General features: G+C 35.5%; 4 protein-coding genes across 5 annotated transcripts; 2 read left to right on the plus strand and 2 right to left on the minus strand.

Moving 5' to 3' along the window:
* Window positions 1-7,012: 7,012 nt before the first annotated feature.
* On the plus strand, window positions 7,013-14,699 carry LOC123536199 (uncharacterized). Of its 2 annotated transcripts, XR_008368817.1 has the most exons (5): window positions 7,013-7,215; window positions 7,925-8,015; window positions 8,519-8,636; window positions 10,086-13,128; window positions 13,168-14,699. XR_008368817.1 is itself a non-coding variant. In XM_053532407.1 (4 exons), the coding sequence occupies exons 1-4, from the start codon at window positions 7,015-7,017 to the stop codon at window positions 10,282-10,284; spliced, it is 609 nt and encodes a 202-aa protein (XP_053388382.1). In that variant the 5' UTR covers window positions 7,013-7,014; the 3' UTR covers window positions 10,285-14,699. The 2 variants fall into 2 exon arrangements, 1 of the variants encoding a protein (XP_053388382.1); XM_053532407.1 differs by having other exon boundaries at window positions 10,086-14,699.
* Window positions 14,700-24,151: 9,452 nt separating this feature from the next.
* Window positions 24,152-28,197, minus strand: LOC128551520 (macrophage-expressed gene 1 protein-like). Its single transcript, XM_053532411.1, has 4 exons — window positions 27,603-28,197; window positions 26,705-26,902; window positions 26,326-26,525; window positions 24,152-25,722 (listed from the first exon to the last, which is right to left on the minus strand). The coding sequence occupies exons 1-4, from the start codon at window positions 28,194-28,196 to the stop codon at window positions 24,372-24,374; spliced, it is 2,343 nt and encodes a 780-aa protein (XP_053388386.1). The 5' UTR covers window position 28,197; the 3' UTR covers window positions 24,152-24,371.
* A 4,080-nt stretch (window positions 28,198-32,277) lies between these two features.
* Window positions 32,278-37,626, plus strand: LOC128551519 (macrophage-expressed gene 1 protein-like). The gene is made up of 4 exons (XM_053532410.1): window positions 32,278-32,829; window positions 35,073-35,270; window positions 35,500-35,699; window positions 35,943-37,626. Exons 1-4 carry the CDS (start codon window positions 32,362-32,364, stop codon window positions 37,294-37,296), a joined length of 2,220 nt encoding a protein of 739 aa, XP_053388385.1. The 5' UTR covers window positions 32,278-32,361; the 3' UTR covers window positions 37,297-37,626.
* Window positions 37,627-39,690: 2,064 nt separating this feature from the next.
* On the minus strand, window positions 39,691-44,477 carry LOC128551518 (macrophage-expressed gene 1 protein-like). The gene is made up of 4 exons (XM_053532409.1): window positions 43,905-44,477; window positions 42,312-42,509; window positions 41,841-42,040; window positions 39,691-41,685 (listed from the first exon to the last, which is right to left on the minus strand). Exons 1-4 carry the CDS (start codon window positions 44,394-44,396, stop codon window positions 40,401-40,403), a joined length of 2,175 nt encoding a protein of 724 aa, XP_053388384.1. The 5' UTR covers window positions 44,397-44,477; the 3' UTR covers window positions 39,691-40,400.
* Between the last annotated feature and the right edge of the window lie 21,781 nt (window positions 44,478-66,258).

Genomic DNA, 66,258 nt, shown 5'->3' on the forward strand with positions numbered 1-66,258 from the left:
CTTTGGCGCTCCCCTTTCAAAATTATTCAAAGAATTCAATTCCATGCAGAACTCTTGTTGCCATGGCAACCGAAAGGAAAAGCTTTAAAATCTTCTTGTTCAAAACTGCAAGGCGTAGAACCTTGATATTTAGCATGTGACCATCATCTTATGGTCCTCTATCAAGATTGTTCAAATTGTGCCCCTGGGGTGAAAAGAGGCCCCGCCCCAGGGGTCACAAGTTTTACATAGACTTATATAGTAAAAAACTTAAAAGATCTTCTTATCAAAAACCACATGACCTAGGCCTTTGATATTTTGTATGTAGCATTGCCTTGTGGTCATCTAACAAAATTGTTCAAATTATGCCCCTGGGATGAAAAGAGGCCCTGCCCCGGGGGTCTCGTGTTTTACATAGACTTATATAGGAACATTTTTTTTAAAAATCTTCTTTTCTGAAACTGCAAGGCCTAGGCTTTTGAAATTAAGTATGTTGCCTTTCCTAGTGTTTCTCTTCCAAAATTGTTCAAATTATGTCCCTAGGGTAAAAGGAGCCCTGCCGTGGGGGTACCAAGTTTAACATAGACTTATATAGGAAAATAATTAAAGATCTTCTTGTCTGAAAGTTCAAGGCCTAGGCATTTGATATTTGTTGTGTTACATTGCCTAGTGGATCTCTAACAATTTTTTTTCAAATTATGCCCCTGGGGTGAAAAGAGGCGCTGCCCTGGGGGTCATTTGTTATAATTATGAGTTATATAAAAAAAATACTTCAAATATTATCAGGTCATATTTCGTAGACTGTTTAATTATAATTACCTGATGACCCAAGCAATTAGGGATCACTTGACTGTGACCTTGACCTACTGACCTATTTTCTTGTTTTTAGCTCACCTGTCACAAAGTGACAAGGTGAGCTTTTGTGATCGCGCGGTGTCCGTCGTCCGTCCGTGCGTGCGTGCGTCCGTAAACTTTTGCTTGTGACCACTCTAGAGGTCACATTTTTTATGGGATCTTTATGAAAGTTGGTCAGAATGTTCATCTTGATGATATCTAGGTCAAGTTCGAAACTGGGTCACGTGCCTTCAAAAACTAGGTCAGTAGGTCTAAAAATAGAAAAACCTTGTGACCTCTCTAGAGGCCATATATTTCACAAGATCTTCATGAAAATTGGTCAGAATGTTCTCCTCAATGATATCTAGGTCAAGTTCGAAACTGGGTCACGTGCCATCAAAAACTAGGTCAGTAGGTCTAAAAATAGAAAAACCTTGTGGCCTCTCTAGAGGCCATATATTACACAAGATCTTCATGAAAATTGGTCAGAACGTTCATCTTGATGATGTCTAGGTCAAGTTCGAAACTGGGTCACGTGCCATCAAAAACTAGGTCAGTAGATCAAATAATAGAAAAACCTTGTGACCTCTCTAAAGGCCGTATTTTTCATGGGATCTGTATGAAAGTTGGTCTGAATGTTCATCTTGATGATATCTAGGTCAAGTTCGAAAGTGGGTCACGTGCGGTCAAAAACTAGGTCATTAGGTCTAAAAATAGAAAAACCTTGTGACCTCTCTAGAGGCCATTATATTTCATGAGATCTTCATGAAAATTGGTCAGAATGTTCACCTTGATGATATCTAGGTCAAGTTTGAAAGTGGGTCACGTGCCATCAAAAACTAGGTCAGTAGGTCAAATAATAGAAAACCTTGTGACCTCTCTAGAGGCCATATTTTTCAATGGATCTTCATGAAAATTGATCTGATTGTTCACCTTGATGATATCTAGGTCAGTTTCGAAACTGGGTCATGTGTTGTCAAAAACAAGGCCAGTAGGTATAAAAATAGAAAAACCTTGTGACCTCTCTAGAGGCCATATTTTTCATGAGATCTTCATGAAAATTAGTGAGAATGTTCACCTTGATGATATCTAGGTAAAATTCAAAACAGGGTCACATACCTTTGGAAACTAGGTCAATAGGTCAAATAATAGAAAAACCTTGTGACCTCTCTAGAGACCATATTTTTCAGTGGATCTTCATGAAAATTGGTCAGAGTTTTTATCTTGATAATATCTAGGTCAAGTTCAAAACTGGGTCACATGAGCTCAAAAACTAGGTCACTATGTCAAATAATAGAAAAAACGACGTCATACTCAAAACTGGGTCATGTGGGAAGAGGTGAGCGATTCAGGACCATCATGGTCCTCTTGTTTAAGATACTGCTTTTGAAATTTGGATGACATGTACTGTTTTGCACACCAGTCTTAAAACTGTCTTTCCGTAAGAGGCGACTAATAGGGTCATAACACTTGGTTTTGCTGTAACTCTGTGATTCCAGCAGGTATGCAGATTTTGATTCCATACCTCATGTTTTTATCTCGATGTAAATGAGATGTGGAATCAAAATTTGTAGTTCTGTTTGGCGCCATATAACCTATACTGTGTTGGTGCGCCGTAAAACCCAAATAAATAAATAAGTAAATAAAACTGTCTTTCATTGACCATGAATGTGACCTACTGACCTACTTTATAATATTTTAGCATCAATTTGTCATTTGAAACATGTGGCTCATATTACTCAGGTGAGCGATTCAGGGTCATCATGACCCTCTTGTTAGCTCACCTGAGCCAAAGGCTCGGGGTGAGCTATTGTGATTGCTCACCGTCCAGCGTACGGCCATCCGTCCGTCCGTCCACTCCTTTAGATAACATCCCCTCCTAAACCATCAGGCCAATTTTGATGAAACTTCACAGGGATGTCCCTTGTTGGTCTTCTTTAAAAATTTTCAAAGAATTGAATTCCATACAGAACTCTGGTTGCCATGGCAACTGAAAGGAAAAACTTAAAAAATCTTCTTGTCCAAAACCACAGGTCATAGGGCTTTTATATTTGATAGTAACATCATCTGGTGGTCCTCTACCAGGATTGTTCAAATTATTCCCCTAGGGTCAAATATGGCCCCGCCCTGGGGGTCACATGGTTTACATATACTTAAATAAGGAAAACTTTGAAAATCTTCTTGTCTGAAACCACAAGGCATAGAGCCTCAATATATGGCATGTTACATCATCTAATGGTCAAATTATGCCCCTGGGGGTGAAAAGAGGCCCCATGCTGGGGGTCCCAAGTTTTACATAGACTTATATAGGAAAAAACTTAAAAAATCTTCTTGTCTGAAACCACAAGACCTAGGCCTTTGATATTTGATATGTAGCATTGCCTTGTGGTCAAGTACCAAAATTGTTCAAATTATGCCCCTGGGGTGAAAAGGGGCCTCACCCAGTGGGTCTCGAGTTTAACATAGACTTACATGTAAATAGGAATTTTTTTTAAAAATCTTCTTGTCTGAAACCGCAGGACCTAGGCCTTTGATGTTTGGTATGTAGCATTGCCTTGTGGTTCTCTACCAAGATTGTTCAAATTATGCTCCTGGGGTGAAAAGAGGCCCCGCCCCGGGGGTTCCAAGTTTTACATAGTAAGACATATAGGAAAATAAATTTAAAACATCTTCTTGTCTGAAACTGCAAGGCTTAGACTTTTGATATTTGGTATGTTGCATTGCCTAGTGGTCCTTTATCAAGATTGTTCAAATTATGCCTCTGGGATAAAAAGAGGCCCTGCCCTGGGGGTCCCAAGTTTTACATAGACTTACATAGGAAAAAGCTTTTAAAAATTTTCTTTACTGAAAGTTCAAGGCCTAGGCATTTGATGTTCAGTATGTAGCATTGCCTAGTGGCTCTCTATCAAGATTTTTCAAATTATGCCCCTGGGGTGAAAAGGGGCCCCGCCCCGAGGGTCACATAGTTTTTATATGAGTTATATAGGAAAAAATAATTAAAAAATCATCTGATCATATTTCCTAGACTGTTTTATTATATTTACCTTATGACCTCAAGTAATTAGGGGTCACTTGACTGTAACCTTTATCTACTTTCTTGTTTTTTAAGATACAGCCATGAAATTTGGATGACAGGTACAGTTTTGCACACCGATCTTTAAACTGACTTTCAGTGACCATGAATATGACCTACTGACCTACTTTCTTGTTTTTTAAGATACAGCCTTGAAATTTTTATGACATGTACAGTTTTGCACATCGATCTTAAAACTGATTTTCAGTAGCCTTGAATTTGACCTACTGACCTACTTTCTTGTTTTTTAAGATACAGCTTTGATATTTGGATGACATGTATATTTTTGCATGCCGATTTTTAAACAGACTTTCAGTGATCATCAATGTGACCTACTGACCTTCTTTCTTGTTTTCTAAGCTACAGCAAAAGGATTTGATCCACCTGTAATATTTATTTTACAGATTTCAAAAGTAATCTTGCATAATCTTTACCTTGACCCACTCTCCTAATTTTCTTGTTTTTAAAGCTTTAGCTAAGAAAATTGTTCTAGCAAACAACTCTACTCAGGTGAGCAATATAGGGCCATCATGGCCCTCTTGTTATGATATTAGTAGTTATTTTTGGATATCACTAGGTGTGATTTAAAGATATCACAAAATGACTTATAGATATCTATAATTTATTCATTTGATATTATACTATCAGTTTTAATTTAGCTCACCTGAGCATAAAGTGCGCTAGGTAAGCTATTGTGATAACTGAATATTGTCCGTTGTTTGTCCTTCCACACTTTTTATTCAGACAATAACTCATTGATGTAACTTTGCTTCAATATTCCTTGGATGGTCCGCTATCAAAATTATTCAAAGAATTTTATGGTGCCGTGGTAGCTGAAAACATTTTCTACTCAGAATCCACTACCTAGAAAAATTGATAGAAATATTCCTTGGTTACACTCTGCCAAGATTATTCAAATAATTCAGATTTGTAGAAAAACATTGCTGCTAGAGGGCATGGTCATTTTTCCCTATATGTATATAGTGGGAACTTTGAACCTGCCTGATTCATAATAATTTCACAGAAATGTTCTATAATCCGCTTCCAAGAAACATGGCAGAGGTCACTTCTCCCTATATGTTATAACATGAATCTTATCAGAACTGTTGGGTCAGTTTTCAACTATTTCATGCAAATGTTCTTTGATTGATGAACTATCAGAATAATTTAAGTTATTCTGATTCATCAAAAACCATGGCATCAAAACACGGCCACCGTAACTTACAAAAAAAATCTTCAAACATCATCTCTCCTGCCCCTCACTGCAAACTGCTTGCAAGATTTTGAAACAATTTCACCCAAACGTTTTAACCATCTATCAAGATTTTCAAATTACGATTTGTTAAAAACATGGCAGGTCACTTTTCCCAATATGAATATTGCCAGGAGTTTAAAAGCTTTTTGTCAGAAACTGTTGACATGATTTCACTCTACCTAGATGGTTCAGATTATACTGATTTGTCATAAAACTTGGCTGCCAGAGGGCATTGTCACTTTTCCCTATATGTATATAATGGTAACTTAGAACTTCTTCTTGCCACAAATGGCTTACTTGATGTTGAAATGATTACACTCAAATGCTGCTTGAGCCTAAAACAGAAAAATCTTTGAACGCCATCACCTGAACCAGAAATGTTTTTCAGTGACCTCTGCTAAAATTGTTAAAGTTATCTATATTTGTATTAAAATTTGGCTGTTGCAAGCATTGCCAGTGTTTCTTACAGGAGTAAAATCTGAAGGTCATTGTTTTAGCTGTCCTAAGCACAAAATGGTGAGGGCAAGCTGCTGTAATCGCTCAACATCTGCAGTACATCATCTGTCTGTCTGTCTGTCCATCTTCTTTCTATCCACACTTTTAATTATAGTATACAGTCCTGTTGTCATTAATAATTTACTGTGTCATATATATATTCAGGGTCATATACAATGTAGTTAAGCTCAGGTGAGTGACTTACAGTCATTATGGCCCTCTAGTTTGATATCCTAAATTGAGTTGAATAATATGTTTAATTCTGTTTTGTGATGTCCACAAATAAATATTGTATATCACAAAACAAATTTAAGATATTATTAAACAAATGAATAAAAATCTTAAAATCTATTTTAAACTTAGACATAGCAAGTGTTTTCTTAAAGACCCACCACGACCTAATAACCTACTTTTTTCACCCACAAAAATTTCATGAAATTCATTCGTATAATACAGGTAATATACAGGTATATACAAGTTTTCAGGTGGAAAATTTAGGGCCTTCCTGAATAAATGTATTTTCACAACTTTATCTGCAAACTTATTCAGTCAATCTCTTTTTAGCAAAGTTTTAAGACTATATATGAAGAACTGTCTTACACTGTAGAAACAAAATGTGATTGAAATTTAACTAAATATACTGATTCATGTTCATATTACTACATTAATTCAATAAAATGTTAAGACAGTAAACACATTGTCTTGGCCTATTATAAGTCAATGTAAATTTGAAACTAAATTCTTGTATATCTCATATTTTTCATGCAAATCATGTATAATTACCATCATGGAAATACAAAAGAATACAGTTATTTTGTGGTGCCTCTTTAAGGAAACTTACTAAATAAGCTTCAAGCTTTGAACAGTAGATCAGGTAAAATTCGTGAAAATTCCTGTTTTGCTTATATTTACAGAATTATCAGAACAACAACAAACTTAAAACTCTTGTAAATACTCACATAGTATGAATAACTTTAAAGTACAAATTCTTAATAATTGAAACATTTATGTTGTCTATCAAATCCTGAAATTAAAGTAAAGCAAAATTACTATAGGGTTTACAGTATTTAATCAGGCAGAAATAAATGACACATTTTAACCCTTGCAATGCTGGACACGATTTGTTCTGCCTTTGTGACCAGTGTAGATCATGATCAGCCTGCACATCCATGCAGTCTGATCATGATCTGCACTGTTCGCTATTCAGTCAGTATCATTTTGGTAAGCACCCCTTTTAACAGTTAATGGTACTGTCCAAATTGGAAGATGGATAAGTTCATTATAGAAATTTAGCACGGTTAGGATTAATCAAACTTGCTTTTGTTATGACTTGGAGATTTAGCAGAAAGTTTTCTGTTTCAAAGTTCCGATGGAGAGGATGGTTATCAACAAGGAGAGATCGGCGCACTGGTACAGACTGTCAGCATACTATCTCGCCAAGATGACTAGTGAACTTGTCCTTGTCCTTATACAGCCTACTGTGTTCGTTATCATTGCATACTGGGTCATAGGTCTGAGTGGAATAGAAGCATTCTTCAGTACACTTGGCACAGTTTTCATTGACTCTGTAGCTGGGCAGGTAAATATTCAGCTTATGTAAATAATAAACTGTTTTGTTGCTGTAAATGTTGAAATTTTTATTTAAAATTGTGGCTGTTTTACTTGATATAATCTTTGCAAAGACTAACAGATGGCTGTTAGACAGCGCATAGTTTTGCAAATATTTGTGATTTTAGGAAATGGTAAAATACCAATATATGAATTTTAAATGTATTTCAAATCTGACACTACTTCAAGGGCTTCTTGGACTTGAAAAGAAATTTATGCATACCCGGAATGCAACAATCTGGTGGTATACTATGTAACACTTTAAATTCATGCAAATATAATTTCCTTAATTTGCGCTGATTTATCGTAATTTATCTGTTTGAGAAACATTTGAAAAATGAAAGTCAAAATGCATTGGGGGAAAAACCATTTATACAGACACAGACACAGTCCTGTCAATTATGATTTCATGAGGGATGGAACTCACACATATTTAGTGAAAAATTAATATGACTGTTAGCTCTAAGGGTTGTTTTTGACAGGAAAACCAACTACTCATGATTAGTAAATGATACCATTATAGTTGAACTTGTCTTAGTGGCTAGTCAGCTAACTTCTCAAAATGGATTGTTTTTTTTCTAAATTCAATTTTTCTTAAACAGCCACCTGCCTGAAGCTGTCAGATAAGGCTGCTCTCTTGACTGGCTGCTTAATGCAAGTTTGACTGTATATACTTGCAGAGCTTTGGGCTGTTTATTGGGATAGCATGTATGCAGATAAACCAGGCAATGACAGTGTCTATCACCTTCCAGATGGCAATCATGTTATTAGGTTTGTATGAAAATTTATTTAAAAAAAAGTATTGCAGACAATACAAAATTGCTCTCGTCATGAGAGTTGAAAACTGCCAGAACTCACAAAATATTAGCTACATCTATAGACACTCGGCCTAGACGTTGCCAGCTTTCAGGTGGTCGTCTAATGTTTGTACAAATGGAGTTAATACCAGCGATACATTGGTTGCTATGGGAACAACAAAAAAACTGATACTTGATTTTAAGAACATAGCCTCATTTTAAGCAGCAAAAAGCTTTAAAGTTTGAGCCATTTAAATTAAATTGTAGCAAATGACTCAACTGATAAATGGCATAATTAGCCCTTGATTGGTACTGTTATTGATTATGGTTGAAAGTAAATGATTTTTTCATTATTGATTCTGATTTATAGGAAACAATCCTTATGGAGCTTTTAGAAATATATGAATGCATAATATGAATGCAGGAGATTTTTTTTTGTCTTTGTTTAAAAATGGCATGTCTTTCTTTTTTGCCTAGGTGGACTGTTTACAAGAAATATTCCAGTGTGGCTGGACTGGATGAAGTATTTGTCATTTCTGCATTATTCCTTTCATTCCTTGATGGTACTCGAGTTTACAGATGGCAAGCCTGTAGAGTAAGTGTATACCTTTTGTTGTAATAAGTAGGAAATCACTTTTGCAATATGGTAAAATAGTTAAGCCGTGCCATGGGAAAACCAACATAGTGGGTATGCGACCAGCATGGATCCAGACCAGCCTGCGCATCCGCGCAGTCTGGTCAGGCTCCATGCTGTTTGCTTTTAAAGCCTATTGGAATTGGAGAAACTATTAGCGAACAGCATGGATCCTGACCAAACTGCGCGGATGCGCAGGCTGGTCTGGATCCATGCTGGTCGCATACCCACTATGTTGGTTTTCTCATGGCACGGCTCAGTTAAGATTTGAAATCTTGACATACTTGAGGGACCAATTTCTGTCTATTTAATGGGGTGAATCTATGGAATATAATCTTAAGTGAAAATTAAAATTCCTAATGTATTTTAATACCACAAGTTGTATCCATTTGGGTCAATAGTTCAAGCTTTATGCTAAGGGAATAAAAGGATTTCACAAAACTTGTTACCTGTCCTAATAGAAAGTAATAAACATTTGTGGTTGTTGAAGGGTTATAGAACTAAAGCAAAGGCTTATTTAGGAGATAAAATTGTTATGAGAAGATATCCAGGTGACTGTGTTTGACTAGAAAATTCCAAAAAAACTCCGCAGACTGGTTGTTCATAATTGTTGAGGCATTCACTGGAAGGGAAATGTGTGTGTACTTAAGTTATAGGCAAGTTGTCACTGCATATTGAGTTGTAACTGCACTTTAAAATCTGGAATATTCCTAGATAGGGGGATATTCTGCTATGTTAGTAAACAACAAACATTTATAATAAAATATAATCCTTAACATTGTGTAATCTAATCGAAGCATTTGATAGATCAGAGTGGTGTATTCAAGCACACACATGATATTATGAAATACTCTGCTGATTTAATATGAAATTTTCTATAAGGTTGTCCAAGTATGACCAAGTCATTCAGAATATCTGACTTCTCGTTTTAAATCAACTTGTGTAAAGGTCAGGTTCAATGGTCAGTGACAAATTTCAGTAATGGTTATAACCTGTTTCAAATAACATCAGTATTTGGACATGTTTGAATTTAATGGACCACAGCATGTTATACTGATACTGTTATAATGAACAGAATGTTTCAGTAGCAGTGGTCTGCAAGGTTATAAAACTTAGTTCGGAGATCGGTTTCAGAATCCACTTCTGCTATTTGAGAAACAGCAAATCAGATGCTCGAGTTTTGATACTGTGCTCCAAACTCAGTTTTATCACCCTGGACACAAGATGTGCAGTCTCAACCAATTATTTTTCGATAGTATTGTGCTTTCAATTTATGTAACATCTTTAGAAAATGAAATACAAGACTTACAGCACACTAAACATCTGGCTTTGGTGTTTTTGTTTAATTTTTGTTACGCAAACTATTCACTTATACAGAATTGGATTTTAAAAGAAATTTCTGTTTTTCAGATGTCTTCTTCCAGCAGAAAATTCAGCATTCACTATATGTCAGTCAGCTAATGTGACAGAGATTCCGTCCAATCAGATTCTACAGTATTATGATGTGACTTGGTCCTACTGGCAATATATACTCCCATTATTGTTGTTTACAATTATATTTAGGGCACTTGGTTACTTTACATTAAGATATTTTCGCAAACCATTTTGATGAGGTATGGTTTTTAGCTTTCATTTATATTGAGAGATTTTGTTGTCACCCTTTGATTGACTACACAAAAGTTTTGCATATAAGCAGGTTTTTTCTAAAACTTTAGGGCCAAATGCTTTCAAGATTTACACATGTCTTTGGCATCATGAGCTGACCTCTTTTGACAAGTAACATACCTATAGCTTTTATTTTGTTTAAATTATGCTCCTTTTTAACTTTTTTTTTAAAGTTCTGCATGTAAGCAGGTTTCTCAAAAACTACAAAGGTTGATGCAAAAGTGATGTTACTGCATCCGTTGTGTTGTATTGTCATGAAAATTATATCAAAATGTACACTTATTCCATCCAGATTACACCAGTAAATATTTTTATCTAGGGTTGTTTCGTTTGAAATACACAAAAATTCAAAGTTTACCCCAACACATAAATACAAAGAAACTACGACAGTCATCAGTTTACCCCAAAGTAATGCCCAAAATCATATACTATTGTAATGATTTTGTGAGGTATCTTTTTTCTGCCATATACAGATAAAACTGTAATGGTGTCATCTCATGTTTAAGTTTTCAAAGTAGTGCTAACACTGTGATTTCTGGGGTCAGTATGGGACCTCCGTGGTCAGGTGGTTAAGGTTGCTGACTTCAAATCACTTGCCCCTCACTGATGTAGGTTGGAGCCTCACTCAGGGTGTTGAATTCTTCATGCTGGATTACGGAAGGTCAGTGGTTCTACCCAGGTGCCTGCCCATGATGAAATGATGCACAGAGGGACACATGGGGTTTTCCTCCATCATCGAAGCTTGCATGTTGCCATATGAACCATAATTGTGTTGGTGCAGCGTTAAACCTGACAAAACAAACAAACTGATGTCATTAACATCAGTAATGTTTGGCGTTTGCCGTTACTATGCTTTCATTAAAAGTTTATATCTCTGTTAGTATGCAAAATACTTTTAGGTTAGATTAAGTTACTTGCATATGAATTTTTGCTGCTTTCTTTTTATTATACATGTTTATATGGCCTTTGTGACATTGCTTTTGGATCAACTGTCACATTTGGCTTAATCCTTTGAAATCATGATATGCCATTAACAGGACAAGTTACATAACTAGTTTTTATTTTGTTTAAATAATGGCTTTTTTTCAACTTAAGATATTTTTGTTAAAGTTCTGCATGTTAGCAGGTTTCTTTGAAATTATTGAACCAAATGCTTTCAGACTCCACATAAATGAGTTGAATTCACAGGGCAAATTATACAACTCTTAAAAATAGGCCTCTTTTAACATTTTTTGGAAGTTTTGCATATCATGTTCTTCAATATTCTGCACATCTTTAGCATATGAAAATGACCTCATATGGGTAGTTTAATAACTGTGTGTTACATTTTGGCAAAACTATGCCCTTTTTTCAAGTACAAGTTTTCGTAAATTTTTTTATATGTAAGCAGATTTCTCAGGACCTGTTTACTTTCAAACTCTTCATAAGTCTTCAGCATTTGGTATTCTGAATAAGAGTTCATTTATCTCTGATGTATTGTTATTAAAATTGTGCCCCTTTTTTCAGTGTAGGAAATTTTGCTAAAACTTTCGTATGTAAGCATTGGTTTTAGGTTGAAGGGCTTCAAATAGTAGAGTTTACTGTCATTTGATAGTATTTTTACCGCATATGTTCACTTATTTTGAGATTCAAGTTGCTCAGACTTCCAAGTAAATACATTCTTTTCCTTTATTTTTCTTTTAGTTGATTATATTTAAGACATTTTAGCTTTATGCTTTTTGATTGTATCAGTCTGTTAAATGAACAAAACTGTGATGAAAACATTCCTTTTGACAAACTGCTGATGTAATGACATTTGAGACATGCCATGAGAAAACCAACATAGTGCATTTGCGACCAGCATAGATCCAGACCAGCCTGCTCATCTGCCAGTCTGGTCAGGATCCATGCTGTTTGCGTCAAAGCCTATTGCAATTAGAGAAACTGTTAGCGAACATCATGGATCCTGACCAGACTGCACGGATGTGCAGGCTGGTCTGCATCCATGCTGGTCGCAAACGCACTATGTTGGTTTTCTCATGGTGTGGCTCATTTGCTGTTTGAGATACTATATGGAGCTGATGCTTACAAATTGCCAGGAATCTTGTTATCTGAAAAGCAGTGCACTCCAGAAGTCACAACACTCACTTGGCACATGTCACAATATATGAATTTTCTTCATAGCCAGATTTACACCACATTATACAGAGTTTATTCTAAGCCAGATTTACAGATCACATTATATGGAGTTTGTTCTTTGCCAGATTTACATTTCGCATTATACGGGTATTATTCTTAGCCAGATTTACATTTCGCATTATACGGGTATTATTCTTAGCCAGATTTACATTTCGCATTATACGGGTATTATTCTTAGCCAGATTTACATTTCGCATTATATGGGTATTATTCTTAGCTAGGTTTACATATCACATTATACAGTTTTTTTTCTTAGCCAGATTTACATTTTGCATTATACAGGTTTTGTTCTAGCCTGATTTACATATTACATTAGACAGGTTTTACTCATGGCCTGCCTGATTTACATACTGTAAAATCATTTAATTTCGTGGAAATGAAATTTCGTGGTTTTGGTCAGAATGGCAATTTCGTGGGGATATGAATTTGTGGATTTCAACTTTTGAACATAAAATGAGTGGGAATTTCACTTGTTCGATGGGATTAAATTTCGTGGATTGACTCAACCACGAAATCCACGAAAGTTAATCCCCCACGAATATTAATGATTTCACAGTATTACATTATACAGGTTTTACTCATGGTCTGATTTACATATTACATTATACAGGTTTTACTCATGGCCTGATTTACAATTTACATTATACAGATTATACTCATGGCCTATTTTACATATTACATTATACAGGTTTTACTCGTGGTCTGATTTACATATTACATTATACAGGTTTTACTCATGGCCTGATTTACATATTATATATTATACAGGTTTTACTCATGGCCTGATTTACATATTACATTATACAGGTTTTTCTCATGGCCTGATTTAAATATTATATATTATACAGGTTTTACTCATGGCCTGATTTACATATCGCATTATACAGGTTTTATTCATGGCCTGAATTACATTACAGAGGTTTTGTTCGCCGCCTGATTTACATATCTCATTGTACAGGCTGTGTTCATAGCTTAATTCACAAATCACACTATACAGGCTATATTCAGGAGCAGAACTACAAAATGGGTAAAAGGTTTATTTTACATGCAGGACCAACTACCTTTCCTTCGTGAGCACTAGATATTGCATTTTGAATCCTGATGATAATGAGATTGTTATACATAATAGCTTTATATGAATTTTGTTTGTATAACAACATAATCATGTGATAGCGAAGGCCGTCCATCTGTTTACAGTTTTGTTTCTGCTCAGTCACTTAAGAAGGTTTTGACCTATGATCCTCAAACTTGAGATGCATATTGCTCAGTGCTCACGGGCAGTGCATGACTGCTTTCGATTTTGAGGTCAAAAAGTCTAGGTCACAGGGACTGTAAGTACACAACTGTTTCCTTGACCTACTGTCCTCAAACGTACAGGCACATTCCCGTGGGCAGTGCATGTTCCAAAAGTGGGTGAAAGATCACAGTAACTGCTAATACAAAGACCATTTCTGCTCTTCATCTTTAAAATGCACATGGGTAATGGTTGACCCTTATTGATTTTTATGTCAATGGGTCAAAGCACAAGGACTGTTGGTACAAAAAACAAACTATGACAATTTAGTTTCACCCAATAATTGACTTATGATTCGTAATTTTGATATGCATATTACTTGATATGTTTGTTAGTTTTTATATTTGTTCATTTTAATGACTACCTCAGTTTTGTTGTTTTTTAGTATTGTTGAAATATATAAAATATTTTAAATAGATAATTTAATTGGATTATTTAAAGCATAATAAGTAATATCTGAAACATTTTCATTTCTATTTGTTACATCATACAGATCACCGTTTCCCCAGTATTTTTTTAATGCCTTTCTTCGAAAAATTGGAAGTATCTAAATTTTGTTCATGTCGGTAAATAACGGTACAGTCTGTGGTTGACAGATGATTCTATAGTTTTAACGGTCATTAGGTTAAAAGTCAAGATGACAGTGACCTTGGAACTTTGTTTCAGAGTTCTATTGGACCTGCAGCAGTCACACAACAGTCCAACTACATAAGGCGTACCGTTTATCCTGTGGCCTGTAGATGACAGCTATTGCATTTTGCCAAAGGTCAGCTACGTCCGACAGGCTATCATTGGGGCATATGGGCTTTACTAATAGCTCTTGTTATATATTGCATTTATATAGATATTCTGAACCATATTATTTGTTACATTAAACAGAAGATATATATCTTGTTGTTTTATACTGAACCTTTTGTTTTCTGTCAGCCTGTCGTGTTGTCTATATCGCTTCACCAAGGAACACAATGTACACATGTCGGTCAAAAATCGCGATGCATTTTAGGCCAGTGTCGCACATTTTGACTTCTACTGACATTGTCACATTAATTTCTTTCAAGTTTGCAGCACAGTCATGATTTATGACGGCTAAATATCTAACCTACTTTTAAAGACCCATCACGACCTAGTGACCTACCTTTTTCTCCCACAAGAACTTCATGAAAATCATTCTAATAATACAGCTATATTACATGATGACAAGCGGATAATTTAGGCCCTCCCTGAATTAATATGTTTTCACAACTTCATCTACAAGCTTATTCAGTCAATCTCTTTTCGGTATAGGTTTAAAAACATTGATAAATAATTATCTTGCCATGTAGAAACAAAGATTGATCTAAACTTAGTTTAAAATATCAAATACTGTTCTTAATGCTACATTCATCCAAAACAATGTTTAGACATTAACACATTGTCTTGGCCTTAAATATCTCACAGCAAATTTGTTAGTAGATACTTGTATCTCTAACTTTTTCATGCAAATCATGTATAATTACCATCATGGAAACACAAAAGAATACTGTTATTTCGTGGTGCCTCTTTAAAAGTAGATAGTGCCATACCGGAAACTTGGATTCGCACCTTCCAACAGGCGGCTATAGACAATTTTGAACCCCATGATTAGTCATTAGTAAACTTTATTATAGGGAAAAATCCTGTTACCCAGGTCAAATAACCAGAAACGGGCATTATAATTGATTAACTGATTCATGCAATCGAGTAATCGTTATTGTGTTCAGGTATATAATAAACAACTCGTGAAACGGCAATGACGTTCCTTACGCGGTTAGTAGCACCCCTAAACCTATATTGGCATTCTGGCTACGTCTGCTTGCAATATAGGGTTAGTCGTGCTACTAACTAACCTTTCAACCTTGCCATTGTCGTTTAATAAGTGTTCATTATTATTCTGGATCATTTATTAAGTATTATTTTGACCTTTTATACACTGGCAACGCTTATGTACTCCTGTTTTTGGAGACAATCGACTCGTTAAAAGACAATATAATAGTAGGCTAAGAAGTTCCTGATTTCATCTCAACAGTACTAGTCAGCCGTGATAGCAAAACAAACCCTAACAAGAAATATCTTTAAAAATGATGGTCGGCGAATTGTAATAAGGAAAGAAGTTTATGAATTTTTCATCTAACATTCATCTTTCATCTAACATTTTTCAAATTGCAAAACTAAACACCGCACTTTAACAATTTAAATGGTTCTCTTTTAATTTTTCGCAAAGGCTTCGTAGGTTGCAATTTTGTTTCGTTTATCCTTAGACGAATAATTACAGCAGTAGTTTGATGAAGATTCATGAAGCGGTTCATGGAGCAGAGGTCATTAAACGTGTTTATATTTTTAGCTAAATTGGTCCCTATCCCCATTTGTAACAAAATAGCAGGAGACCTTACGATATTGTTACACATCGAGTTTGATAAAAATCCATAACATTTTAGTGGTTAATGCGAAGAAAGTCATATCTACTTTTAGCTATAGTGGTCCGTAATAGGGCCCAAGTTCCTATATAAATAAATTTGGAAGAGGACCTTATAATGATGCTCCAGACCAAGTATGACAAAGATCCACCAAGCTGTTCATGAGACGCTGTATAAAGGCATTTTTAGTTTTAGCTCTAGCAGCCCCTAAAAGGGGTCAAATGTCCCAGCTGTACAAAGTTGGCTGCAGGCCTAATAAAGATGCTACAAATCAAGTTTGATTAGAATACATGAGAAAAAATCAGTTAAAGGATTTTTTTATTTATTATTTTTATTTATTTCTAAAATAGGCCAACTGATCCCGCTTTAACAAATGCATATTCGCTATTCATGAATTTATGGACAATGACGTCACACCTATAAAAAAGTGAAGGTCAAGCAAAACATACAGTTGTAATTATTTCAATATTTCTGTTTCATAAGCAAAGTTTGACCGTAGTCATATCACATAGATAAACTGTATGCAGCGTACTAATGAGATTCAGTCATTATATGGCATATATATAAAATAATAAAACAGATTTCAATGAGTTCAATATTTGCGTACCATACTAAAGAAAAATATTCATATATAATAAATCAGTTAAATAATTTATAACAAATATATCAAAGCAAACAAGTACTCATTTTAATATGCAATCTGAATAAGTCACAAAAGCAAGAAACCTTTTCATATACAGACGACAATTGTAACAATGAAAATCTTTTAAAAAGCACTTCTCTACATAAAAGACTCTTATCACACCCTTATTCATGTGATACGCAGACCGTATTCAGCTCTTTCTTTAATTTGATATATGTTGGTATTTGAACAGGTTTTTATCATATTTATTAAACTTACTTATCATTTTGAGATATATCAATATTCTTGCTAAATATTCTGAGCCAAAGTTAGCTTTAAAACTGTGAACAGCGTCGTTTAGGATAAACGCTTTGTCTACATTTCACTCAGCGTAGCACAATCAACAGAGTGAAAGAAATTGACACTCTCGTCCAATCAGGCAGAGTGTTGCATAAATCTTCCATTTTGATAAATTATCTATAATGCGTTATCAAGTAGTTTGATTTGCCAACTAAAGTCACGTGGCATAGGTAACGAAAACGAATTTAGACGGCGTTCGCCGAAAAACTATTTTAGCTCATGTAGAGATCCTGGTTAGTTTTAAAGAACGTTTTAGGTGCGTCGTCCGTTTGTCCCTAGTTTTTAATAAACCAATAAGCTAAATTCAAAATAATTCAAGTTAAACATTTTTATCTTTGAATACCGAATAAAATGAACGTGCGCTGTTATTCATTTCTGTTCCAAACACTATCTTTGCATATCCAGTCACTATTCCATTTGGAGACACATGTGCTTTTACCTAAAAAAAACTGTACTTAACGCTTCCACCAAATTGTGGATTTCCCAGAAAAGTTGTTCAGAAGTATTACTATTTTTATATTTTGCTAGTTTTTTGTTGTTAAACTGTGGTAAAAATGTGATTAAATATTCAGGTTTCCACTATAAGGAAGTCAACCTCTTTTGAAAAAAAAAAAAACAAAAAAAAAAAAAACCCATCAGTTATTAGTCACAAATCTAATTGCAATTATGTAAAAGAAGTAGATCTTAACTTAAATCCAACGTACTATGAACAAAAGGGATGATTTACTTTCAACTTCTGATGAAATATTTCAAAGGTCATGTTTGAATTTTCAAAACTGATTAAACAGCCCTTGTCGAGCACTAGTATAAAAAAAGTCTGATATTCAAGGTAGCAGGCTGTCTGACCTTAAATATTTTAAGTAGCCATCAACAGATAGGTAAAGTCATTTTGACTATAATTGTTTGTCATCTACAGACCAGGCGAAGGTTCTTACTTTAACTAACGTATTTTTCTGTGTTTTGTTACTTTGTATTTCTTTGGAAGTTGGTGTTCTCTAAAGGTGACTAGTATGCGGACAGGCAAGTTTGAGACTATGTATGTACTTTCCCCATAGTAAAGTTTGCAACATTTTTGAACTAATTAAACTAAATCTCTACTACTAGTTTAGGGTTATGTTGTATTATGAAAGGGATAAATATCTATTTATACATTAATACAGTCAACACTTAAATGATTTTTATCATAATATTACTTTAAAGGAAAACATTCCTTTAGTTCACTAAAAGCTAACCTTATTAAAGTAACGCTCTGCAGGTATATAGTTCACCTCTAGACAAGGATTAAGCATCTAGTGTACATGTAGTCCAACTGACATTTGCGAATTAAGTCTACGTGGACTGTGGACACCTAAAACCATAGGTTTTTCAATGGGACCGTCTCAACATAATTTGATTATATTATCCCCGGTAGGAAAAAGAGTTTATAACGGCAATAGGGTTTGGGTCATTACTTCATCACTATGTGGTAGGTGATATAAATTCGGATGTGCCTGTTTTTTGCTATTGAAGTCTACACCAGGAAAAACAGCCTTCATTACTCTGATTTGAATTTTAACATAATTATGCCCCCTTTTTACTTAAATGTTTTTGTTAAATATTTTGATAATTTAAAAGTTAAATATCTCTGTTACTATTAAAGTTTTTTACTTGAAACTTAAATACTTTTTACTATCAAAGTCTACACGTGGAGAAACAATCCCCATTACCCTGGTTTGAATTTTGAGTTATGTCCCGCCGTATTAACTTGGATTTTTATTTTACTGGCAAAGCTCTAATTCAGAGTCAAGCACTGAGAAAAAGTCGAGCGCGCTGTCTTACGGAAAGCTCTTGTTCCGCGTTTCTGTCCATCAGAGAGATAAAGTTATGCTACACATCGCCAAAAATATTGAAGCGAGCCATGAGCTCTGCATGTCGTCATAATGTGGTGAACATTTGGGCAAAGTTTCTTTAAAATCCTTCAAGGAGTTCAAGAGTTACACATCGCACTCGAAACAAAGTTATATGACTTTCGACCCCTAAGTGTGATATTGACCTTGTAGCTAGCCATTCAAAACATGCGCTCTGCACGTCGTCTCGATGTGGTGGACATTTGTGCTACGTTTCTTTAAAATCCCTCAAATACATCAAGAGTTACAGAGCGGACACGAAACAAAGTCATATGACCTTGATACCTAAGAGTGACCTTGACCTTAAAGCGAGCCACCTGATACAGGCGCTCTGCACGTCGTCTTGATGTGGACAACATTTGTCAAGTTTGTTTAAAATCCTTTAAGGGGTTCACGAGTTACAGAGCGGAGTCGATACGATATTGCTAAAGGACAGACGGACACACAGACAGACGGCCAGATGAACACCTGCTGTATCCCAAAAGCCGTCCCCCGGGCGTATAATAACAACAAAAGAATGGAGACGCAAGCTATAACGTTTTCTACAGTTTTCACAATGCTTCACCTACTGACCTATATTTTGATCCCAGCTCAACCAGTTTAGAATTTTTCATGTCGGACGACGACGACGATGGAATACGGATACATTGTGATCAGACTAGCTCATCTTTTCAACTTTGACGCAGATGCGCAACTTCTAATATTAAAGAACATTTCAGGAAAGTGTTATGACGCTAGATCAAATATTTTTTTGCGATATGTATAACAAAACATTTCTCTGGTGAACAGACGGACGAAAAGACAAATCCAAATCTTATCCTGTTCGGTGACATAATACTCCAGACCTTACCATCATTATAGGAATCTTTTGCAACCAAACATAAATTAAAACAAGAGCCATGTCAGACATGGCTAATCCCCCCACCGGGCATATCATAATTGAAGGATGTGGTCCGCATCAGGGGTTTTAAGATGTGGAAGAAAGAATAAGTCAGTAGTGAGGTGGTTTACTGCTCAATTTTATTAATTTTCATGAAGAGTATAACTATGATGTTTTTCTATATGGCTACTGTAAAAAGAAGGAATGGAAAGCTAACAGGGAACAAGAGTGCCAGAATGTCACAATATATGCCCGTCAAAGCAAATTTCTTTACTCTAGCAGCTGTATTTGCAAATGGAATGTTAATTTTGTGGTTGTTTAGTAATCATTGTAAGTCTTTTGTTTTTTAAAGTCCACAAAAAAACTCCTTACTAGGTAGAGATACCTTATATATAATAAAATTAATAAAATACACCTAAAACTGGAGAGTAACATCTATGCTGTACCACAGAAAAGTGGTCTTGTTTTGTCCCTAGGGTCAATTATAAAAATGTTACAATATAAGTTATTTATAGTAACAACTAAGGGAAGTTAATCTTTAAAAAAAAAAAAAAAAAAAAAAAAAAAAAAAAAAAAAAAAAAAAAATTGCAAGTCCACACAAAAATCTTTATCAGGAAGAGACTGGTCAAAATACACCTCAAAATTGGATTTAGCATGTTTGTTGTACTACAGAAAAGTGGTCTCGATTTTTCCCTACGACTAGTAATGAAAAAGTTACAATAAAAGCTATCTAAAGTAACAACAAAGGGAAGTAATTCTAAAGAAGGGAACTGCGCATGACACTTCGTCTCATGATGGTGTATAATTGTGCCAAGTTACATCAAAATCCCTCCATGCATGAAGAAGAAATGCTTCGGACAAAGTCATTCTTGTATCTGACCTTTGGCCTCTAAGTGTGACCTTGACCTTAGGCCTAGTGACCTGGATCTTGCGCATGACACTCCGTCTCGTGGTGGTAAACATTTGTGCCAAGTTATATCAAAATCCCTCAATGCATGAAGAAGAAATGCTCCGGACAAGGTTTTTATTCTTGTATCCTTTGACCTCTAAGTGTGACCTTGACCTTAGACCTAGGGACCTAGTTCTTGCGTATGACACTCCGCATCGTGGTGGTAAACATTTGTGCCAAGATATATCAAAATCCCTCCATGCATGAAGAAGATATGCTCCGGACAAATTTCTTTAAGAAAATATGATAAAGGGGAATAACTCAAAAAATAGGCAAGGTAGAGTTATTGTTCTTGCACACTGCACTTCCTCCCAATGTGTTCTATCAGTGTATGAAGTTTGAAGAAAATCCCTCCAGTACTTTTGGAGTTATGCTCCGGACAAATTTTTTTAAGAAAATAAGATAAAGGGGAATAACTCAAAAAATAGGCAAGGTAGAGTTATTGTTCTTGCACACTGCACTTCCTCCCAATGTGTTCTATCAGTGTATGAAGTTTGAAGAAAATCCCTCAAGTACTTTTGGAGTTATGCTCCGGACAAATATCGTTGCGGACGCACGGACGGACGGACGGAAGCACGGACGGACGGAGAGCATTTCTAATATCCCCTTCACCTTTGGTGGGGGGATAAATAATCATGTTGAGACGGTCCCCTTGAAAAATCGATCTCACAGTCCACGTAGACTTAATCCGCAAATGTCTATTACAGCAGACGCGGACGGTCAGGGTAGGTAACTAGAGTCACGGATTGGTACTGATTTCTAATCATATTAGTTTATAGGGAAACAGTAAAATTTAATCTTTCTATGATAACAATATTAGAAATGAAGAGTTCCCCTATGACGAACATGTGAGTATTCGAAAGCTAGGCTATATTTAGTCCAACTCCTAACGTAATTATCACTGTCTGATATTACTGTGGCATGCAGGTAACTACAGTCGTGGATTTGGATGGGATACATGTTTCTTCAAAATCAGAGGTCAGCCTAACAATGTGTTCTCCACTGTAATGTGAAGTACTGGGCTTTACTAGATGTTGGAGGAAAAAGGATTTTTTATTAAAGTATCCGATCCACAGATAGGTAACATTTCGATGCCTGGTTACCCCATGTTTTTTAAGTATCATTTGAAAGAGGTGTGTCTGCTGAACAAGAATTGGTGAATAAGATGACCATAATAATATATGCATGAATCAGTACAGTCCTGTTTTTTGACTGCGAAATGATAAATCTTACACTGTAATAACTGGATTTCTGTTGAAGTATCCGATTTGAGACTAGAAAGTAAAAAATAAAAATTCTATAACATATTTTTTGTCATGTAATTTGTATTTTCTTTTTCAGTAGACAATACACTTTCAAATGATACCAAACTTATATGAGCTTACCAGGCATCAATACTTGATATATTTTAATAGCGCTGGTATATAAAACTTGCTTATTTGTGGATCGGATGCCTTAAAATACTTCATCTTTGTATAGATCTAATGCATTTATGACACTACAGTGTAACACGCGTGCTTTCCTTCACTACGACAAACATTCAACTTGTAACTTTTCTTAAGCAAATAGCATGAAGTGGAGAAAATGTATAATGCGGAAGAAAACTACTATGATATCACATGGATTTTGGGTTTTCCGTTTCATAAGTGGTTTAAAAAGGGGAAATACTTTTCTAAATTCCCCTTTCTTTTTATGTTGTAAATATACCATGAATGCGGAGCAAATTTATGTTATCTTGGTATGTCTGTATATTCGTTCTGCTTTTTGCGTGTAACTAAATTCGTCTTTACGTTTGCGTATATGAATAACGATTTTTCAGTCAAAATATTCTTCCGTGCCGTAGTCAGAGAAATCCCAAATTTAAATGCTTCTAAAGGAATGCAAATTAAAACAAGAGGACCATGATGGTCCTGAATCGCTCACCTGTCCCCACATGAACTGAGTATGACGTCGTTTTTTCTATTATTTGACATAGTGACCTAGTTTTTGAGCTCATGTGACCTAGTTCTGAACTTGACCTAGATGTCATCAAGATAAAAAATCTGACCAATTTTTATGAAGATCCATTGAAAAAAATGGCCTCTAGAGAGGTCAAAAGGTTTTACTATTATTTTACATAATGACCTAGTTTTTAATGACATGTGACCCAGTTTTGTACTTGACCTAGATATCATCAAGTTGAACATTCTCACCAATTTTCATGAAGATCTCGTGAAAAATATGGCCTCCAGAGAGGTCACAAGGTTTTTCTATTTTTAGATCTACTGACCTAGTTTTTGATCACACGTGACCCAGTTTCAAACTTGACCTAGATATCATCAAGATGAACATTCTCACCAACTTTCATGAAGATCCATTGAAAAATATGGCCTCTAGAGAGGTCAAAAGGTTTTTCAATGTTTAGACCTTGTGACCTAGTTTTTGACCGCAGTCGACCCGGTTTCAAACTTTACCTAGATATCATCAAGATGAACATTAAGACCAATTTTCTTACAGATCCAATGAAAAATATGGCCTCTAGAATGGTCACAAGGTTTTTCTATTATTTGACCTACTGACCTAGTTTTTGACCGCATATGACCCAGTTTCAAACTTGACCTAGATATTATCAAGATAAACACTGACCAATTTTCATGCAGATCCCATGAAAAATATGACCTCTAGAGAGGTCTCAAGGTTTTTCTATTATTTGACCTACTGACCTAGTTTTTGATCGCACGTGATCCAGTTTCGAACTTGACCTAGATATCATCAAGATAAACATTCTGACCAATTTTCATGCAGATCCCACGAAAAGTATGACCTCTAGAGAGGTCACAAGGATTTTCTATTATTTGACCTACTGACCTAGTTTTTGACCGTAATTGACCCAGTTTCGAACTTGACCTAGATATCTTCAAGGTAAACATTCTGACCAATTTTCTTGAAGATCCATTGAAAAGTATGGCCTCTAGAGAGGTCACAATGTTTTTCTATTTTTAGACATACTGACCTAGTTTTTGACCGCACGTAACCCAGTTTCGAACTTGATCTAGATATCATTAAGATGAACATTCTGATCAACTTTCATAAATATCCCTGAAAAATGTGACCTCTAGAGTGGTCACAAGCAAAAGTTTACGCACGCACGCACGCACGGACGCTGCGCGATCACAAAAGCTCACCTCGTCACTATGTGACAGGTGAGCTAAAAAAATCAACGATGACATCAAATCTAAACAAACTTGACTGAAACAATTACTAATACGTGGACACAACTAAAATTTCTTCAGAGTACTGCGTATTTCTTCATAGTTATAATGTTAAGACCGATCACAATAGTTTTCATAAAACAACAACTAGGTCATAGTGCAAACACTGTAGTAGAGAGAACTATGCAACTAAGGAATTTGTCTCAATTACTATTGCGGCAAACTGCCACGTTTAGAGCTAAGTACTAGAAACAACAACTGGTGTATCATCCATACGACTGTAATTTCTTGTACCTGTCAGTAAAATTCTCCCGTCCTCCGTTGATCTAGCCCACGGATCAACCTCTTTGTACGGTCTACTTTTGCGGCGCTTTATCGTAATTACGATGGTTGTGCCTATCAAAACGCAAACGAGGGTCGCGGAAACTGATATCGCTGCAATTCCACTACTTGAAAGCCTTCTTGTATCCGTTGTTTTCTCACTGCCTTTCAACCCTTCCATTGCTGGGGTCAGTTCTGTGTACTGACCGTCTAGTCCTTCTTCTGAGATTGCATTTAGCACAACTTCTTTCAGTCTTGCCATAAAATTTTGATCATCGCTGAATACACTGTCCTTGTCGTCTATCATTGTGTACTGGTCTCTAGGAGCTTTCATGAATGGAGGTCTCTGTACCTTTGGAAGACCTTGCTCTGACAGCGCTCCTGTCCTTACACAGTAGTTGATACTACAGCCAGCGTAAACAACAGCTAAGTGTTGGCTGTATCCTTTTGGACAGGTTTTAGGATATGATTCTACACCTTGTTCCATCATGAACTTTGTCAAGAAATCAACTCCACTGCTTTGAAGAGAATTCACCCTTTCCTTTAGTGACAATGGGTTGCCCGCGTTACAGGAGAAAAAACCTCCAAATGGTAGAGAGTATCTGTATCCTAGTTCATAATCGTTACTCACACAGACTGTCAGATCTCCGAGAACTTTAATAGGATAAAACTCTGGAGGACAGCTCTGGTGCTGTGTTAAAACGTTTACTACGGTGGATGTAAAAAGTCCTCCGAACAGGAAACCGCTGTTGATTGCAACTTGGCCGCTTGCTGCACACCAGTAAGCAGAAATGCTAGGTGTTGAACAACACGTGAAGAAAAACCAACACTTGTGGCACACCGGTGTGTTTTCCCGATGGAGAGGCACAGCCTCGTAACCAGATGGACAATTATAACTTCCTGTCAGGGGGTTCTTTTGAGTCTTGCCGCTACACAGATTTTTAGGGAAACTACTTGCTTCACACGTTTGATAAACACCGCCAAATGTAAAATTTGTCATTGGTGCATGGCACGAATCATCATTCATGTTTGCTTGAAAACTGAAATTTGGCGAATCGGGATTTGTACATCCGCGGTGAGAGTTATGTTCATAGTATATATGCACTGCCTCCTTAACGTAATCAATTACGTCAAAAGTTACGGACTGAGGGACATTAGGAAAATCTGAGTCACGTATGATGCTGTATAACGGTTCCCCGGATCTGTCTAATGCAACCATTTCATTTGCAATGAAGTCTGTCCAGTTGTTTGCTGTGAAGTCTTTAGGTCTGAAAATGCAGAACAAATGGAATACTTACAGAGAACTCAGAACTAACATTTACAGTTGAAACTTATACGCAAATAAAAAGAAGCATCGTTAGGGCAAGTCAATGTAATGCAAATTTGTTCAACCTATTCGTTACTGCAATTTGAGGCGTCAAACGTGTTCATTCTGAAATTTAATTTTTATGTTGTTTGCCTTCAAAAAATTTCGAATCTCTTTAAAGGCGTGCGCTAGAGTGTCTGTATATGAGATGGGCGAATTTTTTCCCAATAACAGAATTTCTTCAAACATTGGATACTGAAGGACAATCATCTAAGAAACAAAGTATGCAATAATTTATAGGTCACCAGTACTGAAAAAGAGTTATCTACCCTTGAAAACGGCATTTTCCCCAAATATTTTCCAGATACGAAAATAAAAGTTCATTTATCATCAAACAGACTGACTAGAGAGATACGGATTCAGAAACACTGAGAAGATGATTATACGGACCTAAGGATGATACCGGTTCAGAAAATGCCGAGTTTATTAAGATATAAGATGTTTTGTAAAACCTGTATTTTAAACGGAAAATATATAGGCAGGTAATAAATAATTTAAAAGATACCTAAATGCAGGACCACCAATCGTGATTACAGCTGATGATGTCCGTTCTTTTTTGTATTCATCAATCATTGTCTTTGTAGTAGTTTCAGAATATCCCGCACCGAAATCAAAAACACCAAAGAAACTTGCACTGGCAGAAGCCACTACCTTGTGCTTTTCTGAATCATATTTCCTCACATAATTTGCGGATACCTCATCTATCTGTTAAAAACGAACAAACATCAGTTCTGGTCATTGTTTTCCCAATTTGAAAAAGCTCGAATTAAAGTGAAAGTAGAAACAAAATGATAAGAAGTTTGGAAAGAAATAAATACAGAATGCATGTTTTGCTATTATACATCTATCTATTTTCTGGCGCACATATCTGCTATCTAACATACCTGAGCAAGAGCAGCTCCTACATCTATGCTCGTTATCACATGTGTTCCATAGTCTCGTACGAGAAGTTGACTCTCGTAGCGTGCGAGATCTGTACGGTTAAGAGTTACATAAGTAGCTAACTTTTGCAGACGTGATCGAAAAGCGTCATTTATAACGGCACTTGGTTCCATCATAGCTGTGTACAGAACATATCGAGCCTGAAGTAAATAAGTTGTAACGTACAGCTTCCAGTAGTCTGGCTACCAACTAGATAATCCTTTTTTTAATTTTTTTTAATCATTTCTCTTATATATTCTGAATCTGACCGATCTTTCTTGGCTTTTGTAGAAGAAAAGGGACATAATTATACAAAATTTGAACAGCCTAAGGAGTTATGTCCTGTGAACAAAACACGCAGTACAATATTCTGCGATTTTTGGTTTTGGCGTGTTGTCGCCTTTTTGCTTTGTCGCTCGCGTCAGGGTGAAAAGGCAAGATTTCTGGTTTTGGCGCGTTGTCGTTTTTTCGCTTTGGCTATACATGAATATGCCCGAAAATCTTCAAAAGTTCAAGAAGACGGTTTATTAATACAAGTGTAATTTTGCAAAATATACACATCAATAATAAATTATTGAATATAAATAGAAAATCATAGCATATAATCACTTTTTTTTTTTTGGATAGAAATGTATTTTCATAGCCTACAAATACAAATTATGGCATATCTGTAACAAATCATACAATATTGCAATACATCACATGCCATAGTATATGTTTATCTCCCTTTATCTTAATTGGATTATGGAATGAATCCTTACTAAGCATTTTATTTAAATCGGTGCACATATAACAAGAAGTACCGGTATGTTTTGGCATTATAACATAGTCAGAGATAAAATAATAAAGAATGGTACCTACCTGGACTCGGGTCGTCATCGACTTATCGTAGTATTGTCGTGATTTTACACTCTTATACTCACTGGAATACTTTCCGCTGATCGACACCGACGAAAAATGAAGGCCGCCGTGCGCATTCACCGATCTTGATAAAGTGCTGGTGTAGTTGTCCCAGTGTGTAATTAACTCCGCGTACGTCTCCACTTTACTACTTTTTATAGGGATGGTGTACACGTCGTCGGGGATGAGAAATTTACCATCGTCGGTAGTCCTGCATCGCGAGTAATTTAGTTCCATTATCATACCGGTGTCTTTATTTATCAAGTTATCCCATCCGCCGCCGGGAATGACTTCAAACCTAAATATCTTATTATTACCGACGAAACATTTCCGCGGGTCACCAACAGGATGTACTTCGTCAGTATCTAAAGAGGAAGCAGGATTTATCAGGAGCCAAAAGACACCGAGCAATGACAAATCAAACTCCATTTTGTACAGTATACAACGAAAATCAAAACTGATGTCCGCAGTCGTCCCTGTAGCAATGACACATTCGATTAGGATTATAGGGTTTGTAATTTTAAAGATAAGAAAAAAGTCACATGAGACTGACATATATTGTTTTCCGTTATTTTGCATTCCAGAATGCAGTTTAGTGTAATATGAGAAGCCGGGAAACAAAAGATAATAGTCATAGACTTCTTCGATTGGTCAACTCTACCTGTTTCAATCCAATGGATGGTTCGCTTTCAACCAGGCATTATATTTGTAATATAAGATCAAAAATAGCACAGTGGGTTTCTTAAATATAGAACACTGCGTCGTATTAAATAACTTCCTGTTAACAATCCGTTTTAGCTCACCTCAGCACAAAGTGCTCTGGGTGAGCTATTGTGATCGCCCGCCGTCCGTCATCCATCCGTCCACACTTTTCTTCAAACGACATCTCCTCTGAAACCGTGTGATGGAAGTTGATTTAATTTGACCTGGATGTTCCTTGGGTAGTCTTCTTCCAAAGTTAGGCGAACGGTTCCGCTTGGTTGCATAAAGGGGTCGCCAGAACTAAAATAGCAAAAACTTGAAACGACATCTCCTTCTAAACCGCCTGTCCGATTTTGAAAAAATAAATCCATATAAATGGTCCTTGTGTGACCTACAGGGGGCACGTTCACTTTTCTGTATATGTAATATATGTATATATATATATATAATTTAAAAATATTCTTGTGTGAAACTGCTGGTCCGATTTTAGAATAATTTCACACAAGTGGACCTTCTGTAACCCTCTACCAAGATTGTTTCGAAAAACATGACCGCCATTGGGGCGTGGTCACTTTTCCCTATTTGCAAATAGTCATCATTAGTAACTGCTGGTCCGATTTTAAGATAGGTTTACTCAAATGTGTCTTTGGTGACCCTTTACGAAGATTGTACACATTATGTCGATTCGTCAAAAAATATGACCGCCATTATATTGTCTCTTAGTATCCTAGGTCGTCATCCCCTACCCCCACCAACACGCACGCTCGCACTCATTACTCGCCCGAATTCATTTAGTAGAAACTTTTAGAAATATTCTTGTCAGTAAACTATGGCACTATTTCAAAATAATTCCACAGATGTTTTCCTTGCAAAGCCATCTTACAAAAGCGGTATAACTCAGGCGAGCGATCTAGGGCCTCCATGGCACTCTTGTGTACCGTTCGGCTGACTGTAATTAAGTGTTCGTTGACTTGTGTTTATCAAACTGAATATCAAACAGACGACATTAGCAACGTCTCGGAGAAGAGAAAAACAAATAAAAGGAAGGTTTTCGATATAAAGAAAGCAACTAGATCTACTTATTACTGTTTCCTGATACTTATTAAATATGTTTAGTTTTAAAATTAACAAAAGTATTTCTGTCTTCCTACCACTTAGCCTAAAAGGAACTTTGATATAATGAAACAATTGTTGATTCTTGAGGCATTGAATATGATGTGATATTCACCAGAAGAAGACAATATTGACCAAGGCGATGAAGTTATGCAATCTGCCAAATAGGTGGAGGAAATTTTGCCAACATTTGTGTAGAGGTAAAATTAATTAACAAACAGGTTACAAAAATTGTATTTTACATAAATATTTACTACATTTTCAAGCACCGGACTATAACAATTGCGTGACGTCACTATTTCCCGCCTATAGTCCACCCGCACATAAAAACCGCCTGCAAATGAAGTCCACCTTCAAATAAAGTTCACCTTCACATAAAGTCCACCTGCATATATAGTCCAACAGCACATAGAGATCACCTGCACCTATCATCCAGTAGCAAATAAAAACCACCTGCACATAAAGTCCACCTGCACATAGAGATCACCTGCACATATAATCCACCAGCAGATAAAGTCCACCTGCACATGGAGATCACCTGCACATATAATCCACCAGCAAATAAAGACCATCTGCACTTAAAGACCATCTGCACATAGATACCACCTGCACATAGAGATCACCTACACATATAATCCACCAGCAAGTAAAGACCCCCAGCAAATAAAGACCATCTGCACATAGAGTCCATCTGTACATATAATCCACCAGCAAATAAAGACCATCTGCACTTAAAGACCATCTGCACATAGATACCACCTGCACATAGAGATCACCTACACATATAATCCACCAGCAAATAAAGACCCCCAGCAAATAAAGACCATCTGCACATAGAGTCCACCTGTACATATAATCCACCAGCAAATAAAGACCACCTGCACTTAAAGACCATCTGCAAATAGATACCACCTGCACATAGAGATCACCTACACATATAATCCACCAGCAAATAAAGACCCCCAGCAAATAAAGACCATCTGCACATAGATACCACCTGCAAATAGAGATCGCCTACACATATAATCCGCCAGCAAATAAAGACCACCTGCACTTAAAGACCATCTGCACATAGATACCACCTGCACATAGAGATCACCTACACATATAATCCACCAGCAAATAAAGACCCCCAGCAAATAAAGACCATCTGCACATGGAGTCCACCTGTACATATAATCCACCAGCAAATAAAGTCCACCTGTACATAGAGATCACCTGCACATGTAATCCACTAGCATGTAAAGACCATCTGCACATAGATACCACCTGCACATATAATCCACCAGCAAATAAAGACCATCTGCACATAGATACCACCTGCACATAGAGATCATCACACATATAATCCACAAGCAAATAAGGACCACCTGCACTTAAAGACCATCTGCAAATAGATACCACCTGCAAATAGAGATCGCCTACACATATAATCCACAAGCAAATAAGGACCACCTGCACTTAAAGACCATCTGCACATAGATACCACCTGCAAATAGAGATCGCCTACACATATAATCCGCCAGCAAATAAAGACCACCTGCAAATAGAGATCGCCTACACATATAATCCACCAGCAAATAAAGACCACCTGCAAATAGAGATCGCCTACACATATAATCCACCAGCAAATAAGGACCACCTGCACTTAATGTTTCCTTCTGTTAATGTGGATCAATAATAATAATAACAACAACAATAATAATAATATCATTATTATTATTATTATTTTTATAAATAAATATAACAAAAGATATAGTAATAATTGATAACAAAACTCGGATATAGTGAAAACTCAATGAGTTCTTTGTGTTGACAAACAATATCTTACAATATTACGATTATAATGTAAAAGATCATACCGATGAAAGTGATCCTTCCATTATATTTATAAAAAAACTGACAAACTGAATGAGAAAATGCTTTTCTCATATACATGCGATCGCCATTTTGGAATATAATATTACTGGATACAAGCAAATTATTGTGTTCTATCTATACTGAATTTTCCATTTCAATAATAAGTTGCTCAAAGTGTACTTTTTCCATGCTTTGATTTATAACTTTATAACACTTAAATGCACATTCAGTTTTCAATCTTTAAAACAAATGTTATTTACAATATATTGAACAAGCATTTAAACAAAAAGTTTAGATGAGTGAATGTTACATTTTTTTCTAAAATATCAAATTTGAATTTGTGTACATCTCCAGACAGAATTTGAAAAAAAGAAAAAACTTGCTTTTTTCCCTTAAAACATAATGAACTTTGTAACATATTCCTAAATAAGTTTCTTATTATTCTATTATTATGTTTGATCAACAAATATTTTCCTTTTCATAAAAACGCCAAAAATAATCTATAAAGTTATCACATAATTATTAAATAAAATACTCTGTTTCCCCTTCTCACTAATTGATACCCTTGTAGGGTAGACTGACTTTCCAATAAACAATGACCCTTATTTATTGGAACCATACTGTGATAGTCATTAGCCCCTTACTGTGCTAATGTAGACAGAAATCCCTTGCCCCACTACCAAGATCTAGGCCTATAAGAACTTATTTTGCAAACCCTGGAAACCCTTTAAATAACATAGGACTTTAATTGATTTTGTTACATCGTTGGAAGGTTATCTTAACATATATTTTCATAACAACATGCGCAAAATTGTAATAAACTTTCCATCATGTATTAAACGCGTTCAACGCTAATGCTGCATTCTAATCCATTATTCAGTTAATTTTACATCTAGGCCTTCTAAGTATTATATCTAATCTACAGACACTTTTGAAGTATAAGATATAAGTTTTAGACTTTATCCATGTTGATACCAATTACCAACCGTAAGATAACTCAGTGTTGCTAACAAGTTTGCAGTTTAGTTTAAACTTCATCAAAAGCATGAAATCTGCTTTCGTTTTGTTGTGTTTGGCATGTTTGCCTTTGGTAATATTAGGTGCCATAAATGACTTCGTTTATCCAGTCGGTGACCCTAGGCGATGTTTTGAGGGCATGAATAGCCAAATTGTAAGGTTTGAGGTTATTCCCGGCGGTGGATGGGACAATTTGAGAAACAAAGAACTGGGTATGGTGATGGGCCTTAACTACTCTAGGTGCAAAACAACCGAAGACGGAAGATTTCTTATTCCGGATGGTACACGAACAGTTCCACAGAAAAACAGCAAAATTGATTCGTACGCAGAGTTGATTGAGCACTGGGATGATTTCACTAGTACTCTGTCAAGGACAATAAATGTGGGAGCTGGTGGGGCATATGATGGTGTAGCAATCAGCGGGAAATTTTCTGACGAATATGAAGAAGTAAAGAGTAAACAATATAATGATAAGACTGCCACCACTCGTTTACAGGTATGTATATTGATATTTCTTCGTGTTCTAAAACGTCTTAAGTCACGCTATTGAAAAAGTTACCGAAATTGTGTCCGTGAATGTTTTCACTGCGTTGGGTTGTGCCGTTGGGTTGAAGTCACAATTTTGATGGGTATTTTCTTCTGTTAGATGTTAGCGGATGAACTCTGGTACTTCTTCTGACATTATTGCAGAAATTTGCTTGAACAAAAAAGAACCAACTACTTTACAAATTGTGACTTCCTCATATGGGCGAGTTGTAAAATTTGTACGACAATGAGAACGACGAAGTACACGGAAAATATATTTCTGGTGAAATATGCCTTCTTGCTTTAGATATAAAATAACAACAAAAACTGTTGACATGCGAATTATTCAAAATGACGTCACTGCTTCAAATTAGCGTATTCTTAGACAATGGGCAAATATCTTGAAAATAAGTGTATATACATGTAGTTTCATTAAAAGCCCTGTATCACATATTATCTCTGACCATATAGTTTCAATCATAGTTTCAATTATTTTCCAGGAGGATAATTTGCAGATTTTCCATTTTTAAAACCCTTTTACAGAAAAGTAGACATTTTTCCTGCAAGGACTCTGTCAGTTTTGGGTTTAACACCGTTTCAGTCTTTACTGCAATGAGGCTTCATGAGATTAAATAAATACACAGTAGATTAAAATTGCTATAGTAACATGTTTTGGAGAGACATGTGCAAGGATACCGAACCTGATTACCGTATACCCACTTCTAGATGGATTTATAACTGCAGGATGGGGGCGTTTCTGAATGGTTGACACAACCGATTTGGAAACTAATACATAGAATTTGTTTGTCATATGATAATTAGTTCAGTGGGTGTCCTTTCAAATGTTTGATAAAGTAAAGTATCATATGATAATTAGTGCAGTGGGTGTCCTTTCAAATGTTTGATAAAGTAAAGTGTCTGAATAATCATATTCACGGAACTTTATCTTTAACTCAAAACTTGGTTCAATGGGTGTCCTTTCAAATGAAGTAAAGTGACTGAATAATCATGTTGATAGAACTTTATCTTTAAGGAGTAATGACACTCAAAACTGACACCACTTTAAATTGATCAAAGTCAAAGTGGATAACTTTGATTATGAACTTTGCACATACTAGTACACCTACAAATTGATCTTAATTTGCAAACAACACCTTGTTCAAATAAATTAAATGAAGCCAGAAATGAGTACTCGATGCTTCATGGAGCAAAACCTAGATTTAATATGTTGAAAAAGTAAAGTACTTAATACAACAGTTTATTCACACTGTGTTTAATAAATAACAATAATTAAATGACGTTTGAGGGTGTTCATGTGTAATCTCTATTATCAAATAATAGAAGGCTCAAAGAATCACCGAACAAAGCCAGAGCAGACGAACTCCCTTTTGAATGTATTGATGTGCTGTTCAAGCAGGCATTCAAAGCAATACCAACAATTACAAATCTAAAATCTGTCAGATAAAAATTCAAATAAGAAGTATAATAAAATTTAAAAGAATATCCTTTTGGAAGCACAGAACACAATTAAGGAAAATGATAGATTGAGTCTTGTTATAAGAAGTAGTAAATAACCCGCATGTAACTAAGCTCAAATGGAATTCTACCAAACATACACATTTAATGAGCTGTATGATCAGAAAATACCTAAAATAAACAACAAGAGACCAAGTACGAGAACGGCCGCAACATGATACTTTAACACTGCTGTTGTTAGGTAAATAAAATCTCTAAAAAGAGTCTTTAGAAGCATAGAACGCTACATTAGAGGTAAAGTAATGTGCAACACCACCCTCAAGTTACTAGCATAACACCAAAGAAACTGACAATTTATGGTAGAAGCCATAAAATGCAAATCCCTCTACTAGTTTGCAAAGTTTGTAAAAAAAGGGTTGTAACAGACCTTGAAAAGCAGTCAGTGTATGCAATCACTAATACTGTCTAAGAGGATGTACCTTAGTGTGGTAATTTTGTATTTCATTTAATGAATGGTTATTAATCCTTATCATGCTGGACGACACGATTGAAGCTTTTGCTACCAGTGTAGATCATGATCAGCCTGCATATTCGGGCAACCGATCTGATCATGATCTTCACTGTTTGCCATTCAGTCATGCAGTCTCTTTTTGGTAAGCACCCCTTTTAACAGTTAATGGTACATTCCAAATTGAAAAGTTAGCAGGGTAAGGGCTAATAAGATATGATATATTCCAGGTGCGATATGTTCAATATACAGTTAATATGGAGCCAGACACGCCATTAAATGAAGCATTTAAAGCACGTCTTCGCAAGATAGCAGCACATTTAACTCTAAACCGCACAGACATGGCTCGTTTTGAGAGTCAACTACTTGTTCGAGACTTTGGAACGCACGTGACTACAAGTTTAGACGTGGGGGCTGCTCTAGTTCAGGTGACATGTTCTAGTTCTGTTTTTAATATAATTAAACGGTGACATGTTCTAGTTCTGTTTTTAATATGATTAAACATGAAGAATGTAATATGTATCCTTGTATCTCTGTTCAACTTTTTGCATGATTGCATTCCATAGCCATTTGTTTTATTCATGAATTGTAGCAAAACGTTGATAAGAGTTTGTTTCTTTTTATATAAAAGTCGACTGTGTTGATTATTTTTCACAGACAGATGAACTATCAGCTGACTATGTAAAAGACCACGAACAGACCAAGCAAACCATTCTGGCTGCAGCAAGTGCTAACTTCTTTGGAATAGTCAATTTCGATGTAGGATATTCTCAAACATCACAGCAAAGCGATACGACCGCGTATGCACAAAGCCGAACAAGTTCAAAAGTTATGGCGTTTGGTGGACCAATCTTCAGGTTCATTATATTTTGATACTCCATTTGAGCTTGCAATCATCAACTTTTCATTCCATGAAATTCATCTCTTCTGTAGAATGAATTTGAAACTTTTATAATAAATTTTATATGTATTTCCGCCACGAACCATGCAGGCCAAGTTTTACAGGTCTTCATTTTAAAAAAGCTAGTTGAGAATTCTATCCCGTCGATTTTTTAATATGGTATAAGAAACTCATCAGTATATTCTTTCTTGTTTTGCAGGCCAATGAATTTTACAGCGAATAACTGGACTGACGCTATTCAAACCGACTTAGTTGCACTGGACAGATCTGGAGATCCAATATATTATGTCATCAATGACAGAAGTCTCCCAAACGTTCATCAATCCGTAATTCAAGATGTATACGACCTAGTCCAGGATGCGGTGAACTTATACTATGAACACAATATTCGTCGTGGCTGCACTAACCCAGAGTCACCAAATTTCAGTTTTCCTGCAAACTACGACGATGGAACGTGTATGCCTCCAATGACAAATTTTTCTTTCGGCGGTGTTTACCAAGAATGTTCAGGAAACGGATCTGACCTTTGTAAAGGTATGGCACAAAACAATCCCAAAACCGGTTCTGCGAGTTGCCCAAATGGATACAAGTCAATGCTCTTAAATCACGGCCTGTTGCAGCAATCAAAATCGAACAAAGAATGCCATACATGCTGGCTGTTTTTCCAATGTTGCCATTGGGTAACAGATAGTGCGACAGCAGAATATTCCGCGTACTGGTGTGCTGCCACTGGAAAAGAGCCACCAGATAGTGGATACCTCTTCGGCGGTCTATACACATCCAATATGGTCAACAGTTACACAAAGAGTAGAAGTTGTCCCAAAAATTATTACCCGCTCCAAATATTGTCAGAACTGACTGTATGTGTAAGCGATGACTATGAACAAGGTTATGAGTACTCACTGGCATTTGCCGGTTTCTTCACTTGCCGAAGAGGAAACCCGTTAGCACAACTTGAAAATGATAACAGCACCGGAAAGACAAGTCAGTTAGCATCATATATGACAAATGCGGGAGTGTATCCTCATGCTTGTCCGAAAGGCTACAGTCAACATTTGGCTACGGTTGACAATCAATGCAATATCAACTACTGTATTAAAACGGGTAATTTGTCCGAGAAAAGTCTTCCAAAAGTACTGCGACCACCGTTTATGAAAGCGCCTAGAGACGGGTACATGGATGTTCTTGACACCGCTTTCGTTGTCAATAGTGACGGAGATCTCTGGACTATCAAAGAAAGGGCAAAAAAAGATGTACCTATGTTTCTGGAGCAGCTTGGATTGAGCAACTACATAACAACACAAAGCCCTACGCAGTCATTTAGCGAAGAGGAGCATGGCCATTATACGAGTCCAAGAAAATTATCTAGCAGATGGATTGCCTTTATATCCGTTTCAGCAACCCTTCTTTGTATTTTGGTGGGATCAGGAATCATTGTAACCATGAGACGTAGACGGAATCGAAATTCGGATTTAAACGATCATCAATACATGATTAAACATACTTACGGAAAAATGGGTGATACACCAAAAACAATACATACACAGCCTTAAAGTAGAAACAAAAATTGACTTGACGTTCCTTATTTCTTTAGGTATTTTCTGATAATTTTCTTGCAAATTAAATCGTGTGTAATTTCAGTAATACGTATGAAGAAAACAATAATTACTTCTCCGTTTTAGGAACAATAAAGAGGTTCTATTTTACAAAATATGTTTCATGCTGTAGCTCGTCCTAGTTTGCTCCTTGTGTACATTGCTTGTATGGAAAATAAATTGAAGGAACATACAACTTTGTTTGCAGTTCAATTCCAATTCCTCGACCTATTGTTTTGTTTGTTTGTCATAATATCAAATATAGTCTGATTAAACGCTGTAAATATGCATGCCTTAAAAGTTCATTTCAATCAAACCTAACCATGACGGAATTCTATTACGCATAGGTAAAAGGTTTAGTTTCTAAAATATGTTTTTAATTACTTAAAGGGCAGTTACTACCTCTGAAGATCATCAGACCAAAAAAAATGGAGTTAAGTAAAAAATACACCCTGCAAAATCTGGCGGGTACAGTTGATAGAAATGAGCATTATTATTCCTTAGCTAGAAAGAATGTCAGTGGTGATTGCTTAACATATATTTAGGAAATAAATCTGCTTTTAATCTTCGCAACGTTTTCAAAAAATACAAAGCACAATGATGGGATATGAATCTGTACTGCCTGCCCTAGTGTAAAGAATAACCATTACTTTCTTTGCACTTCAGTGTAGTGGACCTCTCATGACAATCAGTAATTTCCGTTTGTTAATGTTATCTTCGTAAGTGATTTCGGCATTTTCCGGATATGAAAAATATTTTTTTCTAATGGCCGCAGGATGCCGAAATCATTAAACGGAGAGTATGTTTTCACATACAGATACCCTATAGATTATCAATCGATGTTTACACTTACGTTTACGTGTCGCACTCTGTACATGTTTCTCATATACAGATTTACAAAATTTTCCAAGAGGGGTTTATATTGCAATCAAGTATATTATCTAGGAACCAGGATTCATATATGTAGCAAGGTTTGATACGTGCGCGTTGCCATTAGCAGTATCAAGTATAGATTTAAGTAAAGTATATATTTGTCCGCCGAAATTGAAAACTATGTAAAAGTCAGAGACATTTAATTAAGTTCGATTTGTTATGGACGAATTTATCACGGCTTGCTTTAAAAGTAAAATCACAAGGTACGTTCGGTCTATCTAGTAAAAAGGGGTTTCCATGGCTGAGTAGTACAGGTCTTTTACTACAAATCAATTGTATCTCATCAATGTGGCACTGAGCCTCACTCAGGGCATTAAATTATTCATGTGAAGAAGCTGTCCGGTACGCTTTCTGAAGTTAATTTATTCTACCAAGGGGCCCGCTCGAGATGGCATAATGCACGGAGGGGCACCTGAGGTCTATAAATATTTAGTATAAAATATTTTGACCCTATTTATGCGTACAATGTACATTTTTAATCAATTTTGGTGAAAAAGGCCCATTTGCATCCCACGCATGAGGATTCTTTGAAGTCCTTGGATTAAATATTTCAGCATATATTAGACGTATTAGTACAATAGGTAGACCTATTCTATATTACGCTTTAATGCTTATATCGTGTACATTCTAGGGACTTTCTTAAATTGTCATGATAGCAATCATGTTCCGATTTTGATTAGGTGTCATGAGAAATTATATTGCAAGGTTCTTACTTCCATTATATTTGTTAGCTAATGCCCCTATTATCATCACATTTTACATAAAGATTGACCTTTGTAAGGGGCATATATCCGCAAGTGTTGGGTCAGGTGTTTAAAGGTCAAGGCCAGATGGTTCAAATGTTGTGCTGGTTTCAGTTTTTATGGTAAGCTTCTCGATTTCAATATATCTTCTTAACTAGTGCCACTAGTTAAGATCAAACCTCACATGAGTGTTGGTCTTAATGAGTGGCAGACATCTATCGAGTTAGGATTGGACACCTCCAATTTCAAAGTTATCAGGTCAACTTTATAATAATTATATTCAGATAATTAATACTATGCACGGAATCGTCCATAAAGAGACTAGAAAAGTGACTAAGACCTGTCTTTTTAAAAGCAAAAGATCATTCTGAAATCTTAACTGCTTCAACGGCGTAGAAAATTCATAAGAATTTCGGAAGGAAAATTTCTGATTCTGCACTTCAAAACGACGGAGCTAGTAGGAGAATAGACAGTCACAAATTCCACATACGACTAAAGAGCAGCAAGACGAAAATAAGAAGGATGGAATGATGATATACATTGCCCTTCTTTTGTGAATCTGCAATGATATTAATATCAGACGGTGATTCCTCGGACAACAGGCCACAGCGTTTGAGACGAACCAAACAATATGACTGAGATTGAAGAATCGGGGGATTCATGATGAAACATTGAAATTAATAGCTTAATGTATTCTGAATATTTCATACTATTTTAAACACAAAAAGCCAGTTTATGATGATAACTGATATTTGCATGTATGTATGTATATATGTATGTATGTATGTAATGATTATCAAAACTAAGCTTAAATGTCAGATAAATTAATTACATTGCATTCGCAAGACAACATGACTCGTGCCGTTATTCTTAACGTCACATGGTTCTATTGACATGTTAGACATAATGTGAAAAGGTAAAGTACAAAATTACGTTATGTTTATTGCGGGTAAAATCATTACATTGCGGCAAATGTCTATATCATTATATAACTGGCGTACAATCAGCTTATCAAGGTAAATTCAGCACAGTAAGACAAATAGCAAGGCAACTGGTTAAAATCAGCACAGAAATTAAAACTAATCTAATATTACAGTAAGTAAAATCAGGACATTGCCTAAATGGTATGAATTTCGAATGAAGAAATGAAAGCAAATGATTACAAAGTGTGTGTACATTTTAATCAAGGTCAAATCCTATTATAGTATTATTGCTATAAAAATATTTTTTTGCGTTCATTTAGCTACAAGAATTGTTTCATTATATATCATGTTTGATAAAATAATATATATAATTTCTCAGTGGGTTTAGTTCATGTACCACGTTTGGTGCCACTTTCATTCATGTGACCAGTAAACATAGAATCAATGTCTCGGTGTGGTCAGGTCAGTATCGTCTGTTCAAACTGCGTCTTATGCTAACAACAATTCCTGATCCAACCAAAACACTTATGATCGTTGCCAAGGCCGATATCGCGGCAATTCCTGCATCAGATAAAGTATTCGGCCTTTGATTCGGTTGGTTAACATTACGCTTTAATGTTGGACTGTTTGTTACGGGCTGGTAATCTAATCCTTGCTGAGCCAAGAATGTTGGCACTTCTTTGTTTGCTCTCTGCTTGATAGTCCAGAGCTCGCCGTTACTGTTTACTACAAAATCTGTGTCTAGTATATCAGAGTAGCCATCTTTAGGTGCGTTCATAAAAGGCGGCCTTTGTATTTTCGGAAGACCTTTTCCTGCCATAGCACCACTTTTAACGCAATAATAGATCTTACACTCGACATCCACTGTTGCTAGGTGTTGACTGTAGCCTTCCGGACAAAAATGCATGTATTCTTGAACTCCTTGGTCAAGCATATAGGACTCCAGGTCAGTTTTGTTGCTGTTTTGAAGTCCAAACCTAGCCCTCTTAACGTCGGTAAAAGGATTTCCTGTAATACAGCTAAAGAAGCCCCCAAATGGTAATGCATGCTGCGTACCCAATTCGTAATTGTCGGTTATACAGACTGTGAGATCGGTAAAAAGTTTAATGGAGTAGTAATAAAGTGGGCACGTTTTAGCTTGAGTGAAGCTATTGACGGAGCTAGTCGTATAAAGTCCACCGAAAAGAAAACCTTTGAAAGCGTCTTTTAAACCAATTCCAGCACACCAATACGCTGCATAATCTGCTCGTGCTTCTTCAGTAGTCCAGTGACAGCAGTGAAAGTATTTCCAGCATCTGTTACATTTTTGACGTGACCTTGATACCAGTTGCGTATTTTTTTGCAACAGGACAGCTTCGTAGTTTTGTGGACAGGTGTAGGCATTTGTAAACACATTGGTCTGGTTCCTACCTTCACAGAGATCCGCATAACCTGTTGCTTTACAAATCTGATAAACACCACCAAAAGTAAAGCTTTCCGTTGTTTTGTTGCAAGTGCCGTCGTCTAAGTTGGCTTGAAAATTGAAATTTGTCGAATTTGCATTCGTGCATCCACGGCGCGTGTTATGCTCATAATACAAATGAACTGCATCCTTTACCTTTTCATAAACATCATATATTATAGAACGGTGTACACTGGGAAGAGTAACATCGTTTATGAAATTATAGATAGGCTCTCCTGATCTGTCTAGCGCGACTAAATCTGTCTGAATTGACTCGGTCCAGTTGTCAGCTGTAAAATTCATAGGCCTGAAAAAGAAAGTAATTTACATAATGGACAGTATAAACAGTTATATTTATACAGATAATCGATATCAATCGAGATGTTTTGATAAAATGCCTTTGGAATATAGAACAACATCTTTCGTTCTCTTGTTAAAACAAATTGGCAGATATAATGTTACCTAAACAAAGGACCACCAAATGTCATTATTTTCGAACTCGTTCTTTTTTGTCTGTACCCATCCACATCAGTTTGCTGTGACGACTTGGAGTATCCAGCATCAAAGTTTAGTATTCCAAAGAAACTAGCAGTTGCAGAGGCAAGAACGTCTTGTTTTTGTGTTTCTTTGCTTTCCATATACTGCGCGGATAGCTCATCCACCTGTATAATCAAAATGGCGATATTTAGCAGTAAGTTAAAGCATACGGTGCTGTCAGTGTAATTTTCACCTTTAATTACTTGGTGGATAGTTCAATTACGTGTTCATTTCGCCTGCACACTACTACCTGCGACCGAATGTTAAACTTTTATGTGTCTTACCTTGATACATGCAGATAAAGCTTCTCTCTGACTAAAGAAATATTAATTTCCAAATTAAATCTATCGGCTTTAAAAGCACACGATATAAATAATAGAATAAAGACAAATAAACCTGAACAAGGGCAGCTCCAGCATCGATGCTGTTAATTACGTGTGTTCCAAAGTCTCGTACAAGAAGCTGACTTTCGTAGCGTGCAAGATCTGTACGGTTCAGTGTCAGATGAGCTGCTATCTTTCGGAGACGGCTTTGAAAAACTTTATTTACTGCTGTATCCGGTTCCATCTTTGCATTATACTGAATATAGCGAGCCTTAAGGAAAAAAAGATAAACAAGATTAAACCAACATTGCTGAACTAATTTTTGTCAAAGAAGGACATTTGGAAAATTCTGTAAAACAGAGACCAAAAGATAAAAGAGAAAATACTCAATTTATATATTGTTGTGTTTAAAAATAACTTATGGGACGAACGGATTTTTTAATTGCAACCTATATTGACATGGACTAGTTTAATTGGCAGTGATTTTCCCATATACTAGTATGTCGAAATACGGTTACGGTTATCCGGTTTTTAAAATTCAGCCTTGTATCGTTTGATCATGACAAAACCGAATGTCATCCTAATATTTTATCTTTAAGTAATGCTATTAGATAATGAATTATGATATTAGATAACCAAACTAACATGTTAAGTAGTTTCTTGGTATTGCTCTATCTTGGGAGTTCATAATACACATTGCACTTCTTAATGACCACTCGAGATATAATGTAGGGAGTGTACATGTTATTGCCGTAATAGAACCATTGATAACTCATATCAAACGATTAGATTGAAATCGTTCACGACTTTTTGCAAGTTTCTTTTTCTTTATTTTATTTATTTATCTATTAGTTTTTGAGAAAAAAATCTTTTTACAAACATAAAATACCGGTTTTTACTTTTCTCTTTATTTCACCCCGTCACGTTTAAAGTACAGATATATCAATATGTAAATGAAGACCATATGGGCAGCTGTGGTCTAGTAGTACCGGCCGCTGAAGTCATAAGGATTCGAGCCCCGCTGTGGTTTCAACACACAAGAACTATTTCTTTCCAGGAAGCCGACTATAGTGTTATCCAAATAAGCTTCTTACTATTAACTGAATATTTCACACAAACTGATAAAGTGTATCTTTAATTAAAAATGCATGGAAAATTGTTTGACTTCAAGTTGGTTTAAACATATTTTATTGCATATCAATATACATAATATCTACATCTCAAGTACAAAGCTTAACAATATTATATGCAAAAGGGTTGGGTAACAAGTTTTCTAAACATTATTACATACCCTCCCCTTTGACTTCGAGTTCAAAAAAGACTTCTAGCTAACAAAAAAGTGGAATTTCTAATTCTATATTACTCTGGATTGTTTGTATCCAGTATTTATATGATATCAAACTTTTTATGTTCAAATTTAGAACAGGCCATGTTGTAAGAAAATAAAATGCTTTCATGATAAAATGGTGACTAGGGCTTTATATGCAAATTTATAAATTAATATCATGACTGTAAAAATGTAAGTATTTAATTGGAATTTCAAATTATATTTGAAACTATACATACAGAAACAGTTCCAAAAATATTTAATCTGTTGAACACCAAAGCTTTTTTAGTTTTCTTTACATCACACTTTGATTCCGCTAAAAAAATGTAAAAAGCAAACCTGGACACGAGTTGTAACGGTCTTGTCATTGTGTTGTTTGCTTTTCACATCTTCGTACTCGTCCGAAAACTTCCCACTAATTCCTATATTGTCAGTATGTAGACCAGCTTCAGCATTAATTGATCTCGATAATATACTAGAATAGTCGTCCCAATGCTCTATCAATTCCGCATATGAATCGACTTTGCTATTTTTTACTGGAATTGCTCTAACACCATCAGGGATGAGAAACATGCCGTCTTCTGTTGTCTTGCATTCCATGTAACTCAGCCCAATGACCATACCCATTTCCTTATTCCTCAGGTTGTCCCATCCACTGCCAGGAATTACTTCAAATCTTCCAGTTCTATTGCCTTTGATACCTGCACATCTTCTTGGGTCTCCAGTAGGATAAACCTCAGAATCTGCTGCTTGTGTTACTATATCCGGTACAATTATAAGAAAAAAAGTCCAAAAGACTGAGCCTATCAAACGGGTAATGCCGAATTTCATCTTTATAACACGACTTTACAGATAGGTGTTAAAGCAATGTTTGTTGCAATGAAGTTTGACAGTGATATGAATTTAGTGTACTTGGTTCAAATTGCTGATCTGATTAGATATAATACGAAAGGTTTCGTACCTATCAAGTGTTTTATGTTGCTGGTACTGTTTGAATCTCCAGAGCGGTAATGTCATGATAAAAGGGAATAAATCTAAAGTCTGTTACAAAAAGGTTAATGGAAGTTTTATTACTAAGATGGAGTTTAAAAAACTAATAGAATTCTTTATCATAGAATGAGAAACAGTAGTACGGATGGATATTTTATATAAAGTTAGAAAAAAATAACTTAAACGACTGCTGGATTGGCCATTACCAAACCTGGGGCCACTATCTCGAAGGTACCTTAAGTCCTAAGATGTTCGTAAAGAGTTCGTAAGGTATTCGTAGCAGATATTTTCTCTATCTCGAAAGCCTCGTTATTAACGACACTTCGTAAATGTCCTCGTAAGTTGTGGCTGAAAAACCCACCCCTTAGCGTGCTCGTAGCATATAAAAACTTACATTTTTTGACCTATCTGAAGATTTTGTTTGTTTTGTTTTGGGTTTAACGCCGTTTTTCAACAGTATTTCAGTCATGTAACGGCGGGCAGTTAACCTAACCAGTGTTCTTTGGTTCTGTACCAGTACAGACCTGTTCTCCGCAAGTAACTGCCAACTTCCCCACATGAATTATCAGAGGTGGAGGACTAACGATTTCAGACACAATGTCGTTTATCAAATAGTCACGGAGAACATACGCCCCGCCCGAGGATCGAACTCGCGACCCCGCGATCCGTAGACCAACGCTCTTACCTACTGAGCTAAGCGGGCGGGCGTCCTATCTGAAGATGAATCTGTTTGTTTCTTATTGTACCACGCTGAAACTAGCGGAATTATATTTAATGAAGTTGTCTTTCAATCCGATCGTTTCAACGAACCTGAATTAGTTTCGTATAGATGGATAAATTTAGTGGTTTTAATCTGTTTTCATAGATGAAAACGCACAGGTTTTGTGCCCCAAAAACAGAGTCGAGGGGGCATTTACATTTGGTATTGTGCGTCCTGTCATCCGTCCGTCCGTCCGTGGGTCTGTCCATCAGAATTTTGTGACACGCCTAGCTCAAAAGGTATTTGATATGACTAGATGAAATCTTGCATGAGTCTTTATTATGATATGAACTTGCGCATCTCCTATTTTTTGTCTGGTTCTGCCCCATATTTCCAGAGTTATGGTCCCTCAAAAATGTCTCCTCCCCTTTTTCCAGAGTTATGATCCCTGAGAAAGTCGAAAATACACAGTTTCACCTTGTGACGCGCCTAGTTTAAAAAAGTATTTCATAAAATTTGATTAAAACTTGACTTTTACCACTGCTTTATATATTCACTGGCGGATTCTATTGGAAAAAAACGCAAACATTATAAAGTTTTAAAGCAGTACGAAACTTTATATTATAGATATGCATGTAGTTGGAATTTTCTTTCATAGCATTACTGGAATCTTAGACATTTATCCCTTGAACTGTAATAAGTGGTGATACTGAATTATGTTTCCGCCACTGTTTTCTGAACTGACCAATAATGAAAGGAATTGCATCGTGCAAGACTATATATGTATACTTCTGTCCGATCAATTTGAACTTATTTTTGACGGTATAAATTTCATAAGTAGAGTCGCCTCCCGAGAAAGTAACAAAATTAAAGCAGGCTGAAATGTCTATATAGATTAAAGATATATAGGGAATATTACATCATAAACCTGAGCATTTTTCTGTCATTCTTTATTACCTACCAGAACTTTATACCAGATAACGACAACCAGATCCTGTATAATTATTCTGAAGATCAACACCACGTTCATGATAAAACATATCAAACAACCGATCACAACTACTTAAATCCACAGGTCTTGCCCTAGGACCTCAAACTTGTTGATGTTAAAAATATATGTGATACCTTCAGCATCATGTACTATCATATGATACACAGCAGGCGTGTAATATACCACTCCATAAATCTCAAGTATAGTTATAAACTTTTTCTGATTATTATCAGTGGAGACGTTTCCCTAAACCTTGGGCCTGTAAAATTCCCTTGTGGAACTTGTGAAAAACCAGTAGCCAAAAATCATAGAGCCTTATTATGTGAAACATGTACTTTTTGGTTCCACATAAAATGTGCAAACATTTCACCTAAAATATACCAACAACTTGGAGAAACAGATGAACCATGGTACTGTGTAAAATGCAAAAACATTGCTGTAACTGAGACAACTACATCATTGGATCTACCCATCCCTGTAGTAGATGATTCCCCTTTGGAAACAAAAAGTTCAATTAATGATTTGATAGACCAAATACCCATTGCTGACCCTGGATGTAGTAATTTCGAAAATATAAATGATAGTTACCTACCGGACCCGGACCCGGACCCAGAAGAAGATTGGCTGAATGAACCAATTACGAACAGTAAAAATGATGATAACACCGATAGTGACATGTCTAATATTTCTAATGAATCGGAACAACATAGGTATGATATTTTTGATAGTCTGAGAACTGTACGAAATGAAAACAGAAAAAGACCTATTGTTAGCCACATATATATTAACAGTATTAGATACAAATTTCAAGATCTTAAACAAATTTTAGAAGATAAATTAACAGACTTACTGATTATATCTGAAACCAAAATAGATGACAGCTTTAATAACAATTTATTCAATGCCGAAGGATACAAAATGGAACGAAGAGACAGAAATGCCCATGGAGGCGGACAAATGACATTTGTAAGATCAGATCTGCCATTTAAACGTAGAAAGGACTTAGAATGCAATGAAATTGAGTGCATGTGTTATGAACTATCTATGAATAAACACAAATGGGGCATTCTAGCAGTATATAGACCCCCCATCTCTTAAAGATAGCATATTTGAGATAGCACTGACATCTTGCTTAGATAAAATGTTTATTAATTTTGAAAACCTCATGTATTTAGGTGACCTGAATTACGACCTCTTGAAAAAAGAAAAAAGTAAACCTTTAATCAATATTTGTGACAGTTTTAGCTTAGAGAATATTATATTAGAACCCACATGTTACACAAAAAATGAAGAACCTACTCTGATTGATGTTATTTTGACAAATTCTAAAAACCTTTTCTGTAAAACTATCAATTTTAACTGCGGACTAAGCGATTGCCATAATTTTATTGCAACATCATTAAAGGAGCATTGTCAAAAGTAAGAAAAAAGTCACATTTAGGAGTTACAAAAATTTTGACGAAAATAATTTTAATCATGACCTCTCACAAACCCCATTCCACAATGTACATATCTTTGAAGATATTGACGATATCTACTGGGCCCATGAGTATATGCTCAAAGAAGTAATTAATGAACATGCCCCCCTAAAAGAAAAAATACCCAGACGAAACCCCCACCCTACATGAACTCAAAATATCGTAAAGTTATACATAAAACTAGAAATGCCAAAAATACATATACAAAGAGTAGATCCAATCTTAACTGGCAAGAATACATCCGCCGAAGAAATTTAAAAACAAAACTTAAAAGAGAATCCATATCAGTCTATTTTTAGGAAAGGTGCGATGGCGGGCCAAAATCAAAAGATTTCTGGCCAACCATCAAATCCTTCCTATCTCAAAAGTCAACAAATAAGTCCGAAAATCCAATTTTTCTTAAAAATCAGGAAAATAACACTTTAATATCAGATCAAAATATAGTATCAGAAAAATTAAATTCTTTTTATATAAATATTGCACAAAACATAGGGATAAATAACAAAACCCCGGTAGATAAAGAGCACCCTAGTAACAAGGCCATCTCAAACAGCTGTAAGAATGAGCAGTTTAATTTTAATCATGTAACAGAAAATAAAGTGAGAAATTGCATCAAGAAACTCGACTGTAAGAAGGCCACCGGTGTGGATACCATACCACCTAAAATAATAAAAGCAGGTCAAAGCAGCCTTGTAAACCCAATTAAGGAAATAGCAAAAGCTATGATAGATAAAGGTCAATTCCCATCCAAACTTAAACAAGCCCAGGTTACACCCATATATAAAAAAGATGATCCCTTCATTGAAAAAATTACAGGCCAGTTAGCATCTTACCCACAATATCTAAAATATATGAAAGAATCATGAGTGATCAGTTGACGGACTTTTTTGATAATATCTTCCATCCATATCTATCTGCTTTTAGGTCATCCTATGGCTGCCAAACAACATTGTTAAAGTTAGTTGAAGACTGGAAAATATCCCTTGATGAAAATCGATTTATAGGCGCCATACTAATGGATTTATCCCAAGCCTTTGACTGCTTACCACATAATCTCATAGTCCTCAAACTTGAGGCATATGGTTTATCAGATAAAGCCTGCAAACCCATGCTAAACTACCTTTCACATGGGTCTCAAAGGGTTAAACTCGGTAAAATTACTAGTGAATGGCAAGAAATACTTAAAGGTGTCCCTCAAGGTTCAATCCTCGGGCCTCTGGTCTTTAATATATTCCTAAATGATATCTTCTATTTCGTACATAGGTCAACTCTTTACAATTATGCAGAATGACAATACCATTTCTTTCCAACACAAGGATCTAGATGTGTTCAAAGAAACTCTAGAATCTGAAAGTCAAATCCTTATTGACTGGTTCGGTATAAACCAAAAGCAAGCTAATCCAGAAAAATTCCAGTCCATTTGCATAGGAAATAAAACTAATAAGGCAGTCAAATCATTCAACATAGGACAAAATGAAATAATATGTGAAGACAAGGTAAAACTACTAGGAGGCAATCTTGATTTCCAGCTAAATCTTGACTACCAGGTTACCAATCTCTGCAAAAAGGCTGCTAAACAACTTAACGTCTTACAGAGACTGAGCAAATTTCTCAATGAAATTACAAGATTAATTATTTTTAAATCTTTTATTAGATCAAAGTTTAATTACTGTCCTCTCATTTGGCACTTTTTTTCAAAAACTAACACTGAGAAACTTAAAAAAATACAATTTAGAGCCCTTAAGATTGTCTAAAATGACTTTACCTCTTCATATGAAACTCTCTTAAACAAAGTAAAACTAACAACATTACATCTAAACAGACTACGAACCATTGCCATCGAAACTTTTAAATGTATGCATCATCTTTCGCCTGAATATCTGCAAAATGTTGTAAAATTAAAATCTTCTAATTATGATTTCAGGTATGAAAATATTCTAGAAGTGCCACAAGTAAGGACAACAAGGTATGGAAGAAACTCATTTAGATTTGAGGCCGTCAGGGTGTGGAACAGTCTGCCAAATGACATGAGAACCATAGATAGGTACAAAGACTTTGTCAGACTGGTCTGCACCTGGACTGGCCCCAAATGTGAATGCACCATGTGTCAGTGAGTGTTTGCTGTATGTGTGCTTGTTGTATGTGCTGTTGTCCTGCTTGAGAAAGTTGCTGATCAGTTCTTCACAAATCTGATTTCAGGAGATATCTGTTCTTAATTTCATCTTATTTGTCACACTTTTGTGTTAGTTTTGCTAAATCAGTTTTTAATATAGTTACTTTTTATGGCAGATTTTAGGCCTAGGTCAAGATCAGCATCTTTCCCACAGGTTTTCCTTTTTTTCTCTCTGTATTAACTTTTTCATGCCTCATTTTTTATTTTCTTAGTTGCATTTTATAGTTTTAGTTTAGTTTTCCTAGTACTAGTATGCATGTGCTTTTAAAAGACTATTATTAATAATGTGCTCTTCTCTTAGTTTGTCTTAGTTCAGTTAATTTTATGTAAATATGTACTGAAAGTTGTTGTGTTTTTTATGTTTTAAACTTGCTTGCTTCTTTTTTCCTCGTCTGGTGTAGCTTCAGCGCGTGTGGAGTGGCCGTACCGCTGGCGAAGCCAGTCGAGGTAAAAAAAAAGAGTAAATTTCTAATATGAATGTGATATAGGGTAGATGACAGATGTGGGTGTGGTGAAGTGTATGACCCCTCCAGGCCCGTTTCCCACACACCTACACCTTTTTCTTTCGGTAGTTTTTGAGGCACTTACTTTGATAGGGTTTTTATCTTACACTTGCCACAATACCCATATGTCATCTACTTATTTGTAATAAACTAAGTTTTACTTTGCTTATTTTGTATCCCTCTTTTCTGCATGTATGATTAATCTTAATTTGCTTCGAAGGGGAGTAACAAAGTCAGTAATGTATATGTACTGTTACAGGGTTCCTTCCCTTGCTCTTTTATGACTGTGCTTTTCCTTTACAGCTGTTTTATTTTATTTTGTTATTACTATATCATTTGTTTGTCGGGAAATGGCTTTAAGCTAATGTTAATTGTTAAATTCATATCCGACGTTAATTAACGTTTCTTGTATCTTGTATCTTGTAAGAGCGACTTTTCATATTGAATTTATTAAACGGGTTGAATAAAATGATAAAATGCGAGACTCTTTATCAATTTTATTCAACGAGTCAAATAAAATCAATATGGAAAATCACAAATGAAATATTCTTTTTATCACAGATTAGCTTTTCCTGTCGAAATGATACAGTTTCTACTTTCTGTGACTATTATAAACAAGTCAATTTGACCAACGTCTCCTATACTATAAACGAAGTCGTCGTCAAAGCTTTATTCTAGCATAAAACTGCTGTTATTGTCTCTTTTCGGGGGTGTTTTAACAGGAGAGAAAATATACGAGGAATCTTTAAAAATATATGCCATACTTAATTTACCCATCATACAAAACTTTTTTACTATGATAAAACAATTAAATAAAGTAAGAACTGACTTTTAAGATCGGTCGTAGAAATCTAGCGGTGTGCCGTAACCATGGAAACGGCTACAGAAGCTGGTAATCGCGGAAACTCGAAAAACTTTCTTGTGTCATTTTTCAAAAGGTAGTAGTATTAGAAACTTGATTTTTTCAAATTTTCATTAAGTTATGAATACCTATTGTTTGCAGTGATTATATTCTAAATATCTTATCTAATTTCTTAATTGTCGTCAGCACGTGCAATTTTAGTAATAAGCACGTGCATTCAGTTGTAAACCAATAAGGTGCCTCTTTTAATCAGAAAATGTTTTCGGAACTTAATTACAACTATGGCTGATTTTTGGCTGGAAATTGTTGTATAATACGCATGTAATTAAAATTCTAAAAATTTTGATACGTCAGTTTAACATCATTTTATATATTAATGCAGCGGATTGCATGCCATATAGGCTATTAAGTCGCTTCCTTTTTCAATACATATGGACAATGAAGTTAATTAATTATGCGTTAAATATCGGCTTGGAATATTTAATAGATATTATATGAAAAACAATAAAGTTTATTTAATTAATGGTTGGAAAACATGTGGATAAATTGTTTTTGTGACATTGCCTTTTGTTAGCTGTCAGTATTGTATAGATACGCTTAACATATTATAATGCAAGCATAAAATTGTTCCCTTTTTCGTTGATATTTTTACTATTTCTGTTATGAAATCAAGTATTTTAGATTTGATACTTCTAATTCTTTAATAATTAATCATATTACCGGACTTCTCTCCATAATTCAGCGGAACCATTATGGGTGTAAACTAGGTCTAGAGTAAAGGCTTCCAGTGTGTTTAGGGCGGTTCTACCAAAGTGATGCTAATGTACATGTAGAAAGAATGTACGATGAAATTTGCGAAATAATGATAATGTTTTGCATATTTCTTATTTTCGGGGTGGGTCACTTAAGCTTTATTGTTACTCTGTTGAAATCTCGTATTATGCAATACACTTTCCGGAGCTGTCATCACCATCGGTATGTTATCAAGTACTATACATATTGTATATAGATCGGATGGAAAAATAAAAGGAAAATACTTTGTTTTTGAAAAAGTGTGTCGTATTTCTTTCATGCACATTTATAGTAGCAATATATATCCTCGGTATGCGGTTACGAAGAAAAAATACATATGTTATAGTGACAGTTTGTAATGTTATCTTTTTAGCTTCTATAAGTCGCATATTTCTAGTTATTTTATATACAAAACAATTTATAGTTTATTGACAAATTGAAAAACAAAATGAAATCTAAATGATCGTTTTACTATGATGACTTACATTTTAAACATTGGAAAACATGCATATACTATAATCTCGTTTTAAAAAGCAAACAGAACGTAAGTATAGGACTATGTGTAAGGACGAATTCCAAGTGTTAACCCCCCCCCCCCCCCCCCCCACCACCACGTACTACCACTTACTCAAATTGAGCAGCTTGAATAAATCCTAGACGTCTCAGTGCTAGGATTTATTCTTTATTGCAACTTTGTACGATTGTTCCGGTACTTATCAATATGCACACTGTATTACAATCAATTTGCTTTGAGTGAAAATACCGAAATGGTACAAGGTTACATTCTTCATTTGTTTCATATAAACAATTAAATTTTGAGACCTCATTTTCAGTGCTTTACAGCGTTTCAATGATATAAAAACACATATATAGCCATTAAATATAACATGTCTTCTCACCAAAAAATGAAAAATAAATATATTGAGATGTTAGGTTACATATATTAAAGAAACATTATCTGTCTGAAAAACATCACCATCTGAAAATACTCCCATGAAATTTGTCTTTTAGCGATAACTCGTATACATGTAGACATGGAAATTCACACTGAAAGTGATCTAGGTCCTTTCTCAATACAATAAACAATACAACAAAGCCAAATATACAAGATCTCATCAACAACATGGAACTACATTTTTAATTGCAAAAACAGATCATCTAACATCATTTTACACGCTTAGCGAACTTCTCTTTTCGTAACACAGGGGCTTATTGTCCCTGTGTAGTTAGTGGGGACCGATGCGCTATGTTAACTATCAAATGCTAAATAAGAAGTTGTTAATGCTAAATGTCAATAGCTTAATGTTAATGTCACATACTTAATACTAAATGCTACATACAAAATACTATATGGCGTATACAAAATGCTAAATGTCATAAAAACTCTACATGCAGCCACAGGAAAACATTGCAGCAATTACAATGCAGAGACTGAAGCACTAATGAAGGCCGTCTCAATGGTTGAAGACTCGGTAGAAGAAAGCTCCTCACTCGTCTTTCTCACATATGCACTACCTGTTATGGAAGTTCTGATCAACATTAAAGCTCCGCACTAGCCAGGAGAATGCAGAGCCTGAGTATAACCTGCAAACTAGCACTTCAGTGGATTACATCCATTATGGACTTGCAGGCAATGAAGAGGCAGACAAACTGGCTAAGCTAGAAGCTCAGTCAGAACAACCAACAAAACCTGTGAGTTACAAGAAGAAAGTCACCATCAAGACACTAACGAGACCAAGGATAGAGAAAGATGCTTTTCATCTCCTTGAACAAGTGATGTTGGTCAGGCTTCGCTCGGGGCACAACAAGCTCAATGCTCACATGTACAAGAAATACAGACTGGCACCATCGCCAACTTGTTTATATGGTGAGGAAGATCAGACTGCGGAGCATATACTTCGGAGATGTAAAAAGGCATGACCACGAGGGAGCTGCGACTTGGTCGATAGATACCTCAATGCACCAGAAACTGTATGGAGTCATTGAGGATCTGCGGCAAACCACAAGTTTCGTCAAGGCTACTGGTCTGACAGTGTAGTTGCGAACGAGAAGAAGAAGATAAAAACATTTTTTTTTTTGTCAAATGATATATGGTAGTTATCAAATTATCAATCTTTGTGATCTTTATCTCTTCTACTAATGAATGTAACTTTTACTCATTTGGAAAAACAAAATAGATCTGCTGCCTGTCTAATTTAAAGCAATAACGTTGCAGATGTTAAAGGGACATGGAACCGAAACATTTTGCTGTAAAATGTTTATCATATAATAGACTAAGATATGTAACAGAGAAAAAAGTTATGTAACGAAGGGCAATGATTATATAACTGATATATTCAGCACTTTATTTCAATGGAAACTTAGCAATGAGCATTTTGACATTTATTGTTTTAACAAAAAAACATTTATCATTGACAATTACCGTTCGAAAGACAATATTTGAAGTTAAGCAGTTCGCAAATAGCATTTTTAGCTCGACTATTCGAAGAATAGTCTAGCTATTCTACTCACCCTGGCGTCGGCGTCACACCTTGGTTAAGTTTTTGCATGCAAGTACATACAGCTATCATTTAAAGGCATATAGCTTTGAAACTTATTTATTCTTTTTCTAGGTCAATTACCAACCTCACTGGGTCAAGTTCCATAACTCTAACATGTATTTTGAGCAAATTATGCCTCCTTTTGGACTTAGAAAATTCTGGTTAAAGTTTTACATGCAAGTAACCATCTCCAAAACTAATGCAGATATTGAATTGAAACTTCACATGTGTCTTCGGGGTTATAAAACTAGTTGATAGCACCAAGTCCCATAACTCTGACCTTCATTTTCGCCAAATTATGCCCCCTTTTGGACTTAGAAAATTCTGGTTAAAGTTTTGCGTGCAAGTACATACAGCTATTACTAAAAGGCATATAGATTTGAAACTTATTTTTTCTTTTTTTAGATCAATTACCTACCCCATTGGCTCAAGTCCCATAACTCTGACATGTATTTTGGGCAAATTATGCCCCCTTTTGGACTTGGAAAATCCTGGTTAAAGTTTTACATGCAAGTAACTATCTCCAAAACTACTACAGATATTAAATTGAAACTTCACATGTGTCTTCGGGGTTATAAAACTAGTTGATAGCACCAGGTCCCATAACTCTGACATGTATTTTGGGCAAATTATGTCCCCTTTTGGACTTAGAAAATCCTGGTTAAAGTTTTGCGTGCAAGTACATACAGCTATTACCAAAGTGCATATAGCTTTGAAACTTATTTATTCTTTTTCTAGGTCGATTACCTACCTTACTGGGTCAAGTTCCATAACTCTTAACATGTATTTTGAGCAAATTATGCCCCCTTTTGGACTTAGAAAATTCTGGTTAAAGTTTTACAAGCAAGTTACTATCCCCAAAACTAATGCAGATATTGAATTGAAACTTAACATGTTTCTTCGGGGTTATAAAACTAGTTGATAACATCAAGTCCCATAACTCTGATATGTATTTTGGTAAAATTATGTCCCCTTTCGAACTTAAAACTCTTTTGATATTTAACATTTTGGGTAATAATTTCCTGCTTCTGTGACAATATTTCGAATAGTCGAGCTTGGCTGTCTTACGGACAGCTCTTGTTCATTTTGCATTAACATTTTTACAGTTACCATTGCGCATTGACCTTCCATAGGCATATCGTATTTGGTATGTTGCATTTTATATAAAGCATTTTGCATTTTGCATTAAGTGATTGGAATTTAGCATTAAGTATTTGGTGTTTAGCACTAAGTTATTGGCATTTTGCATTAAATAATTGTCATTTAACATTTGGCTATATTCATGGCGCACCGGCCTTCAATACATATCAAATGCCATATGCCATATCCTTTGAGCTAAATGCCTATAAATATTGCCAAATGACAAATACTACTCGTCAAATGCTTTAACTTTGTGAGTTAATAATCTGTATCCCTTACACTAACGACTGTTACTTTTAATCACGTTAAAATATATGAACTTCTATCAGCCCGATTTGAAGCAATAACATGTTCTGAGGGTTATGAGATGACATGATCGAAACCTTTCATTCTAAAATGTTAAGAAATATTTTTAATAGAGACAAAGTTATGTTACAAAGGCCAATGACTATTTACAGGGTGTATTTATACACCGATATATTCAGCTCTTTATCTGAATAAGTACTTGGCATTTATTGTTTCGTACTTGCAATTAACAATTATCAATTATTGTTTGACAATCACAAATGTACCATTTCACAGGCAATATTTGATATTAAGCATATAGCAAATAGCATTTTGCAATAAATGTTTGTCATTTAGCATTTGGCAATGAGCATGGCACACCGGCTTTCCATAGCCTTCAATAGTACTTAATAAATGTCATTTCGCTTTCAAAACAGGTGTTTGGCATTTAGCATTGTTATCTGATATTTAGCAATTGACAAATAACATGGCGCACCAGGTTTCCATATAAACATGTACATTAGCATCACCTTGGTAGAACCGTTCTACACACACTGGAAGTCTTTACTCTAGGCCTAGTTTACTCCCATTATTGTACTGCCAAATTATGGAGAGAAGTCCAATATGATTAATTATTAAAGTGATAGAAGTATGAAATCTAAAATACTTGAATTCGTAACAGTAATAGTAAAAATATCAACGAAAATGAGAACAATTTTATGCATGCATTATATGTTAAGCGTATCTATACAATACTGACAGGTAACAATGTCACAAAAAAGCATAATTTATTCACATGTTTCCAATAATTAATTTGATAATCATTTTTTTCATATTATATATGTTAAATATTCCAAGCCGAGATTCAACGAGTTATTCCCTAACTTCATTGTCCATGTGTATTGAAAAAGGAAGCGAATGAATAACGTATATGGCATGCAATCCGCTGCATTGATATATGAAATGGTGTTAAACTGACGTATCAAAATTTTTAGAATTTTAATTGAATGCGTATTATACAACATTTTCCAGCCAAAAATCAACCATAGTTGTAATTAAGTTCCGAAAACATTTTCTGATTAAAAGAGGCACCTTGTTTCTTCAGAACTGAATGCACGTGCTAATTACTAAAATTACACGTGCTGATGACAATTAAAAAATTTAATAAGATATTTAGAATATAATCACTGCAAACAATAGGTATTCATAACATAACAAAAATACGAAAAAATCAAGTTTCTAATACTATTACTTTTTGAAATATGACAAAAGAAAGATTTTTTGTTTCCGCGATTATCAGCTTCAGTAGCCGTTTCCATGGTTACGGCACACCGCTAAATTCCTACGACCCCATTTAAAACCTCCATTTGTTGCCGAACTGTATTCTTATATAGGTAAAAAAGTTTTGTATGTTGGGTAAATTAAAATCCTTACGGAGGGCCCGTACACACGAAACCTTCAGATAAAACGTGTGTTAACAGATAGATTCTCGCGCTCACGTGCTGTTATAACACCTTTTTATATATGCGCGTTCCGTGGCAAAGCGTAAACGTATTACGGCCCCAAAACGGATTATTCAAAAGGAAATGACGTCAACGTGAATAAACAACGTAGACTTTACCGCGTATTTCATGGAAACTTAATGACGTTGAAGGACAATATATTCATTTACCTTGTTTTTACGCGTTTTGTGCTAGAATAGCGTTAGCGCATGTTCTTTTTGTGTTATAACATCTCTAGAATCCCTCGGGAATCGTTGATACACTCACCCTAACGGGCTTGGGTACAAACCAGTCCCTCGAGATTCTGCAGATGTTACGACACGAAAAAACATGCGTTATCTCTACATTACACTATAGTGTATTATCATTTTATGTAATGGCTTTATTATACTCCCGCGACGTCAAATATATGTGATTTTTCAGGTTGAACACTACACGCAGATACCCGCTTAGCTAGCATAAAACATAGAACAAACAAGATCTCAAAGTAGGTTCGAATATCTTGCAAGGTGTTCTTGTTCTCCGTGATTATTGGCTAAAGACAATATACCGGTATCTAAGGTCATTCATTCCCCACCTCTGACTTATGAAGGGAAGTTGTAAGGCATTTGTGGAGAACAATGAAAAGACTTGTAAGGAACTCAGGAATACTAATGCAGTTAACTGACTAATTAATCACAGAAAAAAGGCATGGAACTCTAGTTTCTCGTTGTTTTGACAACACGCCTGTGCAGATGTTGGGTATCTTAAGGCAAAGTCGATACAGTTGAAAAGATGTTTAGTAAAGATTCTTTGAATACAGTTATGTCTTTGAATACCCTAGTCTAAAATAATACCGTACTTTCCTTACAAAACTTGGTATATCTGACCAAAAGAGTAGAGTTTAAGTTGAGTTTAAAACTAATAGGCATCTTTAACATTTTAGAAGTCATCGCTGAATAAATATTAGACAATTGTTTTTTATTTTTTACGGAATGAAGACAGATGAACTGTAAATACTTTCTAGTGGGCATTATACCGGGCGTTGCAAGTGATAAAATTCACTTATTAATAATATGGACATATTTCTAATGATGTTTAGCAAAAGACAGCTTGTGGGCTACCGGATACACGTGCAGTTGGTCGAAAATGACGTCAATAAATGGATTATCCACGACTTACGATATCGTAACTTACTAACAATACCTTAAATTACAAACGATTTACGAGGGTGACAAGTGGTGTTTGGAGATGGCTGAATAACTCTACCTTAGTCTTACCTTAGGTTTATCGTAAATCATACCTTAAGGTAGAACGCGACACTTTGCGAACTTTCGAGTAGCGTCTTGAAATTTTGCATGTGTAAAGTTGACCATATTTCAAACAAGATGCAGTTGATTTTATACCAATAGAGCCAACCAGTTTTTGTACACGAGACGTCAAAGTTGACCACTAAAGCCCGTTTTTGAAACTGACGTTGCCGCGTATCCTTGGCAACTGTTACGGGTACTGCAAAGGCACCAGCCAACAAATTCTCTCAAATTATACATTATTCGACGAGAATTAACTTTTCCTTTATGGTGATGTAAAAATCATTGTTTTACACCGACAAATATTTGAAAAATGGAAAGAAAATCGCCGTTTTTGACTAAAAATTGACGTTCAGTTTCGCAGCATTTTTCGACTTCAAACCAGCATATTACAAAATCCCTGAATTAAATTTTTGATTTTTTTCAATAAACGGTGTTTAAAATATATACCGAGTCCAACAGACAAATAAAACTGGGGGGTCACCGACTTAGTTTTTTTGGTACATGTGATTTTATTTCCCCCACCCCCTTGCGCAAAATGACGTCGCCGCGTATCCTTGTCAACACTGTTACGGGTACTGTGACGACACCAGCAAACACATTTTCTTAAACTACACATTATTCGACGATAATTAGTATTTCCTTTATGGTGATGTAAAATCATTGTTTCTGACCGACAAATATTTGAAAAATGGAAAGAAAATCGCCGTTTTGACTAAAAATTGACGTTCAGTTTCGCAGCATTTTTCGACTTTAAACCAACATATTACAAAATCCCTGAATTAAATTTTTGATTTTTTTCAATAAGCGGTGTTTAAAATTTATACCGAATCCAAATGACAAATAAAACTGGGGGGTCACCGACTTAGTTTTTTCGGTGCATGTGATTTTATTTCCCCCACCCCCATGCGTAAATTTTGTACCATAATTCGACGTCTGCAGTTACGTTTGAGACATCATGATTTGGCCATTGTGTTTAGTTTATCAGCTGCACCATTTAGTGTTTTGCTGGTTCTTAAAGAACTTTATACAAAACAAAAACAAACATTTTGTTCCATGGCAAAACGTTTATATATAAACAATGATGAAAACGTATTAAAAAGTGAAATCTTAGTACATTTCAATACATTATATAACGTGTCAATGGGGCAAAAAAAAAAAAAAAACAATCCGAAGCGTTTTGGTATCTTTAAATGCGTTAAGTGGACACAATTTGCTATAAGTAAGGAGGAATGCGCCTAAATTCAGAAGTTAGTGGGTTCCGTTTCGACATTTTGTTTAATTTAAAATCCAGCATATTCCTCATATAATGCGTATTTTACATTTTTGATATTTCTGTAACTTTTTTTCTCCGCAAACCTTAGACGTCCATTTTTGATGAACCGTGATTTCTCGTCCGTCGGACTGTTTTCGTAAATCGTTCTGTTCAGTCAACAAATATCTGCATTTAAAATGGTATATAATTTGTGGAGATCACTTAACCTTAGACCCGATATTTACGTTAAAGTTACGTCAGAGCGACAAATATGACGTTGAGTTTTGAATAGAAAATATGCTTTAATCTTGTCTAATGTAAAACCCAAACAATATAATTTGACTAAAAAGTAATATGATGATAAACACTTTATTTAATTGCAATGAGTATTTGTTTCTGTAAATCTTCATTTTAAGATAAACTCTACTTTTACATCAAAATAGCCTTTAAAACTCAGTACCGTGGGCGAAATTATTACGCTGAATTATATTACTCTACCCCTACCCCAGATACAAATACGTAATTAAACGGGTTCTCGTACGTCTTGTGATCAATTTTTAACCTATTTTAAGAAGAATTTAGTCAACAGAGTCCTTTAGCACTTTGCAAGGATTTCTTGAATTTCTTCTTAAGTTCATGATTATACATAATTGATACACACGTCATTGCAAACATTTACAAAAATAATAAGAAAAAAATAAAAGCCCTAATATCTTTGGAATAAACATCGCAAATTTATTTAACTTTATTATAAATTTTACGTTTTGAAAATATTTCGTTTGTTTTAAGAGTAGTTAGACACCACGATTTCAAATAAAGTGCAGCCACGGGGAAACAGAATTTATATTCATTGTACGGAGGCTGTTGCTCTGAAAAGGTTAATTTATTAACAACGTTAGATAGAAACACCATCTTTTACAAAGAGGTTTTAGCTCTCCAGAGATGTGTTTAAAGTAAGGTTATCCTTGTATTCATAGACACATAATAGAAACATATTCTATATATAATATTTTTCCTAATATTAGAGACCTATCAGACATAACATGTACGAGTACATACTCCGCTAAAAATGATAAATATTCCATTAAATAAAAAAGAAAGAAAACTGTTTGTTTTAGGTTTAGCGCTGTTTTCTGTTACGATAGGCGGTTAACCTAACCAAAGTTCCTCAACAAGTAACTTTCAACTTCACCACATAAAATCGGAGGTGGAGGACGAATGATTTCGGATAAATACCTTCTACCAAATTGTCCCGCCCTACCCCGGGGTCGGAAAAGCGATTCATAGAATTGAGCTAAGCGGATGGGGTAAAAGAAAGAAACACAGAAAACAGTGGTTGTGATGGAAACTCGCTGTAACTCATCAGCGGTTAAACATGTATAATTCTATGTTGTAATTATCTATATGAGCGACTCAAGAATCGTAACATTGTACATAGGGCCGACGGCTCAAACTTGCTGGTCTTGGTTTCGTATTTACGAGATACTAGGATTTGTACCAGTATAAAAAATAAAATTATGTATATGTGTAAGATTTTATATTTTATTTATTTTTATTTTAATAAGCGTCTGAGATATCAACATTCAGAATGCAACAATTTTCAAACAATTTAGCAGTTCACACATCATAATTTTATTAAGCTACGCTTATGCGTTAATGTAACTTTAGGATAATATTCAAAGCGATACCTCTTATTGAGCCGTGCCATGGGAAAACCAACATAACTTGCATTTACAACCAGCATAAATGACATTGGGATGTGCGGGCGTGCGTGCGTGTGTACTTATGGAGGGAAAGGGATAATATCAAGAAAAACTTTACTCTCGTGGAGGGCAAACTTAAAACTATATGAAACTACTGTATAATACTGATCTATGATATTTTACAATAATTATGCTTTTACTTTTGTTTCAGATGTGAAATCTCCGAACTATCTACACAATTGCATATGTATGAATTCTTCATTTTAGCAGTGTATTACAACGGAAAACTTGTTAATCTGGTACTTTGAATAAGAAAAAGATTTTTAAGAATCATTATTATATAGAAAATATATTAAAAGCGATTTTCAAAATGACTGAATTATGATGTCTCGAACGTATCTGCAGACGTCGAATTATGGTACAAAATTTACGCACGGGGGTGGGGGAAATAAAATCACATGCACCGAAAAATCTAAGTCGGTGACCCCCCAGTTTTATTTGTCATTTGGACTTGGTATACATTTTAAACACCGTTTATTGAAATCAAAAATTTAATTTAGGGATTTTGTAATATGCTAATTTAAAGACGAAAAATGCTGCGAAACTGAACGTCAATTTTTAGTCAAAAACGGCGATTTTCTTTCCATTTTTCAAATATTTGTCGGTTTAAAACAATGATTTTTACATCACCATAAAGGAAATACTAATTCTCGTCGAATAATGTATAGTTTAAGAAAATTTGGTTGCTGGTGTCGTCACAGTACCCGTAACAGTGTTGACAAGGATACGCGGCGACGTCACTTTACGCAAGGGGGTGGGGGAAATAAAATCACATGTACCAAAAAAACTAAGTCCGTGACCCCCCAGTTTTATTTGTCTGTTGGACTCGGTTTACATTTTAAACACCGTTTATTGAAAAAAATCAAAAATTTAATTCAGGGATTTTGTAATATGCTGATTTAAAGCCGAAAAATGGTGCGAAACTGAACGTCAATTTTTAGTCAAAAACGGCAATTTTCTTTCCATTTTTCAAATATTTGTCGGTATAAAACAATGATTTTTACATCACCATAAAGGAAAAGTTAATTCTCGTCGAATAATGTATAAGTTAAGAAAATTTGTTGGCTGGTGCCGTTGCAGTACCCGTAACAGTTGCCAAGGATACGCGGCAACGTCAGTTTCAAAAACGGGTTTTGGTGGTCAACTTTGACGTCTCGTGTACAAAAACTGGTTGGCTCTATTGGTATAAAATCAAGTGCACCTTGTTTGAAATATGGTCAGTTTTACACATGCAAAATTTCAAGACGCTACTCGAAAGTTCGCAAAGTGTCGCGTTCTACCTTAACTTACGATACGAATAAGTTTTCGAGATAGTGGCCCCTGGCCTGTAGCATGCCATCCTTGCGAAGATCTCCGAGTATTAGCCAGATTTCATAGAGAAAAAAAAAACCTTTAAACATTTTTTTTCTCATGAACCGCCTTCTTTCTGTATAATAAATAATCTTCAATTATTCACAGAAACTTTTACAGACGGGTAAATATTGTGTTTATAAAGCTTTTCCTATGTTTTCTAGTAAGTAAAGATAGATTTTAAGTATTGAAATTTATGTAGTAAGAACTAAAACTGTATCAGATTCCTGTTATTTTTTAGTGTCCTACACGTGACTTCATGAGATTATTGCCTGTGGTAAGTAGATGACCCTTGTTTGTGTGTTTGGTCCGGGAAGGAGGTGTGTGTGTGGGGCGTGGGGGAGGGGGGGGGGGGGGGGGGGGAGAAGGGGGGATAGGTCAGATGTCAAAGAATATCTGAGACAAGACAACGGCTTACCAATTTATCACAAACAGGCCATAATTGGGGATATGTGTTTTAATCACAGCTCTAGATAAATACTATGTGATGCTATTACTGCCAGATCTGATCATTATACCAGTATATTAATTGTTCTGAAGAAATGACAGTCGTGTTTACAAGGCTAAAATTACTTCCCTTTGATTTTCCATAAGGTACAATTTTTTAAAGTGCAGTGAATTTGTTTAGGAAATATTTATAACTTACTTTCAGGTACATTTTACCACACCACAGGTCCTTTGCAGGAAACTATATATACTATATTTCAAGAAACGTTAGGAAGTTGGTAGTTAGCAGTTGCAGCAGTTAACTGATATAACTGCCAGCAATAACAACAGTTAAGCATCGCGAATATTATATTGTATGAAATGTCAACAGGAATAACAAAGCTGAAAAATATTAATGCTTTTAGTAGGAATGTGACAGTTACATAGTTTCAAGTAATTTCTACGGACCAGCATGAAGTTTTCACTGTGTTAGGATACGAGTTATATGACCCAGGGAAGTGCCTACGTCTTTAGTATCTTGAACAATGAAATGGGTCCAATCGCTGCGGTGACTATGTCTTAGACTAGCTGACAAACGAAATAGAATGTCCTTTGTTAAAACTTACAGCTGGTGAGACCATATGTCTCATATATAAAGTTTTCCTCTGGCTACCTTGCCTAAATGATTCGTGTACAATGATTCGTAAATGATTTCAATTATGTGCTAAATAATTTCAGGGATCAGGCAAAAATCACTCAATGTTTCCACTATCAACCTTCAACTTATGAAATCAGCTCAAATTCCTATAGGCTGAAGATACTATACTTGACTGGTCTTTTTGTTAAAGTTCCCGTCAGACAATGTCTTTGAATCAACAACATACGAGTCCTATCGCATAGATGATCAGCCTATGTCCTTTTAATTGAAGCTGCAACTCAATATGTTTGCCCTGACTCCTGGATGCCCGACGGTTATGAGATATCACATGTAACATTTAACTATCATATAGATATAACCCCGATGCCTTGGCTGTACTTCGCCAACAACGCTGAACCTCGTCTATAAGCTGGAACTCTCCTACAGTAGATTATCAAACTCTGGGTCTCTGTCTCAGCTTTCCGATGCTCAGCCTATATTTGCTATCGTCTATAGCATTCAATTACCCTTAAGGTAAAACTCCTATGCGCTGGCCCTATAGCTCAAAACCTTGTTGAAATTCTACAACTCTTCTTTAGTCTATGAACTTCAAACGTCTTCTTTTTAATAATTTATCCGCCCTGGCAGTGTAGTTGCAATAACTTCCTTATCAAGGTACTGGGATAAACTATTAGTTGAATCCTCGATGTGTCATCTTCTATCGCTGGATACAGAATGATCCCTCTGTCATCCATCTACTCATTTATACCTTAGAAGACGTGAGCTTTGATTGGTGCTATTTATAGAACTTGTTTCTGATTGGCCGAAATTCGAACATAGTATTTTTCAACGAGTACTTGCTATAACAAATAAGTGGTTCCCTTTTACTATTGTATATAGCATAATGTGTTGCTGGGATCCAGCTAACACTGTAATTAACTCAAATCGTTAATAAATGACCCAAATTCTATTATTAACAGCAATTCAACAATAATTATATAGCAATGATAGCATGAAAAGGGTGTCAAGCACTATCTGTGCTTATGTGTTACGTTATCAATATATCAAATATACAAATTATTCTGACACACTGGAATAGTAACATTAAGTTTGCTGCTATTACTGTTGGGTTATAATAGCAGTGACAAGATTATTTCTTCAATTACTGTCTATTAACAAAACGTTAACAATATTATTAACAGAATCCATGTTCACAACGTTAGGGAGGGCTTGATGATGCATTGCAACATATATAGCTGGGTTGTTTATCTTAGAAATAATATATAGCATAACCATCGTAGCATAAATATATCTTAACATATCGAAACAATACGCGGATACATCTGCGGAAGAATTTCACGAGTGTAGCCCAAAGGAATTATACACGCTCGTATTGTTGGGACATACTAAAACATGGTTCGATGCAATAATTTACTTCGATTTTAATACGTCTTTAATGTAAACACGTAGATGGAATGGGGAAGCACTACTTGATCCCGCATGTACTTTGCCAAATGCTGTAGGTTGACGTGTCGCCAACATGTAAAAAATAGGATAGTAACACCTTCGGAATGCGTAGATGTCTAATGAGTTATTCTACGTGCCTAAAAATCGATACATTCTGTGTGAAGTTAGTGTAATACGTCTTTCATATGAAAGAGTAAATCAAATGTATATATATATAGTAGCACTCTTTCTCGGGGCCTGTAACATGTCGACGTGACGTCAAAGTACCGTGTTTTAACGGAACTGTGCATGGATATTAGAATCAAAATATTACATATACTGCCTCACCGACGGATATTCAGTATGCTGTCGACATACGCCCAAAGAAGGCCTAAAATGTGCACATATTTTAGTGCTCTATAACTACATAATAAACAGCGTATTTTTAAAAGAATCATATATTGGTTCATATTCAACACGATTTTTGCAATATTAACTTGTTGCGATATCAACCATTTCAGTCGTTACAGATCAGCATACTGCACCAACACCACGTCTCACCTATGATTAC

Source organism: Mercenaria mercenaria, unplaced genomic scaffold (assembly GCF_021730395.1).
Source record: "Mercenaria mercenaria strain notata unplaced genomic scaffold, MADL_Memer_1 contig_1204, whole genome shotgun sequence".
Classification (NCBI taxonomy): Eukaryota; Metazoa; Mollusca; class Bivalvia; order Venerida; family Veneridae; genus Mercenaria; species Mercenaria mercenaria.

What these genes read in the sequence shown, in the direction of transcription:
- LOC128551519 (XM_053532410.1), top strand. Translation starts at nt 32,362, where the DNA reads ATGAAATCTGCTTTCGTTTTGTTGTGTTTGGCATGTTTGCCTTTGGTA. An exon ending in CTGCCACCACTCGTTTACAG is followed by an intron (nt 32,830 to 35,072) that starts GTATGTATATTG and finishes GATATATTCCAG; the next exon opens with GTGCGATATGTTCAATATAC. An exon ending in TGGGGGCTGCTCTAGTTCAG is followed by an intron (nt 35,271 to 35,499) that starts GTGACATGTTCT and finishes TATTTTTCACAG; the next exon opens with ACAGATGAACTATCAGCTGA.
- LOC128551520 (XM_053532411.1), bottom strand. Translation starts at nt 28,196, where the DNA reads ATGTCAGTCTCATGTGACTTTTTTCTTATCTTTAAAATTACAAACCCT. An exon ending in TAGGAGCTGCTCTTGCTCAG is followed by an intron (nt 26,526 to 26,704) that starts GTATGTTAGATA and finishes CGTTTTTAACAG; the next exon opens with ATAGATGAGGTATCCGCAAA. An exon ending in ATTGGTGGTCCTGCATTTAG is followed by an intron (nt 25,723 to 26,325) that starts GTATCTTTTAAA and finishes CTGCATTTTCAG; the next exon opens with ACCTAAAGACTTCACAGCAA.
- LOC123536199 (XM_053532407.1), top strand. Translation starts at nt 7,015, where the DNA reads ATGGTTATCAACAAGGAGAGATCGGCGCACTGGTACAGACTGTCAGCA. An exon ending in GATGGCAATCATGTTATTAG is followed by an intron (nt 8,016 to 8,518) that starts GTTTGTATGAAA and finishes TTTTTTGCCTAG; the next exon opens with GTGGACTGTTTACAAGAAAT. An exon ending in ACAGATGGCAAGCCTGTAGA is followed by an intron (nt 8,637 to 10,085) that starts GTAAGTGTATAC and finishes TCTGTTTTTCAG; the next exon opens with ATGTCTTCTTCCAGCAGAAA.
- LOC128551518 (XM_053532409.1), bottom strand. Translation starts at nt 44,396, where the DNA reads ATGAAATTCGGCATTACCCGTTTGATAGGCTCAGTCTTTTGGACTTTT. An exon ending in CTGGAGCTGCCCTTGTTCAG is followed by an intron (nt 42,041 to 42,311) that starts GTTTATTTGTCT and finishes TTGATTATACAG; the next exon opens with GTGGATGAGCTATCCGCGCA. An exon ending in TTTGGTGGTCCTTTGTTTAG is followed by an intron (nt 41,686 to 41,840) that starts GTAACATTATAT and finishes TTTCTTTTTCAG; the next exon opens with GCCTATGAATTTTACAGCTG.